This window comes from Martes martes (genome assembly GCF_963455335.1).
Source record: "Martes martes genome assembly, chromosome: 10".
NCBI lineage: Eukaryota > Metazoa > Chordata > Mammalia > Carnivora > Mustelidae > Martes > Martes martes.
This window is the reverse complement of record NC_137898.1, coordinates 78,408,005-78,479,803: the sequence shown is the minus strand read 5'-3', so window position 1 is coordinate 78,479,803 and position 71,799 is coordinate 78,408,005. Positions and strand designations below refer to the sequence as shown.

Below are 71,799 nucleotides of genomic sequence, written 5' to 3'. Positions count from 1 at the left end.
TTTGTTATGCAGCAGAACAAACCCAAACTCTACCTCCTAGGGCTCTTGTGAGATGAGACAAGGCAGACAATCGGAAGAAGTGCTAGATCAGTGATCACTACCCTCGGAGGAAAGGGTAAACTTATTTATGTGGGGAGATAGAAGATGGGGACGCATGAACTCAATAGTAACCAGACATCTTCAGAATCAATATCTAGTGAGCCCCTGTCCCATGCTCTCTATAAGATCATAAAATATCTGAGGAGAAAGGAATCTTGGAATTCTTCTAGTCCTACCTGGCCCCCAGGAAGGACGTTCCTTCAGGAACGTTTGCTTAATTCAACAGTTACTTATTAACCCCTGCTCTGTGGGCACTGACGGAAGCAGAAAAACAAGATGACTGAGACCAAGGCCAGACCCAAGCGCAAGCACAGGGACGGCATGACCCAGTGTGGTATCTGCATGTCCCCAGCAGGGAATGGGCGAGCCGCCTCATTGTCGGCCCGCTCCGGTCACACACCTTCCCCGCGCCAGGGCTCCCGCCGACCTGTTTTTTGCATACCAGCTTGTAATTTGAGTGGCAGTTCTCGGGCTCCTTGCCTTCTTGTTCCATATCCTGAAGTCGACTATTTACCCAGGCCCTTGCCTCTCTCAGCCCAGGCTCCCCCTTCTCAAGGAAGGCAGGCTGGGCCTGGAATTGGACACGGGCCCTCCGACCCTGTGAGGGCCGTGCCTGGGTCTGTGGGCCGCCGGGGCCTCGGCTCCTGGAACGACCAAAACCAAACAAGAAAAACGAAAAGAAGAAGAAAGTCAAGAGAAGAGAACAATGAGAAAATGTATCCCGTTACGTGTGGGTCCAGAAAATGTCAGAAATTTCCTTCATCCACATTCGTATCAGTCTATGTGCGGCCGTCGGAAGCCCAATCCACATTCATTTCAAACGACAGCCTAAGCGGCTTTCTCAGCCTTCAAAAGTGACACGAAGGTTTTCACAGGCTGGAATTTTCATGGACAGCAGAAACCAGTTGTTTTTTGTTTCTTTGTTTGTTTGTTTTAAATCTCGGAAGGGTTCACTCAGCGTTCATTGCAGCCAAGTAGTTAAAAAGCTGCTACAATTTATGAGCCGACATGGATTCCCACACACAGACATGTTTTATGGCTTCTTAAAATTATCTATAAAAAATGTCTCACACACCATGAGCTTCCCACAGATATAGGGTTAGAACGTTTATTTTCAATGAGAAACGGAAGTTCCATGGCACAGATGAGAAAGGCTTCGTCTTCTCTTGGGAAACAGAGGGAGAAGAAAACCCACCAGAATAGCCCTCACAGCCCTTGGAAATCCGCCCTTCTCCTCACCTGACTCACCTGCTGTGAGCTCCGCCCCCACCTCCCAGGTGTCGGGACAGAGCAATTTCGCATCCCTCCATCACCCACGAGATCACTTTGGGTCCTCATGCTCTTTATCCTCCTTTGAAAATGTTATCCCTTGTTTGAACAGATGTTTCTCTGCGTGTCTGTAACAGGAGTTTATATACAACCCAACACAAGGCCGTGCTGTTCCGGGATTTACTCTATTTTGTTGCTACAATGTATTCATACCGTGGAGTAGGGGCAGAATCTGTTGAATTACCTCTGAAGACAGAGCAGCCGCCTTCACAAGAGGAAGTCCTAAGAAAAAAAGAAACTTGGTGGGAAACAGGGGAGGAAGGTTTCCGGGAAGTCTGGCGACTGGTGGGGAGACTTCATTGCTGATACATTCTCTTGGTTTGTATGGTTTCTGAGCACCCAAGAACCCTCCTGGATTGAGATGTGTCTAGAAGGGTCATGACGGACGCTCCTACAGGGAGATGGGTCTGAGGCGTTCTGCTGAGCCCTCCTAGGATGCGAAGGATCGGGGAAATCATGACACCTCTCCTAGAGAGAGATGATCCGTGGAGTCATAACAAGAATACCTTTGGAAAGACAGACCTTCATTCTTGCTTCCATTTGGCATCAGTCCCAAGGGCCTCCATCTGTTTTCCCATCTGTGCCTGTGCCCCACGAGCAAATCTCCACCATCTTCCTCTTCCTCCTTTCCTGCTCAGGGGTGAAGACAGCTCACATCCTGGTCCTCAACCTCCATCCTCCTGCAGCTGGCCCTGGAAGGCTGCAGCTGCTTTTCTGCAACCCTTGCAAATGAGTCTATGGCTCACAACAGCACGGATGGCAAATGACACATCAAATGGGAGAGGGCACCTGGGTGGCTCAGTTGGTTGGGGGTCTGCCTCCAGCTCAGGTCATGATCCCAGAGTCAGGATCCCTTCTCAGCAGGGTGTCTGCTCCTCCCTGTCCCTCTGCCCCCAACCCCCTCCGGCTTGTGCACTCTCTCTCTCAAATAAATAAATAAATAAATAAAATATTTTAGAAAAAAATAAAATAAAAGACAGGGAGAAGAAACCACAGCAGAGGGGGCACCCAAGTTCTCAGTGCTGTGAATTGTATAAGACTGATGGTTCACAGACTATAACCCTGAAGCAAATAATACATTATATGTTAATAAAAAATAAAAATATAAAAATAAAATAAAATGTGAATTGATGTCTTTAAAAAAAAAAGTTTAGCCACGATCACAGTGTTTACCTGCAGCCCACTAAGCCTGCCTAGCTATTCGGACCTCATCCAAAGGGATTGATTAGGATACTCATTCAAAGGAAAGAACATTTGTGTGCTGAAGGTTAGGAACAAAACAGTTTTCAGAGATAAGATACGCTTGCATTTTTCAGTAATCAAAAAAGAAAACTAAATAGGTTTCGAGTTTCTTTTCTGATCAGCTGCATTTTCATTCTGTTCAAGACACAATCTCCATCAGTGGCAATGAACTTCATTTCTCATTATTTTAAAAAATTTTTTAAAAAATATTTTATTTATTCATTTGGCAGAGAGAGAGAGCAAGAAAGGGAACATAAGCAGGGGGCTGTGGGAGAGGGAGAAGCAGGCTCTCTGCTGAGCAGGGAGCCCGATGCGGGGCTCGATTCCAGGACCCTGGGACCATGACCCGAGCCAAAAGCAGATGCTTAACCAACTGAACCACCCAGACACCCTTCATTCCTCATTATAACAACTCATTTCTTCTTTGCTCTTTTCACTGACTCAGTGTGTGAAATAGTTTTCACGTTGCCTTGTGAAGAAAGAAACAGCATGTCCTTATGCTATGTTAGCATTTGGAGAAATGCCTACACAATCTCTAATTTCTCGAAATGAGCAATTCTGAGACTATGTAAGTGCACTGAAGGGAGATACGTGTTCATGATCCGATCACCTTCCTTATCTTCTTTGTCCAACCCAGCAGCAGCGTAGAGCTGGAGACCTGTGTGGGGCAGCGTGAAATGCTTCTCCCGGGAAGAGCATGGCTCAGAGGTCTGTCGCCTGTGAGCATTTGTGATAGTATCAGAACTCTGCCCCTGGACTTCACACCCTGCCTCAAGAGCCTGCCAGTGGCGGTAGGAAGGAGGGCACGCTGCTCACAACAGGGCCAACGTACCAGAGGCTGTTGAGGAAAGACTTCCTGTGGGCCCAGCAATGGGCTAAGCATGCCTCGTCCATTGTCTTGCTCTCACACCATGATCCCGTTCTCCAGGTCATGTTGTTCTGGGAACATGCAAATAAACAGACTAGAAGGCAAGGGCATTTGACGAGCTGATAATTAGCGGGTCAACTTGACCGTGAGTTCCTTGAGCTTGGGTTCTTCATCTGAATCTCAGTTTTATCTCTGCACACCGAAACACTGGAACACTCACTGACTGTTTCTGGGTAGTCCTTAAACAGACTTCAAGGCTGAAGGGAGCAAGAGGCAGCTCAGGCTGCCAGTGAAGCCAAAGTCCTGGTCCTTTACAAGGGAATATTGGATTTTCTCGGAGACGAGTCTGAGCAAGGGACTATACGTGTGTTCCATCTGGACCATCTTGCCATCAAACTGGCAGGGCTGTGAGACTCGTCAAGACTACCCGGGCACAATTTTCAGAGTCCTCAGAATGTTTACGATTGGTGCTGCTCAGTCTTCATTTTTCTGGAGATAACTCTTCCAGTCTTTGAAATCAAATGACCCAAAACAGGCTGGAATTATTCAGGGAAGCCAGGAGATAAGCACCTGTCCACAACAATGGAGGGTTCTCCTCAGGCCGGACAACAGGTAGACCCCTGTTCGACAACCTCCCCTTTAGTCAGAGTGGCTGAATGTATTTGTAAATCTGTGTCCCTTCCTTAAGTTTGCAAGTTCCCTTCTCAAAATGGAAACTTATTTGGAAATCCTTTGCTCATTTAAAAACTTTTTGACAGTAAAAATACATATAAATAATATGTCATGTGGGAATGACTGCACTTGTGATCTGCCTTTCTATGAACTCAATTTATTCCTTTCAAAAAGATAAACTCTGACTTTATATAGCAACACCACAAATTGGTGAGACTGTTCTTCTTAGTCACTTTTGTGACATCTGTACGTATTCAGGGTGTTTGCCATCCCTCTGCAAATTATATTTGTTGGTATTCTCCCCCTGTCCCCAGTCATAATCTGTAAGGCATACGGTACAAGCACATAACTGTACTGTTGGCCTACTCTTTGTGCCTGGTGGACACGGAGTGTCCAGCAAATGGAGAGTAAGTAGAAACTCTAAAGGCCTGGGTGGCTCAGTTGGTTAAGCATCTGTCTTTGGCTCGGTCATGATCCCAGCTCCTGGGATCGAGTCCCGCCTTGGGCTCCTTGCTCAGCCTGTTTCTCCCTCTGCCTACCGCTCCCACTGCTTCTGTGCTTTCTCTCTCCCTGAAAGATTAACAAATAAAATCGTGATGGGGGAAAAAAAAAGAAACTCTAAAGGCATATCATCTCACATTTTGCAGGCTATCTGATAATTCTAATTTTATAAGTTCATTTTCAGAAGCCAGGGGAAAATATTTGCACTGAAAGCCCAATCATAAACACCTCTTCTCCTCTCCAGATAGCACAGAAAATTCTAAAACAAAGATGAATGTTTCCTGACTCTTAGCAGAGCCCTACCTGCTTTGGGATTGAGAGAGAAGGTCTACAGAGAACACCTAAGTCATTTATTAAAATCTTGAGCTGAGACAGTCCCTTGTAGGAGAAAGCTCACTTGGTTTGAAGTACATGCTTGGGAGCTGGAGAGTGGGATGGCAAGACCCAAGTCCATTTGTTGTCTGTGCAATCTTGGACAAGTTGTTTACCTCCCTACCAACCCTTGGTGCCTTCCTTTGTAAAAATCCTCTGTACAATATAGATGCACTTTAGTAGAGTGTAGAGAATGTAAGTCCTCAATAAACTCTAGATGGTATTGTTATCGTGACAATTATGACACCACCCAAGTCATGTAAACAGCCAGTCAAGTTTTGGAGACTGTGTAGTGATGTTATTCCTCAGACTCATCTGATTTCCTACTAATTAGTCCAAACTTTGCTTCTCTCTTCTATAAAACACTGGGATAATCATGGTAAATAAAATGGCTTTGTGTTTCTAAAGCCTGATCACACTCATTTTCGCATTTGATCTGCACAATAACTCTGTTAACATAAATGAGGAAAACCTTGTTATCTCCATTTTATAGGTAAGGGACTGATGGCACAGAGAGGTCAGGTGCCTTGCCCAACTGATAAAAAGTAGAATGGGACTCAAAGCAATATCTTTGTCTCTGGGTTGAGTAGAAGGGGCCTCGGCAAGAAGGGTCATCCCCCTAGGTCTATCTCCTGGCCGCCATGTTCCCTGGTCTATGCCAGTGATCCAGTTTTGCTGCCATCCCTGGGAGTATGCGGATAGGGAGCATTTCTCCTCCACTTCTTGGAATTCTGGATCCCCAGTCTGCTGCCCTAGCTCTGAAACTTCAGCATCTGGTATCAGCTTCTTATCAAGCCCCAGGTTGTACCGACAGGTGTTAGTAGGACGCATCTGGCCAGGGCAAGTCACACTGTTTCTACACATACGAACCCTCCTAAATAACATCTTTATCTTCTTTAAATACCAACATGCTCACCAAAGTCAACTTCAAAAAAAAATTCTCCCAAGGAAGCATCAGGCTGGATAAACGTTGGAAGGGGAGGGGTGTATCTGTTCTATGAAAGGCCAAAGTAGCTCGAGCTTCCAGGCAGCTAGGCTGGACCCCGGTTGCCGAGGCGATGGATTTAAGCACTTCGCAACCTTTCACATGAGCACCTGCTGTTGTGGGACCATCCCGTTCTGCTTTAGTCCACCAAGTGGGGAAGGGCTCTGCCAAAATACATGGCCCAGGGCAACTGAAATGACCTAAAATTATAGAACCAACCTCGGCTGTACAACAGAATCCTAAGGCAAATTTTTTAATAATACTGATGGCAGACCAATTAAATCAGAATCTTTGAGCCTGAGACCCAGCCACCCGTTTTTTAAATACAGCCATATTGATATATGTTGTATTATATACATTGTATATATGCCAATTATGTGCCAATAAACTGCACATAGTTAAAGAGTTTGATGAGTTTTGACATAAATATATATCCTGACCCATCACTACAATCAAGATGTTGGACATAGACATCATCTCCTAAAGTTCCTTCACACCCTTTGTAATCCTTCCTTACCTCCCCCATCCCCACCACCAGGCAAACATGCATCAGCTTTCTGTTGCTATAGATGAATTTATATTTGCTAGAATTTTAATTATATGGAACCATATTGTACCTTCCTTTTCTTTTCTCTGGCTTCATTAGCTCAAAATTATTTTGAGATTTATCCATGTGGTTATGTATCTATTCCTTTTTTTTTTAAGATTTTATTTATTTATCAGAAAGAGAACACAAGCAGGGGGAGCAGCAGGCTCCCCACTGAGCAAGGAGCCCAATGCAGGACTCGATCCCAGGGCCCCGGGATCATGACCTGAGCCGAAGGCAGACACTTAACCGACTGAGCCACCCAGGCGTCCCGTGTCCATTCCTTTTTATTGCTGAGCAGTGTTCTGCTCTGGGATATACCATGGCTTGTTGATCTGTTGACTTGTCGCAAAACATCTGTTTCCAGTCTGGGACTATTACAAATAAAGTTACTCTAAATACATATGTGCAAGTCTTTGGGTGTAGGATTTCTTTTTCTTGGATAAACAGCTCAGAGTGGAATGACTGCATCACGTGACAGGTCTATGTTTAGCATTTTAAGAGTCTGCTGAACAGCTTTGCAAAGTGGTTGTAGCATTTTATATTTCCACCAGCAGAACGGGAGAGTTCCAGTGGCTCTACGTCCTCTCCATTCTTGTCAGTGTGGGTGGGTATGACATCCCGCCAGAAATTTAATTTGCATTTTCCTAATGACTGATGGTGTTAAACATCTTTTCATGGGCTCCCCCCACCTTCTTTGACATTATGTATATCTTTTTTGGAGAAGTTTTGGTTCAAATCTTTAGAGATGGGACCTAAACATCAATTAAAAAGAAATAAAATCTCCCCGGTGATTCTAAATGTTTAGCCAGGGTTAAGCACTACTGTCTTAACTGGAAAATGGAGTGCAAACCTCTCATTTAATCATGTGGAGACTGAAATCTAGAAAGAGATTGGGTTACTTGTAGAGCAAAACAATGAAATCACCCTTAACATGATCGTGGCCACTAGGAACTGATTCTTCACTAACGTATTTCCATAAGTTTGACAACATATCTAACTGAGCTAAGACTTACTGGTCCATGCTTCAACCTGATCATTGACCACCTCACCTACTTTCTATTTGTTCTATAATAAAAATTTGAAGGATGTGACTAATTTTGAACTTGTGACAGTCTTATGACTATGGTGACATGGGAGGGGAAATGGTCTCGGGACTTCCACATCTAGTGCGGACTATACGACTCTAGAGGGCTCCATTCACATAGACTATGGTGTGAAAGACATCCCTAGAGTTGTTCAGTGCACACTCTGTACAACCCTATAGAGTGACCTTAAATTCTAAGAGCTGGGTCTCACCTTTAACTGTGCAATCATAGCAAAGTCCGTTGAATCTCTGAATTTTGGGTTGAAATCTATAAAATTGGGATAATTCACGCTCACAGCATAGATATGAATGAAATGAGTTCATGTTAGGGATTAGCAAACCCAAATGGCTTTGGGAGCTAAGCAAGTAACTTAAATGAGTAAAGAGGGTCAGGTCAGGGACACCTGGGTGGCTCAGTCTGTTAAGTGGCTGCCTTCAGCTCAGGTCATGATCCCAGGGTCCTGGGATCCCACATCTGGCTCCTTGCTCAGCAGGGATCCTGCTTCTCCCCCTGCTTGCATCTCCCCCTGCTTGTGCCCTCTCTGACAAAAAAACAACAACAACAACAACAACAACAAAAAAGTCAGGTCAGAGAGGTGAGAAAGAAATTAAGGGATTCATGACAAACTGTCTACTCAGCTCGAGCTGATTACAGCCTTGTAAAAATGCTGGCACGCAGCGACCAGAGCTTCTGTTTCTTAAAAGAAGTCAAATCCCAAAATATCTGTGGTCAAACGTGGTCCAGGGATGAATGTGAAAGGGCTTTCTGAATTATGCCACCTTATGTATTTATAGGGCGTCACTGTACGGCTTAACTCAAGCTGTGGGTCAGTCTGGTGTTTATCTTGCACCCCTCCTCTCAGCATTACAGGCAACCCGACCTACGAAGCCTTTGTCCATGATTCAAAGTTTGTATGGTTGGAATGGGATTGAAAAAGAGGTGGTAGGTCAGTCGAGACTTAATGACACTAAGCTAAAATAACCTGGTGCATTCATTTCACATGGCAGGTGATGGATTGGATTTGGGACTACTCCAAGAGCAAGTTGCCAAGCCTTCCTCTCTTGTGGCTAGTACTCATTCTGGGCATGGTCAGTGTCTGTCACAGTGACCTTTCTTTCTCTGCCATTCTAGGGCTGATCAATTCCTTCTCTGCTGGAAACACCTTTTCTATGTCTTAATGCACTCAGTTGGATTATAAAGTTGCCGTGTGGGGAGTGACTCCCAGTGACTCATACCAGCTCAGGAGCGCTGATCACACGCGTCTCCTCCCCATTCTGCTTCCAGTGATGTCATCCTGACAGCTGGAAATTAGCCACAGTGCGTGAATTGATACTAGAGAAACTGGCAAATGTTACAAATCAGGTTTTTCCCTCCCACCCCCACTAACTAGCACACCCCTGGTTATGAAAGTCACAGACACTGCAGCTTCTTACCTCTTCCACGTGTATGTTTCTCCTTTGATCTGTTATGGGCTGATCTTCTAGTTGACACATAGCAATTTGCTAGCATTATTTCTAAGATCTTGGAGAGGACCTCACTTTGTCCTCAGCCCTCCCATTAAAGGAAGGGCTCGCCTGGGCCAGACTCTGACCCCATGGGAACCTGATCTAAAACGGGGGCTTCCCATCACACCCCTCACCTATCAAAACAATTCCTGTGTGTAGGCATCACCCCAGCTGGTAGGAAGGATTTCGTGAGATCATTTATTCTAACCAGCTAGTATTGCCATGGTGTGCTAACTCTCCTCGGGCTCTTTGTATCTTTACAGGAAACAGAGACAGCCGAAGGGAAGAGACTCAAGGGGTGAGATCCCCCAACACTGGGCAGTGATCAAGGAGCTCTATGACGTTCTTACATGCTCTTGGGTTGGCTTCCAACTCAGAGTAACCCTGCCAATTAATTTTGTGAGTCTGGGAAGAAGAAATGCTAATAATAATAACAGATGATGAGATGATGGTTCACTATCCTTCCCGGTAATGTCCCAGGGAATTTCTCTGACTTTGGGTAACCCTCAAATAGAAGCAATAAACTAATAAAACTTGATTGGGATCTCTGTGACTCAGTGAGAGAAAATTCCTGTTGAAAAGCAAAGATTTATTACCTGCAACTTGGCAAGGCCTGACGGATGGCTCTGTCCCTCCCTTCTCGTTTTGCAGTGACATCCAGAAAAAGTACAGTAGCCCCAAGGAAGTGCATTCAGGTGTCATTACTTCTGGAGGCAGTGAACAGGTTACCCCTGGATCTGCCCAATCAACAAATATCTTAGGGAAATACACACGTGAGAGAGGCTCCAGACACACAATCCTGGAAGCTGTGGTCTGGTATTCTTGGGGACGGGTGACTCAGTGGTAGCCAGGGCTGGCCTTCGGTTTGTAGGCTGGTCTGGGCGGCTTCTGTCTGCTCTCAGAGGCTCCCCTGTGGTTTTTCACTTTCTGGCATGTTTCTTGTTCATCAGCTCTATTGTTATGTGACTCATGGAGTGTCTTCTTTTCAACACCTAATATCCCAGGGACTCTGCTGACTCAGACATGAGGAAAAGGCATGAGCTGTGTACCGAGCAGTTCTACTGAAGATGGGATTTATTGGTTTTGAGAAAACAGACTTAAGGAAAGATAAGAGGCAGCAAATCCTAAGGACCTTAAATCCAGACCCTTCCCAGGACATTCTGTTCAATGTTTTGCCAAACACAGTCTTTGGCTAAACCACTTTTACTTTCCAGAAATCTGCTTTAATTTTCAATTATATCTACTCATGTTTTAAAATATGAACTATGTATCGGTTTTGGAGGAAATAGAATCAACACTCGAGCCTCCTATAATAAATCTTTGATACTTTATAGTTTACAAAGCTTGTAATCTCATTTGATCCTTACAGAAACCCTATGAGGTTATCTTTATTTGGAGAGTTTCCCAAAAAAAATGTCATAGGAGCACAAAGACTTGAACCCAGGTCTATAGAATCCAGACTGTCAGGCTAAAAAAGAAATAAAACAACACACCAAAAAAATCCCGAACTCATGCCATAGCTCTTTATGGAAGCACTTTAGTGCAGAACTCATAGCAAATTTGATCTTGAACTCCTTTTCCCTCTCAAAGATGCCCCAAATTCTGGGAGCTCTTGTTAGGACATGGCCTTTCCTATAGCAGTGAGTCTCTAGGTAGTGATGTTACAGATCAGGGTAGCATTATTCAATACAGTCCTGCATGCAACTTCTCTCCACACCCATAAAGCTTAAAAAAAAGTTTTTTATGGAATATTGGTCCATGTTAGTGAGTGTGTCCTTTTCCTACCCAAAAAAGAATAAAATACTCCCTAAGATGCCAGCAGCCCTAGACTCCTACCTTGAAAGTCTAGTTAACTGTGAGTGTGCCTTCTAGCACTCTAGTCCACACAATGTCTGGAAAGGTTGGAGGAATCCCCGTAGGTGAAAGTACTTCTGCAAACTCTAGGGTTCTGGTAAGCGGATCTACCATTTTCAGATGAAAAAGAAGCCAGTAAACTTTTTCAGATGGGCGAGGCATATGCAAAATTATACATGTATTCAGGAAAGGTTTACTGACTTGCAAGAGAATCTTAATGAGTGCTGGTTCAAGGCATCACCCTGCCCCACCATCAAATCACTGCATTTATTCTCAAAGCCCTTTGCATTAAGCAAGAATTACGTTTCTCTATGCTTTTAAAGGCATGTCAGTTTAACTCTGGTCAGTTGCATGAGCGGAAGTCCCCTTGTTAGCCTTGTAAACTTCTCCCCCATTACCCCAGAGCCCTCTGGTGTGCTCAGGAAGTAGGGTTCCTCCTGGTGGGGGCTGTCTGAGCAGCTGTCCAGAGGGAAGGGGCTCTGGGTTGGAAAAGTGATCTTTCAGGAGGTAGAACTATGTCAAGATAAAAAGAAGCAAGGCTGGTCCTGCAGTGTGGAGTCTTGGAAACAAGGAAAGTACTTCATATGTGTATCAGTTGGAGCAGGAGGCAGAGAAGAATGGAAAGACGCCCAAGGAGGTGGCCAAGAGGAGTGGAACTCACCAGTGAGAAGGGTTAGTTCAAGGGCCCAGTCTATATGCTCTGAGCATCAGCCAGTATGACTCTTTTTTAATGTTTGAACCAGAGGGATCCATGAACTGGGCCAACTGACAACACAAAGAATAAGCAGACCTCTTATCATTTCTGAATTAATGATCAAAATTATCTTTTGGTTCATCTGATGAGTATGGATTCTTCTTTATAGAAATAATCTCTTATTTTGAAAGGCATGCAATCTTCAGAGATAACATCCAGAGTCCAAACATGCTGTCAGCATCTGCTCTGGATGTAGGTATTAAAGATCAGCTCGTCTTTGGGCACTACTTCCCAATGCCTTAACTCACAAGAGGCTGAAGAATAAAGAAGAGTGACTATTTACCGTAAGGGCTATCATGCTTTCCAGTCACCGAAATGTACATACTCTCTGTGTACTTACCTCTCTTCCAAGAACAGGTTCTTGGGAAGCTGAGCCTGTTATAAAACCATGGACTTGGCAAGAAAGGGGTCTGGAGAGAAAACTCCTCTCTTCCAGTGACCAGAAATGCTCGTGCCCCACTTCCTGGTCCAGCCTCACCTCTTTCTCCAGATACTCTGACACCAGATACTCTGGATGCCTTCACGTTCATTCATGACCTCAACTCCCAGACTGTACTTTAACGCCAGGCTTTCCAGCTGTGATCCAGAACTATCCTGACCTCTAAGGCAACTTCTGGGTAATCTCATCCAAGAGCATGGCTGTTATTACCAACAATAGCTGTATCAACAAGAATTAACCTTTACTGAGCACTTACTGTGTGACAGCCATGCAACGAATCCTCATTGTCTTCATTAATTCACTGAATTCCCATAACAACCCTCTGAGGTTGGTACTGATAATCAGCCCCATTTCACAGAGGAGAAAGCTGAGGATTTGGGTGGTAACTTGTCCAATACCACATAGTCATTAAAGGGTGAGCATTTAGGATTCCTTCACGGATTCTGAATCACATAGAAAATTACAAGGTTTGAGCCTAAGTCATTTTGACTCCACAGTCTGGGCTCAACCACTAAATACTCCCTCCAGAAGTGACCTTGACCCACCGCTCCAGAGCATCTGGCTGTGGACTCCTACACGCCGAACACAGCCTACGAATGCGAGTCGTCGTGAGGGATTTCTTTGTTGAAATTTAAGCTTAACAATAATTAGTTTAGAGTGTAGTTATTAGAAAGCAAGCCACGATCTGGGGGAAATTACCTACAGAAAGAGACAGGGAAAAGTCTGAGAACGTGTAAGAGTCAAGCAGTCCATGCTGTGTGGCTCCTGGTGTAACATTTTGAAAACACACATATTATGTGGTGAGCTCAGGTGAAATGCTGAAGAAGACACAGTGTCACACCTCAGACCCTGACCAAATGGGAAGACAGCCAAGAATTACCTGCACCCCAGATGTGACACCCTGCCAAAGGCCACAGAGAAGCCTGGTTCCCCCCAGAGACTGTTAATTATTTCTCATTTTGTAGGGGTTTCCTAATGAATAAACCAATAAATAAGTGTCTTTGTAATTTTCTTTGTGATTCAGAACCAGTGGATTAAGACTTTGGTGCTTATTTCAGGAGGACATACCACAAATACCTAGTGTCCCAAATAGCTTTTCAGAGGAAAGAACATTGAACAGTAGTTCAGGCCTCTTTCACTGATCTAACCTTCTCGTTCCATTCCGAAAACGTTTTTTTAAAGATTTTATCTATTTGAGAGAGAGAGAGAGAGAGAGAGAGAGAGAGAGCGCATGTGCATGCACAAGTGGGGCGGAGGGGAGAGAGCGGATGGAGAAGCAGGCTCCCCGCTGAGCAAGGAGCCTGTTGTGGGGCTCAAGCTCAGGACCCTGAGATCATGACCTGAGCCAAAGGCAGATGCTTAACCAGCTGGGCCACCCAGGCGCCCCCAAAACATTTCTTAAACAAACTTAGATGTGAGCAGAAAACTGCCAGAGCTGATGTGGATAAAGAAGAAAATGGGGAAAAAATAAAAATCACAGATAATCCCCAAAGCTCATTTCAACCATTAGCATTTTTCTCTTTTAGATATCTTATGGTTAATAATACAGATAGGCTGATACAGATGGATGGATAGAAGAGCTAATGAGTTGTCAATGATTACTTTATTGAGCATTGCAAGGTGCACAGCATTGTACATAGCCTGAAAATGTCAAGGTGACTTTTGTCACACCCTCTGTTAAGGCTTCCCTCATTTCCATGGTCTTGCGGGCTTTCTTCCTGCGCTCCAGGAAGCACGTGCTGGAACCGATCCTGCAGCACTCCCTACACCTTGTTTCAGCGGTCAGCGGCACCGTGGGTCCGTTCCACTAGGTTTCTGAACTCCTCCAGGACGGGGTCCTCATATTGCTGGTCTCTGCAACCTTCATGTTCAAATCAAGGTTTTGAATCTTGGACGGGATCCATGTTTGACAGATGAATGACCCACGGAATGGCGAGTGCTTCATTCTAGGTCCTTCTCCCAACTCCCTGGTCTGCATGTAGGTGGAAGTGCTGATTCGGAGTGAGAAGCCAACATTCAAAAGGCACAATGGAAAAGGGGGGGCCAAAGGTGTGGCTCATCCACAGACTAGAAATGAGCTCTGTAATAATGAAGAGTTGACCTCCCCAGGGCCCGAGAACATAACAGAGCGACAGAAAAATCTTCCAAGCTAAAGACAGGGGTCATCAATCCAAATTCTCACCTCAAAGCTCAAAACAGCTTGGGGGGAGCATCCAGCCACCTGCTGGCGTCAGTGTCCGTAAATCAGGCTCAGCTACCTCACCCTAAGGGTTTATTTTGCCTTATTATCTGTTCCCAGATTTCACAAAAGGCCACACAAAAATAAATAAGACACTAAACAACTAGAAGTGAAAAGAAGGCATTTCCAAATGGCTCTCAAGAGGCGGTTTGGATGCCCTGTTCCTTGCATGGTGCCAAGGGGTTCAAGCTTCCACAGGTGCCCTCTCTGGGCCCATCAGTATGCAAATATATACTGTGAGGGAACAAACATTCTTCGGGGGGGCAGGAAGCATGGTGCTGTGCATGGACGGCTAATGGTTTCATCCCATAGGCTCAATCCATCCGATTGATGAGCCAGGGCCTGGGCTCTGTTGGTTGGATGATGGGAAAAACCCAGGGAGGCAGCTGAGTACTGACACACACACCAACATATCTGACATCCCAGGTGTGACGGGACATGTGTGAAAGACCTTGGCTCCTGATCTGCCACGAGCCAGCAGAGAAACTAAAGACAAGCCTAGTGACTCCCTGTGCCTCAGTTTCTTTATCAGTTGAAGATCTGGCCAGACCATCTATCTGGTGGCTTCAAAGATTCCCTTCCTTTCATCCAGCAGGATTCTTGACCCATCAGTACCAAGGCAAACCCTCACCCTTCCATGTACCTCCACGCGGCTGAAACGAAGGGAGGCCCACTACAGAGTCTCACACTCACAAACAGAAGTGTTGCTAAAATGCTGCTTAAGATTCTTGGATAAGTCTAGTGCATACCCCCTACCATGGACCAGTCTGGTGTTCATAATCCCCAATACTGTCTCGCCAATTGATCTACTCTGGGTGTGATGCAATTATTTTTCTCCAAAATGGAACTCACTACACTCACATTTCTGGTCTACCTACCTACCGGAAGTATTGTTTCTCTCCATTATTCCCTCCTTATTGCCTTCTGGATCCCAGGTGTTTACAACTAACTTTCAGATGAATGGTACTCTACACCCCAAGGTCCGTATTTTACATTCGGCCCATTTCTACCTCATGGCAACTCTTTAAAATGCTCAGAAAAATCCAGATGATTCCATCTCAGGTGTGGAAGGCAGAGCAGTTTGGAAGATGCTGCTTTCTCCTTTAGGGCAAGATTTAAAATGATAAGTGCTTGATCAGATTAGCTCCCAAATCAAAATTGCATTAATGGGAGAGTTGTGTTTTCTAGTCTCAAACACACTGTAAAATGAATTTCCTAAGACATGGTGATTCTTAACCAAGTTCATGCTTATATAAACTTATATATGGATATGGGTTGGTTTTTTTTTTTTTTTTCTGAAATGGATAGAATAGTTGTTTTCTTCTTCTGTGGCTCTTCTGTATACATTTATACCAAAACAATCATTTAAGGATAAAGATCAGAGTATTTTACTATAATGAGTACTCATCTGATGCATAACGAAGACTGACCTAGAATGCTAGAGAGTACAAATTTTCCTATTGGCTAACATATCAGTCTTTGAGCTCATTCTTGTCAGCCAGAGAATTAATCTATGTCAAGTTAATCCAAGCTTAGCTAAGGATTCTCAGACCTACACCACCTACTCAGAGCAGGGTTCTGACCCTTGTACTCTCTTCTTTATGCCCAAGAGGACTGTGCTACACTGTTCAAAGGGCAAACAATTTTTGCCCTTGCATTCAAACTTTGTTATGCCACATTTAATACAAAATGCTTATCATTACCTAAAAGAAAAATGCAACAAAACTCATCTTGGGAAGAAAAAAAAAACAAAAACAAACCACACACACACAAAAACAAAAACAAAAAACACAAAAACTTGCAGGTCCTTCAAAGCCATGGAAAGCTCAGGGATATTAGCAAATCTTTATCCTTAAGAAAGTTATTTCAACAAGAAAGCATGTCTGCACTTCACCAAGGTCAACTGAGTTGGAGAGAAAGAGAAACGAGTGAAAACAAATCGACCAGCAGCATTATATAAGTTGTGCCTTACATCTCATAACAAAAACAAGATTCCTATCCCACTCTCTCAGAAACTCTTTGGGTTAAGGTTGTCTCCTTCCTAATTCTTCCCTTCTCTGTAATTCCTAGTTATCACAAATGAACACCAGAGTATCTCAGGCAGTCCATCTAGCACCAGAGTGAAGGAAGATTCTAATGGTTTGGAAGTTTGCCCATATCCCACAGATGATCTACCTACCCATAATCCCATTCTCAACATCTCTCTTTAGTCAAGTCTAAATTATACCATCTTCCTTTGCAAAACATGCAAATACCCCTACCACAGGCCAAGATATAATGTAATTGACAGCAAACAGAAACCCACTGTAAAGACAAAATATTCCAGCTTTCTCTATTAAAAAAAAAAAAAATCAAATTCAATGTAACTGGACCCTGCTAGTGTTTTTGAGTTCTATAACTCCCCTGAATTGTCAAAAGTAACCCGGTAGCCAATCCTCTTGCAGATACTAAAAACAACCTGAAACAGGCTCCCCATAGTGCCAAAAGCAGCGTCAAAGAGCAGAGAGAGGGCGCCGCCCAGGCCCATGGCGATGTCCTTGCACACGAGTGGAACCGCGCCTATGGTGTGCATGGGGAAAGTGGCCACGTCCACGAGGACTCGGACAGGAATGCCCAGAACGCGGCAAACAGCCTTCAGCAGACAACAAAGGATCCGGAGAACGGCCCTGATGATTTTGACCGTGACTTTGAGTACCTTCCAGGGAATGCTGGCCAACTCTTCCCCGATGGCCAAGAAGTAGGAGATGGTGGCTGAACCCAAGCGGTAAAGGCAACTTTCTATGCCGTTACACACTTGCTTGGTAACAAACCACAGGACGTACATAATGTTCTTCAGGACGCCCACGGCAAGGTAATAAAGTAGTTGGAAAAGCTTGATGACGGGGGTGGCGAGGAGGCCCATCAGCTTGCCCAGAAGGCCCCTCCCCTCCTCAGCCGGCTCCGGAGGCAGCAGCGCGGAGCCCGGGCCTTGGGGGCCGGAGAGAGGACGAGCGCCCTCTTTGGTCTGCACCGTTCGCTCTTCATCCTGGACTTGGTTAACCACTTCCAGGATTTTTTTCATTCTCTCCGTGTCCTGTTGGGCCTCGCCGCAGTTATCCTGGAACAGCCGGGGGCTGGACGGAAGCAGTTTCTCGAGCTCGGGCACCATCACGTCCTCTATGATGTCACCGTCGCGCGCGTGCTGGACGAAGCCCATGGCCCAGCCGGCCCCGGGCGCGGCGCAGCAGGCGGCCAGCCAGACAAACGCGGGGACGGCCACTCTGTCCTTGACCTTGCGGCGGGAGGGCACGGCGCCGGCGAGGATATACAGGTCCGCCCCGCCGCCGCACTGCGGGGTCAGGGCCCGCTCCATCAGGCTGCGCAGATCCCGGTACCACCGCTCGCGGAAGGACGGGGCCATCGGAGCTGCGTTTGTGAGCGCGAACGTAGCCACTTGGAAATCATCGCTAAGGGAGACCGGGTACACCTGTCCGCTTTGGTCACCGGAGTCCAAGTAATCTGTGCTGAGGGCTTGCTGGCTTCCCAGGCTGTTCACAGAGGTGACGGCATCAGCCTCATCACTCGCCTCCTCGAGGTGGCTGGTGGGGTCATCGATCTGAAAGAAGAGAGCAAGTGTTGAGACGCATCCTGTTCCCTGGAGAGAGGGTGCCCCTGATCGCCTGCACTTGAAGCCAGAGCTCTAGAGAAGTCCCTAGGGCACCAGCCCTCCCAGCGCCTGGGTGGGGAAGGGCTTCGTTCTCTGGCGCACACACACTCCTTCCTAGTATCCCAGGACCCTGGTGTTTGGAAGCAGTTGCCAAAGCGGTTGTTTCCTATTTTACTCCCTATATACACTCTGCCCCTTCTCTGTGGTAAGACACACTCTCTCTCTCACGCACACACAGATTGGGTATTATGAAGTCCCTCTACTATATCATTAATTAAACATTAAATCCCAGGGTCTTAGAAGAGTCTGCTCACTGACCTCTGCTGACAGACATGCCCATTGTGATTCCTGCTTCCTGTATTAAAACCATTTTTTTACCTATGACAAAACTTTCTTCTGCTCCCAGGCTCACTAGTATTTGAATGTCACTCATTAAAGAACCATCTGAATAGCTAAATGAAATCAGAGTAACAGCTCCCCGTCATCACTGGTCTTACTTAACTCTACAGAACAGCCCGGTGGGTCTCAGTAGGCTTCCCTTTCTGAAGGAATGTCAGTGTGTATGTAACTAAAATACCAAACTCACCTATGGGAAACTGGACTAAAAATAGAGTATTTGATTTAGAGAGTCTAATATATTCTTAGAGACACGGTCATGTAAAGGGCAGTGTATTTTTCCATGCTCTCTGCAGACACAGTTTAATGATCTGGTTATTGCCATTATAGTAAATTACTGACAACACTGCTCCCTGAAGACAAAAATACGCCTGTGATGTAAGAGGTAATTTCAGATCGCATTTCTGGGTTACACTTGCCCTTCAGCATGCACCACTAGTCTTGCTCTTTGGTTTCCCAGCGGAACCTCTGGACCGAGGGACAGGTACAAAGCTCACTCTGTGTGCTCTACCTCCCTGTGGACCTGTTCCCCCTGGGCTGCCCACATCATTTGATACAGTTCCTGCGTTTCATGGAAATTTTTTTCCCTAATCACAACATGCTAAGTAGGTTTTAGAAAAATGAACTCTTCCCCCTCCACCAGCATCCTGCTCCATAAATAATCTTATAATAAATTCCTTTTTGAATTTAGTATCAAGAAAAAAATGTTTTCTCTCTATGAGTCGGTCTCTGTACCAGATAGTAAAAGCTCTTGAAACCCATGGGGTTTCTTTCTGTTTGGGAATTAACTGAAAGGAGACTTTCAGTGTTCCTGCCAACATGCATGTAAGAAAAAGAAACTAACTGGGCGCCTGGGTGGCTCAGTGGGTTAAGCCTCCGCCTTCAGCTCGGGTCGTGATCTCAGGGTCCTGGGATTGAGTCCTGCGTCGGGCTCTCTGCTCAGCAGGTAGCCTGCTTCCCCTACCCCCCACCCCCGCCTGTCTCTCTGCCTACTTGTGATCTCTCTCTCTGCCAAATAAATAAATAAAATCTTAAAAAAAAAACAAAACACCTAATTTAGAGAATTGCAAAGGAGGGGCGCCTGGGTGGCTCAGTCGGTTAAGCGTCTGCCTTTGGTTCAGGTCATGATCCTGGAGTCCTGAGATGTAGTCCCACATCGGGCTCCCTGCTCAGGGGGGAGTCTGCTTCTCCCTCTCTCCCTCACCCACCCTGCACTTGCTTGCTCTCTCAAATAAATAAAATCGTAAAAAAAAAAAAAAAATCACAAAGGAGGAACAGAAGGGAACTACCCATCTATTCAACAATATTTATTGAGCATATATTACATGTGACCAGGACGAGGGAAGGAAGCAGTAGCATGGGTAACCCCCACACCCTGCACCCCCATCAATACTTCTTAAGAACTACATGCCAGGCCCTCTTCTGAAAACTTCGCATGTATTAAAACAGCAAGTGGCTATGCTAAGTCTTCACTCATTTAAACTCACCAAAAAACTAGGTACTATGGCATTGCTATCACCTTTGGATAAATGAAGACACTGAGGCACATCAAGCTTAAGCAGCCTAGTCTAGGTCACACAGTGAGGGATGGCAACACCACGCAAACATGCCAAGCCCAGCCCCACGGCTGGTGACCTTAATCACTGCTTTATGAGCCTCCAACTAGACCTTAATAACATGAAGAAATGCACCATCTCTTAGGGGAAACAAGACATAGATACAAAGTTAAATAGGAAACCAAGATAACGGTGCCTGCAGATTACCCTCAATGCTGCAGAAGTGAGATAAAAAGAACAAACGAATTCCAAAAGAAGGAAGGGCACCATGAGTGCAGTCAAGGATGACTTCTTACTTCTTGGAGAAGACAGAAGCTGAGGCAGGATTCGAAGGATACACAAGACTTCCATAAATGTAGAGACACAGAAAGGTCAGTGAGGCTTAACAAGACTTCTAGACCAAGGCATGGGGGCAGAGACCAGCAGCCTGTGAAAATAAGATTCTTTCTATTTTTTTAAAGATTTATTATTTGGGGGGGGTGGTGAGGAGCAGAGAGAAAGAGAGAAAGATTCTCCGTCAGACTCCCTGCTGAACACGGGGCCTGAAACGGGGCTTGATCTCACGACCCTGAGATCACAACCCGAGCTAAAGTCAAGAGTCGGACACTCGACTGAGCCAGCCAGGTGCCCCCCAAAATAGGATCCTAAGTAAGGACAAGCAAAAGGCTGAATTGGAAAGGACAGTAGGAAGCAGAGTATAAATGATCTGATACACAGAAAACTCACCATGGGAAAATTATCTCGACCAGGGAGTCCCCACTGTGCACCAGGCACCGCAAAAAAGGCTCTACACAGAGCATCTTTTTAATCCTAACAGGATCCCCATCGGCTCAGATATGGCAAGAACTATAAAGCAAGTTTGCAAATAATTACAATTTGGAAAGCACTGTCATGGGGGCATTTACTCCACATAATCCAAGGGGTGAGGCACTATCTCCGTTTGACACACAGGAAAGTGCAAACTCACAGAAGTGATAGGGACAAGGTCACCCAATATGTAAGTGGCAGGCCTAGGTTTACAGCCAGCTTCTCAGACTCCAAAGCCCCAGCCCGGTGCCAGCAACAGCCCATGCTTCTGGGCGAGGAAGGGAGCATGAGAGCTACACGTCGGCCATGCTGGAGGACAGGCGGGGGACAAAAGACACATGGGAAACACAGAGCTGCAGGAGAATCAAGTACCTTGGGTCACATCAGAAGTCAGGGAAGGAGAAAGCTTTGGCTAGAGAAGGTCAATAGTGTGGCCCCCACCGCAGAGAGGAAAGGGAAGGATGGAGACAATGAGCAAAGCCTTTGATGATTCCAGAATCCTCAGTAAGACTTCAAAGGGCGATTTCCACTGAGGGCTCGGGAAGGAAGGCAGACTGCGAAAGTGACCGGATACGGGCAAGCGTGGACTGTAGACACGGATGGCTTGTTGGAGAAGTCTTAGGTAAAGGCAGAAAATGAGCAGGCCAATAGCCAAGAAGCAGGGCTCCCAGGAATCAGCAAAGATGGTCTTCCAGCCCCCACACACAACCCAGGGACGGGGGCACCAGGAATGGGGGTGCTGCGAGCTCTCCATGTGTGCAAGGAGCATTTGGGGGCTCGGAGGCATCTCGGGAATAGCACCACCGCACCGACCCAGTCCCTGAGAGCTTCTGGGCTACGAAATCCATGCAAGCCTCAGGGACCTGAGTCAGCCGGTGAAGATTTGCCACAGTGGAGTTTGTCACCGAGTATGGTGGGAGGAGCTATTTGTGAACAGTGATAATGGTCTGCAGAACACAAACCTAAAGCTTCAGCAATCAGCAGCAGTGAGTGCCGCTGCTCTCCCTTCTTTCCTCCTTCCTCTCGCTCTCTTCTCAACTCCCCTGGGAATTCACAAGCACCTTTTCTGAAGCAGTTCAGAGGCCTGGCAGGTACAGGGGCGCCCCCTTAACCACCTTCCTGGTATCAAGACAGCACAAGGATTTTGACGGGACAGATGACCCAACGGGGCCAGAAGACCAGAGAGTCCCAGCCAAGACCCCCAAGACCAGTCAGGGGACTGTGCCAAGGGGTGAGAGAGTGGTAGCAGAGGGAGAGGGGGTGTGTGCCCTGAGAGAGTGCAGAGGCATAGAATGTTCCAGAACACAGAGCTGCACAGAGGCTTTGCAGAGGGCTGGGATGACCAGATGAGGAGGATGGGAATGTGGGAGACGCTTACAAATAGTCACATAGTTTAGTTTCAAAAAGAGCCCACACAATGGATCCAGCAGAAAGAGATATGGGGGGGGGGGCACTGTGCATGTGGAGATGGGGGGGGCACTGTGCATGTGGAGATCGGGCTCCTGTGCATTTGCTTCTTACATTTTTACAGACTGCAAGTTCCACAGACATCAGGATCATCTCTCATACTTTCGTCTGCCTAAAACATCATGAAGATTCTGGGTATGGTAGCTTCTAGGTAGGTGGTGACTGATTAGTATGCTGGTGATGACAACAGCACCAGTGGCATGGGGGGGGATAGGGGGGAGGACAACAGAGGGAATGCTTCTGGGAGCACATGAAGAAGCCTCAGCCCGGGATCCAGGATGACGGAACCTCTGCTGAGAGCACAGGGGGAGGAGGAAAGGGTATGTTGGGAGCTGGGACTGGGGAGTTCTCTGCCCTAAGTGGGGACATGCAGGCAGAGACCAGGGAAGGTCTGCAAGCCTCTGGGGGTCACTGTGCCAGGGAGTTCAGGAGAGAGGCAAGAGAAGATCCTGGAAGGAAAGGGAGGCTCTGTGGAGGCTGCCCAGGACTGATGGGCCAGGCCAGCTCTGCATAGGCCAGGACTGTCCTTTTTGTACCTGTCCTACCCACAGACATGACCCACAGTCCAGGGACAGATGCAGAGAAGGAACTGGTGACGATGAAGGGGGCAGAGGGAGTTGGCATCAGAGGCCGGGGGGCAGAGGCCGAGGGCGGCAGGTGACAGCTACCGGCACTGCTCACAAAGAGACTGTATGCAGGTGAGAAGCAAGACAAGCTCAGGGGACGTGGACTGGGGGTGCTGGGTGGGAGCAGCTGGGTGTGGCCCAGGAGGGGGGATACAAGGGATGGTCAAGTTGAGCAAGCTGACCACCAAAGACAGAGTGGGGAGAAGGTAGCCAGGCCCTGAAACCATGTTTCCCCATCTGTCTATGCCCCTGAATGGAAGAGTCCGAGCCCATGGCCAGTGATCTCTGGGTCCCAGCCCCCAGCACAGGGGCCCTCCGCAGCAGGCGCGATTGGTAGCTGCTGAAAGAATGATCTCACCCTACAACAGTCTGCTGGTGCCCCTCCTGTCCTCGGGTTTGCAGAGGAGAAGGAGAGGCCCCGGAGAGAACAGCCTGTCCTCCAGTTCTGCTCTGGGATCTGCCATGTGGAAAAGGTGGTCCTCTACAAGGATCATCTAATTTTTTTTTTAAAGATTTTATTTATTCATTTGTCAGAGAGAGTGAGCACAGGCAGACAGAGAGGCAGGCAGAGGCAGAGGGAGAAGCAGGCTCCCCGCTGAGCAAGGAGCCCGATGCGGGACTCGATCCCAAGACCCTGGGATCATGACCTGAGCCTAAGGCAGAGGCTTAACCCACCGAGCCACCCAAGCGTCCCTACAAAGATCATCTAAACGGTTATAAAACTTTGCAGTGATTCAGGAAGGGTGGAGTTTCTCCTCCTGGGGGAGAATCTTAGGCTGGGGCTAGAGAGGCACTTGCAGGGCTGATCCAGACACGATCCTATCGTCAGGAGAGACCCAGGGGGCTCCTACCTAACTCTGTGGGGACAAAGAGGCTCTTTTGTTTGGGGAGTTGTCTTATTTTCAAGAAGAGCTAAGTAACTGATGGGCTGAACAGTTGCTGTTCCAGTTCTGGTTCTGCCCTGATCTCTCTCTCTCTGTCTCTCTGTCTCTCTGTCTCTCTCTCTCTCTCTCTCTCACACACACACACACACACACACACACTGAAAAGATGCTATTATCTCACGACCACCTCCAAGCAGGGAGAGGGCCCCTCCTTACAAGGAACAGGAGTGCTGCTGACAGTCGGAACATCAGATAATCTTATCAGACCCGGAGCGGGCTGGTGCAAACAGGCCCTCTCCACAGACACGCGCAGGAGAATCAACATCAACCAGATCTGAGGCGTCGGGGGAATCCGGAGAGAATGCCCTCACCCCAGAAAATACCAAGCTGGAGGGAAAGCTGCCTTTCAGAAAAGGAGCAGAAGGCTGGTGGGACCAGGAGAGCAGAGGAAGGATATTTGAGGAGGAATAACCCTTAAGACCTTGCAGCTCTGGGGGAAAGGCATAAACAGAGTTCCGACCCACCCGTTTAAGAAAAAAAAAAATCCTCCCTGTTTGGCATCCAAAATATTCTTTATCCTCTTGGGAACAGAAACAGCTTTAGAAGACTTAGTAAGATTTTTTTTTTTTTTTAATTTTAATTCTTTTTTTTTTTTTTTTTTTCGGAAAGAGAAATGCAGGGCTTTCCATTTCCTGACCAGCCCTTCAGCACTGAGGCGGGCTTCCTGGTCCTCTGGGCCTTCCTCCCGGTGAATCACCCTTCCTTCGGGCCCCCAGGGCCACTCACACACCTTCCTGCCTCAGGGAGCAGCAGGCATTTCCAGCTCCGGCCACTGCGCGCCCTGGAGGTGCTCAGGGTATGTCCCCGAACCCCAGGGGTGCAAAGGCAACCAGTGAAGGGTTCTCTCCTCCTAAGTCAGAGGATGACAGAGCAGAAGATAGACTACAGTTCTGTTTCCGCTCCATCGCAGACTTTTCTTTTTTCTTGGAAGTTTAAAAAAAAAAAAAAAACAATAGAAGGGAGGGAGTAAAAAATGCACCAAACCTAAACAGCAGTACTGGTGGGAGGGGACACCTGAGGGGAGGCTGGCCGCTGGCCTCAGGGACAGACAAACTCCCCACAGGCTACTTCTCACACAAAGCGCCAAGTTTCAAAGCCCCTCCAGGAGCCTCCGAAAGTGGGCCGACTCCTTTAAGACCTTTCCAGAAGTGCAGTCCCTCCTCGGGTTACATCATCCCTGCTCTTCTTGGGTTTCCTGCCTTGCTACTTACTGAAGCCGGTTTTCCACTCTCTGCTCTGTTGTCTTTTCCAGAGCAATTATTCTTAGCACGGGACTGTGTGGTACAGAATTCCGAAAAGTCCGTTAAGCTGAGACATTTCCATTTCTAATTTTTCCACCTTCTGGGGTTCAGACCAGATTAGAGTTTCTTGGGTCTGGCTGCGCGTCAGAATCACCTGGAAGCTTTAAATAAAATATGTCCGAGGCCTCACCCCAGCCCAATTAAATAGGAATTCTGGGGTCAGGAGAGGGCTGGGAATCAGGATGTTTTTAAAGTTCTCCAGGTGATTCTAAGCTGAGAACCTGTGGGGCTAGATCTGTATCAGAGTTTCATTTATCCTATCAGTCTCCGCTGGAATTAACTCCTGCCCAGATGGCCAGGATGAGAAATCAGGGACGTCTCTTTAAATTAGTAGGTTTCAAAATTCAGTTTGTATCAGAAGTTCCTTGGTCCTTGTTCTTGTGCTTGTCCTTGGAGGGACATACTGTGTGGTGTGGAGTGGGGCTCCGAGTGCACTTTTACTACCATCCCAGGTGATGCTGATGAACCAGCAGGGGTTCCCCATGAACCCCACACCTAAAAACAAATGTTTGAATCCCCTTAGGGTAGTGCCCCAGCTGGGTTTACTGATTCACGTGATGCTTGTGATTCCTGAGAGCATTATCCACACGCTGCAAGAGCACTGATAATAATAGCAAGGGAGAGAACGAATACCACAGGGCCATTTAAGCCTGCCGCCTATCAGACCCGTTAGTAGTCTGGTCACAAACGTGTGTAAGCATGGATTTCCTGCCTTATCCATACATGGAATGAGAAGCCCATTTTTGCTATTTATACTCTTTTGAGCATATCTCACTACTCTAAGGTCTTTGACAGCAACCTCGATTTCCTGGTTAAATGACAAACGGGCATATTAGTCAGCACACCCCCCTCCCCCAAACTCCTCCAATCTCTTCCCTCAAGTCTTCCCTTACTTCAACCGAAACAGGCTAATCCGTCCCCAACTATGTGAGTTACATGGAGGTCATGTGACTGCCTCCCTGGTTCCGTCTGCACTGTCCCCTCCTCCCTGCCCCACTCACCTGTGACCTCAGGGGTTAGGGGGTACCTCCACCATTCCTCTCTACTTGCATTCCACCTGGCTGCTCGGGCCCAGCCCCAGCCTCACAGCCTCCCGTGCTGGGTGGTCCCCTTTGGCCTCCCACATCCATTCTCCACTTTTCTCCATCTGCTCTGTGCCCCAGGAGGCTGACTTTTAGGGAGCGCAACATCTGAGCTCTCGTGCCCTCTGGCGTCTGACTGGAGCAGCCAGGGGGAGGATGGGAGAGAGGAAGACGGGGTATTTATTCCTCTGCTCCCCCCGCCCCCCACCTGGCTGCTGTGGCTCTGGCTGAGTTTCTCAGTGGTCATGGCGCCAACCAGGCTCCCACGTGATCCCACAGGCTTGGAAGGGTGACAGCTTCCTGTAAATGGGTAGGCCCTAGCAGCTTTGCCATACATTGTTGACTCCCTTAATTCTCTGGAAATAATATCTTCATTCCATTCTTTTGGTTAAGCTACATGGAGAGTTCTATCCGTTTCCTTCCAGGACCCTGGTGCAAACAACCCTCAGTGAATGCTTTCCCAAGATCACAACTCTCCCAGTCCTGGGAGACTGATTCCACCTTGGGGCCTTTGTGGCATGAGTTACACACAGAGTTGGTACACAGAGCCGGTTCTGTTGAGTAGGGAAGGTCCCTTGGGTAGTCGAATATGCCTACCCAGACTGGGGTCTCCCAGACAACCCCCCACTATCTCAGCCCTCATCAATCAGTATGTTATAGCTAACTTCTATTTCTAAATTAACTATTTCAGATACTCTCTGAAAGAAAGCACTTCTTACCACATGACCCCCTCCTACCCATCTCCTTGCCAGTCACATCCAGCCAGCAGCCCATCAGAGGGTACTCTCTCAGATTTTCAATCCCAGAAATTCAGAGACTGACAACAGAGTGTGAAACCATTTATGGCTGAGAGCCAGGTTGACTCACTGAAAAGCAGGAAAGCCGTTAAAAGACCGGGTGAGTAGGATAGAGACCCTGAAGACTGTAAGACCATGTGGCTTCTAGAAGTTTCCCAGCTCTGGTTCCTTGGAGGCCTGTGTGTATCTCCGTTCCCATGTCTGTGAATCTACCAGGGATCTACTACCACAGCCCTGCCCTTCACCTGAATAAGCTTGCGTAAGCCTGTGATTCATATGCCAACCAGCCTGAAGCATCAGGAGAACCCAGCAAGTGCCCTGTGGGAGTTGAGGCAGGAACCTTATAGGCATGGAACCTTCCAGACACCTGGATTAAATTTCAGGAGCAAATGAAGAGATAGGCCTGTCTTGGTTCCAGAAGTCTGGGAACAGACCGGAGGGGCACCCCATGGAGCAGAGAGAAGGAACTTCTATCAAGCTCCCCAACGAAGACCATATCAATGGGCAAAGGAACATGGAGGACAGTGTATGAGCCACTGAACTCTGAGAAGAAGCTGAGACCAGTCACAAGGAAGATAGCAATGGAGCAGGAGTATGGATTTTTGTTTTTGCTTTTGACCAGCTCAACAGTTTTATTAGAGAAATCCAGGGTTACACAGGACTTTAGAGTTGGTGTTGGGACCCTTTTTTTGGCCAAAGGTGCGTACGACATTGACAAGCACTTGTTCTGCATCTGCTTGGCCTGATCTGTCTTCTTGCACGCAGCCACCTTGAGAGTCTGACCTCTCACTTTCCTGGCACAGGCCAGGAAACCCCTTGAGAAATAACACTGAGGCAAGCAGGAGCATAGTGACCCTCAGCCAGGTTGTCCCCATGGCAGGCATGGTCCGGGAAGCAAAGGTTACTTGTTCATCCCGCATGCTTAATGTATGCATACTGAGTGCTTGGACACAATGGGGAGTGCCTTTTGTGTACACTGTCGCACCATCTTCCCAACCCCCACCGGTGGAATGGGGACAATTTGTTAGGCCCATGCCACAGAGAAGGAACTGAGCTCCACGAAATTCAGTAACATTTCCAAGGTCACAGAGCTGGTAAATGACAGAGTTAGGACTCAACCCAATTTTGTCTCTCTACAAGACCCACCCTCTTAAACACTCCGTACACTTGCTCAATCCTTGCCCCTTTGGGGCTAACAGTCTAGAAGGAGAGAATTCAGTCATGGTCACGATCTGCCTTTCTGACTTAAGTTAACAAGACACCTGCAGGAACAGACATCGTCTTGTTCCAGGGCTGCGTCTAAGACTCCTACTTCTTGGCTTGGTGCTGAGAACTCAGTAAATGGTTTCCAAGTGGATGAGAACAGCAACACCCATCACAATGTCAATCAGCAACTGGGGGGTGCGGCTCCCAGGTGGCTCAGTTGTTGTGCATCTGCCTTCAGCTCAGGTCGTGATCCCAGGGTCCTGGGATTGAGCCCCGCATGGGGCTCTCTGCTCAGCGGGAAGCCTGCTTCTCCCTCTCCCACTCCCCCTGCTTGTGTTCCCTCTCTTGCTATCTCTCTCTCTCAAATGAATAAAATAAATCTTAAACAAACAAACAAACAAAAAGATGCAGTCTAAGCCTACCTCTTAAACCCCAAGTCACTGACAGAGAGCAAACTGATGATACGCTCTGGTCTCTGGTTGATTGTGACCACATTTATTACGTACATGAATGAGAGGAAGTACTCGGGCGCTGGCCTGTGGCAAGAATGGAGGAGCAGAATGGGACCCAATACTGACAGCAGCAAAAGCAACAGTACCATGCCTGGTCTGTGAGCCCCCCCGGGGGTAGGGGAGAACCACAGCCTGCGATATAACCACTGTCAACCCAACTACGGGGTCACCCTTGTTGGAAAACTGGGAAAGGCTCAGAGCCTGTCTCCACACAAGATGACAGCTACAAGAAATAGCCTTTCTCTGAAGCCGACTGATAGATTTACACTTCATTTGGAAGATCATTAGAGAAGGGGACTGACAGCCCCTACCACCTTTCCCACAGCATAGTAACTCTCACTGTCAGGAAATGGCTTATTTGCTTCCAACCTAAACCCTCCTCGAACTATTAAATCTTAATCCTTGTGTCTTCAGCACAAAAGAGACAGCATGTGCTTCTCAATGTTGTATAATAAATATGATTTGAAGCTAGTAAATCTGCCCTCAGGCAAAATCATTTCCATTTGTTCAACCTTTTCTCCTGGGCTTTATGAATGTTGCTTTTTTTTTTTAAGGTTTTGTTTTTTTAGGTTTTACATATTTTTTTGACAGAGACGGAGAGAGCACGAGCAGAGGGAGTGGCAGGCAGAGGCAGAGGGAGAGGGAGAAGCAGGCTCCCCACTGAGCAAGGAGCCTGATGCGGGGCTCGAGCCCAGGACCTCAAGATCATGACCTGAGTCGGAGGCAGACACTTTACCAACTGAGCCATCCAGGCGCCCCAAATGTCATTCTTCTTCAAGTTCTTCTAAATGTGAGACTATATGACAGCAGGGCTTAGGAAAAGACCCAGATTAGAAATGAGGAGACTAGTCAGCTCTGCCACTGACTGGGTTCCTGATGTTGGGCAGGCCAGTGAGTCCCCCATAAGAGGACAAGCATCACCCCTGCTCAGGAGCACAGGAAGGGGGAAGAAGTAAGATTATTTTAGGCTACCCTTGAGTTATCTAGACAGTGACTTGAAAAAATATGATGAAGTAGACTTTGTATTTGAAGGGCCCAGGACTTCTATATCTTTTCTTTTTTCTTTTTCTTTTTTTTTTTTTAAACATTTTATTTATTTATTTGAGAGAGAGCAAGAACGGGGTGAGGAGCATAGGGAGAAGCAGGATCCCCACTGAGCAGGGAGGCCCACATGGGGCTCGATCCCAGGACTCCAGGATCATAACCTGAGCCGAAGGCAGACGCTTAACTGAGCCACCCAGGCCCCCAAGCCTTCTATTTCTAAATTAAATATATTATTTCTATTCATGTGCAAATTCACTCATGAAGAGCCCCTTCACTTTCTCACTCCATGGGTATGGTGGTCCTTTGAAGGTCTTGTTAGCTGTGGCTCCAAGGTCCAAAAGGGTGCTGAATCTTGTTGACTAGAATGAAGGGCCTGAGAGCCTATATGCATCTCTATGTGAATAGAAATTTCTGGAATGTTAGCACACGTGTGCAAACACACACTCAACTATAAAGGTTAGCTGTCTGTGAGAAATGAGATCCTTTTCTTTATATACTTCTAAAATGCTCAAAAAATATTTTTAGCATAAGCATATATTACTTCTATAATCCTAAAAACCCTTACTATAAATGATGGCCATCATCATAACATTAAAAGGATTAGCTGAAAATTGTCTGCGGGTCCAGATCTAGGGCTGCCGGGCTGCAAGAGGACTAGGATTGCCCACATTTCAAATGGCACTGTTGCTGTTCAATCCATATTTGCTAAGTGGTCCACACTGAGCAACATTTCTTTGTCACTTACAAAGTGCTGGCATGAAGCTCGACCAGGGGCTGGCAAGCTACAGCCTGTGGAGCCAAATCCGGCCAACCACCAGTGTTCATAAATAAAGTTCCCTCGGGACACAGCGATGTTCATGCATTTACGTATTATTATCCAAGCTGCTTTTGTGTGAAAACAGCCCAGTTGAACACTTGCATCAGAGACTTATGGGCCCACAGAGCCTAAAATACTTCCTATTTGGCCATTTACAGAAAACGTGTGCTGGTCCCTGGGTTAGAGACGGAGCCTCGGACAGTGAGCAACCAGAGCCTTGTACTCTTCTTCATGGCACTTCGTGTCTCATTGGGTGGCACCCAGTCCCACAAAGACGTGTAACTGTAACACACTAACAAAGAATGGTGAGGTCTGGTGCTATCAGAGAACATTCTGGGCAGTTGCCCTATTTGGGAATATCAAGGAAGACAAAATGCAAAACCAAACAGCAGGTACATGAGCCCTTTGGCAGGAATTAGGAAAACAGCATCACCGCCCCCCCCCCCCCCCCATGATCCACAATGGCTAGAGGTGAAGGCCTCGCAATGTGTGTGGCACCAGATAAGGCTGGGTGGGAAGTGGGAGACGCGTGTGCAGGACTCTAGGCCACTCTGGGGACCACGATAAGGACTTATCTTTACATGAGGAGAAATGGGGAGCCCCGAGGCTTTCCAGGGAGGCTGTAGGAAGCACGATGGGCTTGATATCTGAGAGGATTTCTCTGCCTTCTAAGAATAAGTTTAGAGATGCGGGAGGAGCGATTAACCAGTGTGGAAGCTGTTTTGCAGGGGCCTAGAGGAAGATGAGGGGAGCTTGGCCCTCCAGGTGCAGATGGCAGGGATCACGGGGGCAGGTGTGTCCAGTGAAGATACAAGAGTAACGGCTCCAAATGGCGCCCTTGGCCATGAAGGAGGCATCTGCCATCCTGGGCACAATGCTTCCAGACACACTGGAGATACTCGAGAATGAGAAAAGACCAATGGTGGTTCATAATTTTCCCTTTCCCTTCCCCAGGCTTCTGTGCACCCTGACATTTTGGCGGATGACCAGTCTTTTGGAAACATTGACAGTGGCCCCTTATGTGGCCCCGTTCAGTCGCGCATCCTGGTCAATTCACTCAACACTGATGTGATATGGGTCCACTACTTCCCTCAGTTATAAATATTTAAATAATGATACAGGGACCTCCTGAAACGAATGCTACCCTCTCCCAGACACAGCAGGAAGGCACAGGCTGGGTGGATATCAGGTTACCTAGGACATGAGGGCAAAGGTAAGAACTTGCATGGGGGGTAGAAGACATCAGTTTACGAACAGTCCTAAAGGATAAAGGGAATTTCTATACTTTCAAGGACGTGGGAGATGCTGAGTTGGAGTGAAGGCCCTCTCCCAGTCCCAAAGCAGGGTGTGTGACATTACCCGGGTATGAAGTGTCAGAATGTGCTGGGTTCAGCTGTCTCTCCTACTCTGGGCAACCAGGCAGGGGGCACCAGAGGGACTCTCAAGCTCTCAAGGGCTGATGGACGGATTAGTGGGTACTCTCTCTCTGTTCCAGAGGTGGGGCTCTGGAAGGTGTGGTTTTCTTGCCCCCCCTCCGGGGGGGCAGTTGGCACCTGGTCAGGAGCCGGGCTCTCCTGAGGCTCGTACAGGGCACCCAGCCCACTTTCAGCCGCAACAGCTCCTCACCCCACAGAAGCAAGAGCCCTCCCTCATTCTGGTCACACTCACTGAGACTCAGTGATACTTGCTGCCTGACAAGGGTTTTTAGAAGATCCCCCCCTTCCCCAACCCTTTGGAGAATGTCTGTTTGCATAATGGCCACAGGATGGGCTCAGGGTGGATCAGAGCAGAGCACGATTGCAAAAGGGGGGCAACACCCGCCTCGGCCCAGCGCAGAACCTCTGGCTCCTGTAACCCATGGTGGCTTCAGCACGAGGGTGCCCCTAGGGGGCTGTGAGCATTCACGGGAGTGGGCATGCGGCTGTGGGCTGGGAACGTGGTTCTGCTCTATAAAATCCTGATAAGCAAGCATGCAAACTTTGCAAAGAGCAGCTTCACTCAGCAGAGGGAAATAGGAGATCCCCGCAAGTTAAAAGGTTTGCTAAGAGAGGCAGCTCCACGAGCTCTCTGACGTCAGAGAGCCCCAGTCCCACTCTTCCTGGCTGTGTGAGTGTGGACGACTAAGCCACCCTCTCTGTGCCTCAGTAGCCTCCTCTGCCCAAAGAGGATCACAACAGCACCAATTTCCTGCACCTGCCATGAGAATTACGTGAGATCACATGTGAAAATAGGCCTGGAAGAGTGCCCAGGGTGGTAAGGAAACCCCCAGCAAGCTCTCGGACCGACCTGAAGCTCCGCCAAGGACGCCAGGAGGCATCTCGTACTTAGCACGGCTAACACGCCAGCTCTTCTCTGGGATCCTCGTCTTGCTAACACATCAAGCTTTAGACGCAGAGAGGCATCTCGTACTTAGCACGGCTAACACGCCAGCTCCTCTCTGGGATCCTGGTCTCGTTCATGGCAACCCCATTCTTCCAGTTGGTCTGGCCAAAGTCCTTGGAGTTGTCTGCAACTCCTCCCTATCTCTCCCTCTTGGCTCTTCCTTCAAAATAGACCTAGAACTAGACCACCACCCCCAGTGGTCCAAGCCACCACTGTCTCTTGCTAGATTATTAAAAGCTCCCATCTTGCCTCTCTGCTTCTGTCTTTGAACCCACACAGCCTGTTCTGAATGCAGCTGTCAAGATGATCCCATTAAAATTTAAGTCAGAGCACGTCAAAAACCCCCTGCTCAAAGTCGGCACAGTGACATCCCATCTCACACGAGTAAAAGCCAAGTTCTTTACAGCCAGGAGCCCTACATGGTCTGCCATCTCCCACCCCACCTCTCGGACCTCATCTCCCGCTACTCTCCTCATGAATCTTTCTCTTGCCATATTGGCCTCTTCTTCAAACATGAGGAACACTCCTGCCTCAGGGCCTTTGCACTTACTGTTCTCCCTGCCTGGAACATCCAACCCCCAGGAACCTGCATGACTGGCTTTGTCCCTTCCTTCAGGTTTGTACCCAAAATCACCTCCACAGTGATGCCTTCCCTGAAAACCCTTTGAAAACATCACCTTTTCCCTTGTAGCTCATATCCTCCTGCCTTGCTTTATTTTTCTTCTTAGTATTTTCACTATTTAATTTGTTATGTCTTTTATTTATTTTATCACCTGTGTCCTCTATCAGATAGTAAGCTCCATAAGAGAAGGTATTTTTGTCTGTTTGATTCACTGCTCTGTTCCCAGGGCCAAGAACAATACCTGACACATGGCAGATGCTCTAATAAATATTTGTTGATTTAGGGAATTAACTAATTCCCTAAATTAGTTCCTAATTCCCTAATTCCCTAAGAAGGCCAGGGCCGAGGGCCTTGTTAAAGCATTAGGCATTCCTGCCAACCAAAACTCAATCAAAACTCAAAACCAATCATGCCTAAAATTAAGGTCCGAGTCGACTGGAACATGTAATTTAACCTTTATTGTCAAATGCTATTTCAGCCACCTGTTTACTCTGCAAAATGAAATGTACCCATATTTTTTATCTTGATTCAAAGTATAAGATGTCCTCAACCTGACCTCTTCGGAGGGAGCCATACGCTGTCCGGCACTGGGTCAACAGAAGCTGACCGGAATATTAACGGTGCTTCTATTTTTGGTTCATACCATGAGTCGGTTTCTCTTTTATTCCTCCTTCCTTTCAGTGGCCAAGGAGATACATCAGCAGGCAACAAATTATGGCTGCCACAGATGCCGCGTTCCATGGGGCTGATCAGTTACGCGGCCACTCCCAAGACATGATCTACGACTTGAAAGGGGGATGAAGGGGGACCACATTCTCAATCCAACGGAAATTCTAGGAGTAAGACCAGATCACAGGAAGCACAAGCTACTGGCAAGTGGGAGGATTTATTTTCTCATATTCTCACTTGTACTTTAGAAGTTTCACTGGCCGTTTAAAAGGAAGAGAAATCTGAAACCCAAAGAATAAACTCTTTATTCAGGGAAAGTTCCATTGTATCACCATGAGCTCGTAACTGAGCTGAGGACAATCTGAAGCCAATTCCAAAGCAAAGCCACAAATCATCCAAAGAACTAGATGAATTCAGTAAAATAAAAATAAGCGAACAACCCTAGTCAGTCAATGTGGAATCTGGAGAGAAAACATGAAAGCTGTCACTGGAAGACCTCACGCTCGAGTAGGAAGGACACGAAGAACTTGGGAATCGGGCAGCCATGACCTCCCATCCAGGCTCTGCATCCAGCAGCTGTGGGACCATGGGTAAGTGGCTTCACCATGCCGAAGCTCAGTGTCCTAAACTCTCAAACCATGGGTCCCAACATCTAGTTATAGGAATGAGTTAATTTGCGAAGACGCTATTAGGGAATCGGTAAATGCCAGCTCCTTTCCTGGACTGTCCAAATTTCAGTCTGAACTGAAAGAATGGTGCCCAGAGATGTCACCACTGAACTGTTTGGGGCCAAAAGGGCCTGGAGATGTTCTGCCAATGTAGGGCAAAGCCCTTATCCTGCTTCTGAGAACAAGCACAAATCCAACAGAAACACTGAATTCCAAGAGATAGAAAAAGGCAGAAGAGGAGAAAAGTGCAAGGAAAAAGAGACGAGGTGACTCGTGCTTTTGCTATGTGCACCCAAGGAAGGAAGCAACTGTGAGTGACTGACTCTGGAATCATCCCTTTGAGTCAGCCTCTTCCCAGGCTTGCCCAGAGTCAGCGCTGCAGACTGCAATGCCATTGTTCACTGTCTGTTTTGTGACAACACACCTCTTGGTGACTCAGGACAGGGAGGGTGGAGGTGTTTCTGGCACCAATTTTATTTTTGTTCTTTCAATCACCTCAATCCATTCATTCATCCATCTAGTCATTCAATCTCTCACCAAAGCTCTTTCTAAGCCCTTGTCTGATGTGAAATACAAGCCTGGTGTTTGAGAGGGTACAGATGGAGGGTTTTCGTTTTAAGAGAGTTGTAGAATTTTAAGAGTCACCTGCCTAATCCAACGTTTCATGTGTGTGTGTGTGTGTGTTTGTGTAGGTCTTACACCTTTTATAGCACGTGACTCTTGATCTCGGGGTTATGGGTTCAAGCCCTACACTGGGCGTGGAGCTTACTTAAAAATATAAAAATAAATATATTTAAAGGTAATAAAAAAAAAGGGGAGGCCAACTCAGTCAGCAGAGCGTGCGACTCTTGATCTCAGGACTGTGAGTTCAAGGTCAGTAATTGGTGTACAACTTATGTAAATTTTTTTTTTTTTTTAGTGTAATAACAACGGGGTGCCCATGTGGCTCAGTCAGTTAAGCATCAGACTCTTGATTTCAGCTTGTGTCGAGTCAGGCTCTGCACTGGGTTTGGAGCCTGCTTGGGATTCTCTCTCTCCCTCTGCCCCCCAAACCCCCTGCACTCTCTCTCTAAGTAAGACCTTAGTAAAACAGACACAGTTCTATTTCCTAAAACCTCACCATATTCCAGGTACTGTGCTATAGGTTCATGTGTGTTACTCTGGTCATGTGTCACAAACACTCTATGAAGTTAAACACTGTTGCTGCTTCTAATGAGCAGATCAGAAAAACAGGACTCGAAGAATTTAAGGTCACGTAGCCTATAAGCAGCAGAGCAGGAAGTCTGGATTCAAGTCTGGATTCAAACTAGAAAGTCTGTATCAGAATTGTCCTGTTTGCTGCACAGCAATTCAAGTATATGATGTCTTCTATGTATCTGTTCTCTGACACAATGAAAAAGGGACTGATGTTAGAATAAAGGCCTGTGTGACAGTTTCACGGTGTGTGTAGGTGAGAAGCCACTGATAGAAATTAAAGATCCAGAATTTAACCAAGGTTCTAAATTGTGATCACTGTTCCCAGGCATTTACTGAGATCTGAAATATGGCCTCATTGGGCCCTTTAGGACAATGCTCTTGTAGCTAATCAGAATCTACCCTTCACTCCAGAGCCACTTACACCTAAGCCTCGTAAGTATGGCCAGATTTCTGCTCCCACTTGTCCTGCTCACTATTGAAATGAGCAATAGAGTGGAAATTAAGACCCCACATACAAGATGAGAATTAATAACCTATGGCCATTAATGCGGTGGCTCGACTATGAGGTCAAAGTGATATATGCAAAGAGCACTGGACTGAGAGCACATAATCATGAGTTCAAATCCAAACTGTGAGACCCTGGGAGCATTGCTTAACCCCTCTGAGCCCATTTCCTCGTCTCTACAATGAAGACAATGACATCTACCTCAGAGTATTTTTGTGAGATTAAATAAGTGTAAGCCGAATACAAAGCCAGATGCGTCCAGTGTTCATCTTGATAAAACGGTAGTCATATATGATGGCCTCCAGCATGAATGGACAGTGCATGTTGGTAAGGCATCACTGATATCTTCTCCAAAAATGCTTCCATTAAATGGAAAGGAACTGAGACATGAAAAGGTCTGGGGGTCCCCGTACAAAAGAGCAGTTCTCAAGTCTCTCAAGTCTTGACTAGAAACTTTTTAAAGCATCTCCACCACGCTAATGGGGGGAATATTTTCTCACCTTTTTTGCCTTTTCCTGCATTCTCTATTTATTTATTTACTTATTATTTATTTCTTAAGATTTTATTTATTTGTTTGACATACTGAGTGAGAGCATGAGTGGGGGGAGGTATGAAGGGAGAAGGAGAAGCAGACTCCCCGCTGAGCAGGGATCCCAACGTGGGGCTTGATCCCAGGACCCTGGGATCATGACCTGAACCAAAAGCAGATGCTTAACTGACTGAGCCACCCAGGCGCCCCCCATTCATTCCCCCATAAAACTACAACAGCCCACTGTTTTCTCTGCTTGCTTTGGAGTTCTCCTTCTGCCCCTCAGAAGATCCCATTTAAATTCTTCCCGTGTGGGTGGACATGGGATCCTGTATCTGACACCAAAAAGCTGTTGTCCCAAGAAAAGATCTAAACCCTTTGGGGTCGTTCCAAAAGCCAGAGCTGGGACGAATGGGGTGGACTTAGAAGGTTCCAGCTCTGTACACGGAACGTGTTTGTATTAGCAGCTGCTGGCCAGCTATGGGGCAAGCCTGTGCAGCAGCGTGGGTCCCACCACGAAAGCTCAAACTGAGCATCTCACCTGCTGCTGCCTGACTGAGCCCAACAGCACATTATTTGATTCAACCCTTTCTGAGGGACTCTGTATGTCCCAGGCACTAGGAACATAAGCAGGATGAGTGAGATGCAGCACTCTCCTCTCAAGGCCTCACACGGAGGAGACCGACACATAAGCAGGTCATTACAAAACAATGTGCAAAGGGATGCCTCGGTGGCTCAGTCGGTTAAGCGGCTGCCTTGGGCTCAGGTCATGATCCCAGGGTCCTGGGATAGAGCCCTGCATCGGGCTTCTTGCTTGGTGGGGAACCCGCTTCTCCCTCTGCCTGCCACTCCCCCTGTTCATGCACCCTCTCCCTCTCTTTATGACAAATAAATTAGTCTTTAAAAAAAAAAAAAACAATATGGGGAGTACAAAATAGAGAAATTATCAGAGTCCTGAGCAGTGGAGCTGAGTCAGGTGGGCAACTCCTAGAAGAGAGAATACCTTGTCAGTCTTAAAGGATGGAGGAGGGGAAGAAGTGAGGGCAAGACAGGACAGTACAGAAAGGGGATTCGGGGCAAAAGGAATGAGCATGAGGACAGAAGTAGAAGTGACAAGCAGTACAGTTTCTGAGGGGCATGCCAGGCAGCTGGATAATGCTAGAACAGAAAATGCATGGGTGGGGAGGAGTGAGAACCAAGGCTGGAGCTGGAGCCAGGAGCCAGGACGTGGAGAGCCTTGTAAACTGCATCCTGCGGGATGAACTTGGTCTGGCAGGTGTCGGGCAGCCAACACCTTAGAGTTTCAAGCTCAAGAGTGCTGAAGTTTCTCCGATCTTCAATTTTGGGTTTTTTTCCCCAAGGGAAACAGGACAGCTGTGAAAGCTGCTGAATTGGGCTGTGGGAGGCCCCTGAGGGGCCAGCGGAGCCCTGCGTGACTCATCACTCAAGGCAAGCACGGAGCTCCTTCAGCCTCCCACCTCTTCCTCCCCCATCTGCTGGGCCTCTAGGTAAAGCTGACTTCAGAAAAAGGGGATGTGGGCACAAGGCAGCTCAGCATTACAAAGTCTCTGAAGCAGCCAGAAGTCCACAATGAGCCTTGAGCATCCTTCTGCAGTGGGGACCTTGGCTGGAAGGCAGGTCCCGGGATCCAGGCCAGGGGGTGGGGCAGGGGGTGGGTGGAGTGGGGCAGGAAAGGTCAGGTTTGCTGCAGTGTGCTCCAGAGCCCGCCTGCATCTCATCTTGCAGCTTTTTCTCCCTCTCCCTTCTTCCTTTCCTCCCTCCTGATACCCTCTGGCTCCTGACTGAGGCTGGGGGGCGAGGGGGGGGACAGGAAGGGAAGGAGGGGTCAGGAGCCCATCGTGTAGGGAAAAGCATCAGCCACTACCACCATTCTGATCTCCCCAGCCAGGAACTCAATGGCCTCCTGTCCTCTTCCAGACCACTGTTCATCTCCACTCTCAAGCTGCCATTTGGAACCATGTCCCCCCTCCTTCCCCATCCTCTTTTACCTCCCCAGTGTCAGTCCTCATTTCCTGGCCCCCAGGGGCCCAGGATCTCCTCTGCCTCTGTGACTTGGTTCTGCCCCCACAACTTGTTCCAGCTCTTTCTGGAATTGCGCCCGATGGCTCTGCCTCACTAAGCCTTGATGATTCCTTCATACATGCCCTCTCCCTTCCATTATTCCCCTCTATTGGGAACACCTGAGCAGACTGTCACGTACCTACTTCTACTAGTTTAGTAGCTCCAACCACTCCCCACACACTAATCCCTGAATGTGCATTTCTCCCTTTTGCTGTTCCCTCCAAAGCACCAGGAGGCTTGGACCATCCTCTTGCTGTCTCCTGAACTCTGCCTCCTCCTCCAGCCACAGCACAAATGCCATCCTGACCCTAAGGCTTTCCCCTCTCACCTCCAAGAGAGATGAAATCTAATAGGACTTTGTTTACCTTTATTAAAGTATGGGCTTTGCTTAGGTCCTAATAACACTAGTACTTATGTGCCAGTCATCTCTCAGAGAACTTTATATAGTCACTCATTTAAATCCTCAAGGCCACCCTGTTACTAGCTCCGGGATAACCTGCCCAGTTTTACAGCTAGTCAATACAGAAACATTCTTGAACCCACACGGCTTGGCTCTGACCAGTTGTTTTGCCACTCTCCACCCAGCAGGGTTTTTCATCTGCACACCAGGAAGCCTTAGAGCGCAAAAGCCACCCCCCCCCCGCCCCCCCGTTGTCCTGGTACCTAAGTTCCTGGCACCCAGCAGGTGATTACTAAATGTGCTCCAAATTCAACTGAAATTCAGCACGCATTCCTGTGTCTTCCTCACATGTATGTTCTGTCTCCTCGAGCTGTCCAGGAGATCCTCAAGGAGAAAGGCTTAGGTTACCCCTTTCTTGAGAGGCCCACAATCGTGAGGCATAATGAATTGGGGGATAGGGAGAGAGCTTGAAGCTGGGGGCAAACTATGGCAGATTAATATATGTCTTACGTGTGTACAATTTACAATGGCATTTTCACACATGCCTGATCTCCTAGGTCCGGACATTAAGGTGAGGGCTATGGATTGGATGCGGACAGGAAGGGAAGAAGACCGACATGCAAGATGGGATGAGTCCTGGCCAAGCTCTCAGAGCTAGAACTATCTGGAGGACATCACAGGGATTACCGTCCGGGGCTCTGAATGAAGCCCCTGAAAGCCGTAGTCTGTTCCCGCAAGTGGTTTTGGTTTTGGCCAGTTGTGACCATCAGGGATGGGTGGGCTTAATGAAGAGCTCTGCCCCTTGCCAGGTGGCCTGGGTGGCTGGGGCCAGCATAGGAAATAGTGGAAGGTGGGTGAAGGACGGAGAACCTACCAGAAGGGAGCCTGGCTGGGTGTGCAGAGGGGGCTAGCTAAGAAGAGGCAGGGTGTGTTAAGGCAGGTTCAGCAGGGCCTCTGGGAACCTTCTGCATTGTCGGGTCACCCACCCCAGCCAGTTCAGAACACTCACGACACGGTTTCCAAGTGATCTGATAATACAGATATGAAGAGTCAGGCAAAACTAGTTTGCCCTTCCCACTAACTGAAGATAGTCTCCATACTGTTTGTAACTGTGCCATGGCATTTCTAAAACTATGTACCTTTATTGTCCTAACTCAGCAGAACCACAGGTCGGAGTTACTCCACGTTCTGTGCACAAGGGGTTTTCAGGCTCAGGTGGCCTCAGCAGAAGAGCAGCTTTTCCGTAGCAGAAAGGGAGGTAAACGTCTAAGCCCAAACACCTGTCCCATCTTACCGGCTGGGTGGACTTCCACAGGTCTCTTCACTCCCTGGGCCTTGATCTCCTCTTCTGCAAAATGGGCACGAAAGGGCCCACCCACCCGCCTACCTGGGCCCAAAAAGCTGTGGCGAGGCCCTGCGCCACGGCTTGTGGGCTCCCAGAGGAGGCTTTCCGCTGATTTGAACTGTCCGTCTCACGCCCCTCACCGGTGAGGAAATGAAGGAGACACTGCAGACGTCTACCCCGAAACGCAGGGGAGAACCCCCTCCCCCTGGGGACCGCGGGGGCCCCTGCGGCTGAAGCGGAGGCTCGAGGATCGCCAAGCCCTGGCTGCGGCTCAGACGGGGTACGGCGGGGAGGCTCGGAGACCCGGGGTTCCTGACCCGGCCCCGAAGTTGCGGAGGCTTCTTTTCCCCGCCCGCGCCCCCACCTCCCCTACTCCCCCGGGGCCACAGCCCGGCGCCCGAGCTCGGGCACGGCTCGCTCACCTGCGGCTCCACCAGCCAGCGGGGCTCGGCGCCGGCAGCCGCGGGGCGCGCGGCGCGGAACGCCGAGTACACGGGGATGCGGTCGCGGCGGCTGTACAGGGTGGCGAAGCGCTCGGCGCCCTCGAAGCGCTGACAGATCTTCACGTGGGCCTCGGCCGCCAGCCCCGCAGGCGGGGTCCCGGCGTAGAAGAACCGGTCGCATTCGCCGAAGCCGGCTTCCTCCTCGCCCACGAGCCGGCCTTCCAGCAGCCCGGCCAGGGCGAGGAGGCTGCCCAGCGCGAGCCAGCGCGCGGGCCGCATGGCGGCCTCTGCGGGCGCGGCGGGGGCCGAGCGGCGACCGGCCGGGTGCGGGGGCGCGCGGGCCGTGCGGGCCGGGCGCGAGGGGAAGTCGGGACCCGTGCGCGGGCGCGGCGCGGCGCGGCGGGGCGAGCGCTCGGCGGGGCCGGGCTGGGCGGCCCGGCGGCGGGGGGCGGGCCGGGGCGCGAGGCCGCGCCTCCCTCCGTCCCACCCGCCCGCGCGGAAGATGGCCGCGGAGGCCTGGGGGCCCGGGGCTCGTGGGTGCGGCGGCGGCGTTCTCGGTTCCCCCACCGACCCCACCCCGGCCGGCCTGCCCGCCCGCCGCCTCGCCTCTGCAGGCCGCGGGGACGCGCCCCAAGGGTGGGGTGCCCAAGTCGGGTGGGCCTGATCCGAGGGGCTGGGAAGGGACGGTCCCCTGGGCGGGGCGCCCGGAAGCCTCTGGAGCCTTCGCGCGGCGGGAGCGGTCGGGGATGCTGAGGCGCGGCGGGGGATGCGCGCGGAACTGTGGCTCTTTGGGGCGAGGGGGAAAAGAGGACCGCCCCCCAACTCTGAAATCCACTGAAAAGCGAAAGGCTCTACCGGGCGCACACGTAGAGCTTTGATGTCATTTTAGCAGATCAGAAGCCCAGAACTTTAAACTGAGAAATCCTGTTGTAGGAAGTTCCTAACCTAGGCAGACAGGAGAGCCCTGCTGTGGTTTGCTTGGTGCTAGGCTGAGAAACAAAACCAAAACCAAGAAGGGACCCCAGCGGACATCCTCGGTTGATGTGTTTATTCGATTCATTGTTTGCTTCACCGCGCTGAGTGCCTTCACGCCAGCTGAGGTTGGGCGCGGGGGTAAAGCCAGAACAGGGCCCCTGCGGCATGTCGACAACTGCCTGCTAGGAAAGCTGCTCATTAATCAAAGAAACGTGCTATTAAAGGAATCATTAAAAACGGAATATGGAACTTTGAGAAACTGACCCCTTCCAGTCTGTTTGCTTTCCTTCCAAAGGTAACATTTTATTCTAAGATTGAGCTGACTTTTGTAAATTACACATGTCCTCACCCCCAAGATTCTGGAACAAACTACAGGGTGGTAGTGGCTGGGTCTAACTAAAGCTTTTGCTGACTGCTCATTGCGGCCACGGCCACGGCCACGGCCGCCGTTAGCTGGCTGTGTCTTTATCTGCTGTCCCCAGTGCAGCCACAGATCAGGGCTCTCTCCCCATTTGATGGCGCCTAGTCCCTCTTTTCCACTGACTCTCTTCTCACAGGGGAGGGGATTTCAAACCAGACCCCCTTGGGCTTCTGCACTCATACCCCGCCTCAGTGGAACATCAGTAGATAGCCTTCAGCAAAGGCCTGAAGAGGAAAACTGATGGCTGGTGTGGAATAAAAGGACATTCTACTTAAACACTTCTGCCAGCTGGTTGGTATTTCCCCTAGTTTGCTTGAAATCGGGAGGCAAACTAGAGACATCATACCCCTGTCCACACCTCCGTGCTCTGATCACAATTCATCCCCCACATTCCCCCCATCACCACCTTAGACCAAGCCAGCTTAGTCTCACACCCAATTTTTATCCTTTCATCCCCTCCAATCCATTCTCCAGCTGGAGTGACTTCCTAAAATAAATCTGATGATGTCACTCAACTCTTAACAGCTGTTCAAGAGACTTGCCTGATGCCCGCAGACTCCCTGCTTGACCCCATGACCACTGAGATCTGGCCCTCCTGATTCCTCAGCTCTAGTCTTCCACGGACACCCCCTGCTCTGGAATACTGCTAAGCAGCATTCAGTCTTTGCAGTTCCTCAGATGATAATGCTCTCTCTTGTGCCTGAGACTTTGCATTGTAAAGGACTTCTGCTGGTCTGGAATCCTTACCACTGACGCATTTCCTCCTGCACCCCTTTCATTTAGCCGCCCCCCCCCACAATGATCTGGTTGAATATTAGTTCGGCAAATCACCCTCCTTCCTGACAAGCTCGCCCTTCCCCCTCCCCCTCAGTCCCCTCATCCCCCATCCCATACCTGAGGTTAAGGGTCCCATGTTATCCTGCCTGCCAAACCCAGTATATCCCGTGTATCTAACTATTATCTCCCCCCTTAGAAATTCACATAGTTCCTGTCATAGGGATTCAGTGCAGTGAGTGAGTAAATCAATGAACGAAAGAAAAAAAAAACCTTCCTCCATGAAGTTTTATTTGTATTCTCATTGCTCTAGTTCATTCATTTTCAAGTGTTTTTATTTTTTCTATTTTTTTAAAGATTTTATTTATTCAGAAGGGAGAGATAGAGAGACAGAGAGAGCACAAGCAGGTGGAAAGAAAGAGGGAGAGGGGGAAGCAGACTCCTCGCTGAGCTGGGAGCCAGACATGGAGCTCAACCCCAGGACCTGGAGATCATGACCTGAGCTGAAGGCAGACGCCCCTCATTTTCAAATGTTTTTCAAACATCTACCATGAGTCAGCCATTGTGCTACATGTCGAGTATGCAGGGAGAGCAAAGTCAGATCTGGTCCCCGCTCTCGTGGCACTCACACTAGCACCTTGAAGGGCTGCCCAGGTAATCAGGATAGAAAGCAGAAGGTAATGGATCCTGCGCACCTGCTCTGCCTCAGACCATAAAAAGCAATGCTGGGAACTTTCTGGAACGTGGACTTCATTCCAGTGCAATACTGGGCCGCGCCAGCCTTAGCAGAATAGAACTTAAGTAGGCCCGGAAGACAGATAAGCAATTACAAGACAGTGGGGGAAGTGTGATTCGCTATGAGGGGCCAGAAGGCTAATCTGGGGAGAAGTTCTTGAAAGACAATTCATACAGCGGAAAATCACACTTCATGATGAGACATGTTGAAACAATGGCTCACAAACTACCACAGTAATTCATTTCTAGCCAACATCTCTGGCTCTTCTCTAGGGATCATTTAGCACTTGTACAAAATTGACAACTAATGAAGAAGTTAACCTCCTTTGGATCACTGGGAGTGGTGAGGAGGCTGAGAAGTAGCTCCTCTTTGGGTTAGAGTGCCTGATTTATTTTCCTAATGATGACTAAAGCCGACAAAGCAGGCCTGGCTCGCCCTCCGGTGAGGGCGGAAGTCCTCTGAATCATAAGGGCTGTTGGCACCCACCCCAGCAGGTGGGTCATGCTTACCTAAGTCATGCTTACCTAGACTGGTGGCGGAGCTGTCTTCTTCCCAGCAAAGCTAAACTTTGGATGATGTTTAAAAGTAGTAATTGGACAACTTCTGTTCTCCTAGAAACAGCATTCATGGGGTGCCCGGGGGGCTTGGTCAGTTAAGCATCTATCTGTTGCTGGGATCAGTCCCCTCCTGGAAGACAGCTTATCGCTCGCCCTTCGCCCCTCCCCCCTCCACCCCACTTGTGTTCTCTCTAGCTTGCTCTCTCTCTCTCTCTCTCAAGTAAATAAAATCTTAAAAGAAGAAGAAGAAGAAGAAGCCGCCTCCATATGTGCACATGCACTGTTTCTCCAATACCTTGTACCTGGCTCATAGAACTGCAGGATCATGGAACTGTTGAATCATCCAGAATTTTCTGGATCATTTAATGGCCTTCTTGATATTGTCCAGACATTAAAGGATTACCTCAGGCAGGAAGAATAACTTTGAACCCCACCAATGGACAAATATTGAAAATAATTTCTCTGATATCCCTCAATAAAAAATGGATGAAATAAAAACAGATCTTTTCGTAACTTTTTTTTGGCTTTCCATATCTATAGGGAGAAGGGTGTAGAGGTTATGAGCTTGGACTCTGGAGTGAGACTGTGTGGGTTCCTATGCTGGATCCTCTTCCTGGCTTTGTGATCCTCGGCAACTTGTTGAACCTCTCTGTGCCTCGAGCTTCTCGTCTCTAAATGAGGACGATGACAGCACCTACTTCTTAATGTTAAATGTTAAATGCATGAATGCACCTTGTTTCCTTGAGTGTAAGGCATGCATTTTCACACTGAACATTTCTGAAGTTGAGGTGCGTTTTACAATTGACAGTGTGGCAGAGTTTAATTGTCACAGGGCTATGTGAAATAATGGTGCATCTTATCATCAGTCTTGTCTTAGATGTGATGAAAATCAGGATACAAAATAGAGCTTAGAAAAGTGCATAGAAAAAAAAGAAAGAAAGAAAGAAAAGTGCATATCACCCAGAAAACACTATGTAAGTATTTAACAGATTATAGATACAAAATATAAATATAGCTCCTCTAACTTCATCAGAGCCAATCAGTATAGCTCATTTTAAAACATTTGTCCATGTTGGCAATGGCAGATAATGGCATGACTGATCCATTTGCCAGGAAGGAGAGAAACTGCTCTTAACACCTAGTGTGCAGTTGGAGGAGACATCTGATATCCATCCCTGTGTCTTAGCAAGATCTCGGAAAGTACGTATCTGAGAGCTGCTGAGACACAGGTACACTGAATGGGTTAATAAGGTGGCACACCTCTAGGTCAGTATGCTTTATCTAACTATTTATTGGAGAGCCTGGGTGCTCTGACACACAGAAGAGAAGTAGGATCTCTGATAGTGGGGCTCTGCAACCCAGCTGTGGCCCCAAAACTGCATACGTCAGGGGGCACACCAAAACTGTATAGTTAACCACTACCTTTACAAGGATGGTGTCCATCCAGCTACTGGAACTATCCATCTAGCTACTCAAGAGGGCCCTTTGGAAATTTTACACCCCTCGCCAAGTGGCTAAAAAAGTATTGCTTTCTAATCATAAACGAAGTATTGTTTTCCAATCATAAACAGCACCCTTCCCAAGAAAAGGTTCTTTATAAATATATATATTTTTAAATCATCACGTTTCTGGTAATGCTTTAGTGGACCTTGGAGACTTATCCTATGAGTGACTCCCATGCCTCTTGCCCCCAGCCATAATTCAGCTCAACTTCTGGGCCCCAAAAGGCCCAGATGGACAAGCAGGCAGACATAAGTGGGTGTTGTATAGTTAGAGAGGGGAGCAAAAGCAGCTTCTCTTGCCTTTTATTTCTTGCTGATTACATGTTCTCTCTTAAAATGTATTCAACTGTCAGTGTGAGAATGCAGAACATTCTGTGTTAAACTTTCATTATTTTTCATTCTCTTCATTGTGAACAATTTGTATAATTCTACTTATCTAGAACAAATGTCTATTTCCTTTGTACCAAGAAAGTAAAAAAAAAAAAAAAAAAAAAAAAAAAAAAAAAACCTTCCCAACAGCAATCAGAAAAAGGAAATAAGGGCATCTGAATTGTTAAGGAGGAAGTAAAACCCACACTATTTGCAGATAACATGATACTATAAAAATGAAACTATAAAGACTCCACCAAAAAATTACTAGAACTGATAAATGAGTGCAGTAAGGTTGCAGGATACAGAATCAATGTACAGAAACCTGATGCATTGCTATACACAAATAATGAAACAAAAGAAAGAGAAATTAAGAAAACAATCCTGTGTTACAGTTGCACTAAAAATAATAAAACACCTAGAAATAAAAAATAAATAAGTAAATAAGTTTGAAAAAAAAGGAAAAATGTCTAGAAATAAACTTAAGGAGGTGAAAGATCTGTACTCTGAAAACTATAAGTCGCTGATGAAAGAAATTCAAGATGACACAAATGGAAAGATGTTCCATGCTCATGGAATGGAAGGACCAATATTGTTCAAATGCCCATACCACTGAAAGCAATCTATAGATTTAATGTAATCTGTATCAAAATACCAACAGTATTTTTCACAGAATTAGAACAAAAATCTCAAAATTTATATGGAACCCCAAAAGACCTTGAATAGCCAAAGCAATCTTGAAGAAGAAAAACAAAGCCAGGGGTAACACAATTCCAGATGTTAAATTATATGACAAAGCTGTGGTAATCCAAACAGTATGGTACTGACACAAAAATAGGCACATAGATCAAAGGAACAGAAAAGAAAGCTCAGATAAAGCTACAATCATATGGTTGATTAATCTTCCACAAAGGAAGCAAGAATATAACTGGGGAAAAGACAGTCTCTTCAACAAATGGCGCTGGGAACAGTGGACAGCTACATGCAAAAGAATGAAACGGGACCACTTTCTAACATACACAAAAATAAACTCAAAATGGATTAAGGACTTAAATGTGAGGCCTGAAACCATAAAAATGCTAGAAGAGCGCACAGGGAGTGATTCCTTGGACGTTGGCTGGAGCAGCATCATCTTTCTAAATATGTCCCCTGAGAAACAAAAGCAAAAATAATTTTGGGGACTACATCAAAATAAAAAGCTTCTGCTCATCAAAGGGAACCACCAACAAAACTAAAAGACAAGCTACTGAATGGGAGAAGATATTTACAAATGACACATCCAGTAGAAGGTTAGTATTCAAAAGGTATAAAGAACTTATGCAACTCAACACCAAAAGAAACAAAATAATCCAATTAAAACATGAGCAGAAGACATGAACAGACATTTCTCCTAAGATGTCCAACAGACACATGAAGAAATGCTCAACATCACTCGTCATTGAAAATCAAAACCACACGAGATGTCACCTCACATTTGTCAGAATGACTAAAATCAAAATCACAAGAAACAGTAAGTGTCAGCAAAGATGTAGAGGAAAAGGAACCTTTGTGCACTGTTGGTGGGAATGCAAACTGGAGCAGCCACTGTGGAAGACAGTACGGAGGTTCCTCGGAAAATTAAAAATAGAATTATCATATGACCCAGTGATCACACTACTGGGTATTTACCCCCCAAAATACAAAAACACCGATTTGAATGGATATAAGCAGCCTGTGTTTACTGAAGTATTATTTACAATACCCAAATAATGAAAGCAGCCCAACTGTCCATCAGTAGATGAACAGATAACGAAGTGGAGATAAATACAATGGAATATTATTCAGCCACAAAAAAGAATGGAATCTGGCCATTTGCAACAACATGGATGGAGCTAGAGAGTATGATGTTAAGTAAAATCAGTCAGTCAGAGAAAGTAAAATCAGTCACTCATATATGGAATTTGAAAAAAAATAAATAAAGGGGGGGAAAAAGGCAAAACCAAAAAAGAGTCTTAACTACAGAGAACAGACTAGTGGTTATGGGGGGGATGGGTGAAACAGGTGAAGGGGATTAAGAGCACACTGTGGTGATGAGCACAGTGTGATGTATGGAATTGTTGAATCCCTGTATCATACATCTGAAAGTAATGTAACACTGTATACTAACTACACTTGAATTAAAAAAAAAAACTTTCCAGGAAAAAAAGGAAACTGAAGTTCTAGTAACATGTTTATAATAGAATAATTAGAAAACTAGAATAAACAATTGTATACATGGCATGATCACACTGTGTGAACATATGCAAAAAATAAAAGACTGAGAATTCACTAATTGTCTCTGCATGATAGGATGAGTAACATTATTTTATTCTATTTTTGGGTATTTTAAACGGAAAAATATCTTACAAGAGAAAAAAATAAAACTTTGTTTTAAGATAAAGAACTCAGAAGTATGGGGAAGGGCAGAGGGAGAGAGAGAGAATCCTTTCTTTTCTTTTTTTTTTTTTTTTAAGATTTTTATTCACACAGAGAGATAGTGAGAGAGGGAACACAAGCAGAGAATGGGAGAGGGAGAAGCAGGTTTCCTGTAGAGTAGGGAGCCGGATGCGGGGCTCGGTCCCAGGATCCTGGGATCGTGACCTGAGCCGAAGGCAGACGCTTAATGACTGAGCCACCCAGGCGCTCTGAGAGAGAATCAAGCAGACTCCCTGCTGAGCATGAAGCCCATTGGGGGCTCAAACTCACGACCCTGAAATCATGACCTGAGTCAAAATCAAGAGTCTGACACTTAACTGAGCCATCTAGGCATCCCAAGAAAACACATTTTTAAAGCTAACGATACTAGGGTCGTTTGCGTGGCCCGAACGGTTGTGTCCGACTCCTGATTTCCGCCCAGGTCGTGATTTCAGAATCATGAGACTGAGACCCAGCAGGTTCTGTGCTCAGCATGGAGTCCGCTTGAGGTTTTCCCCCGCTGCCCCTCCCCACCCCCACCCTCACCCCACCCGCACCGCTTAGATGCACCCAAGCCAACACACAGTCTCTCTCTCTCTAAAAAAAAAAAATAAATAAACAAAGCAAATAATATTAAATTTAGAAAACACTAAATTTAGTAAGTATAAACTAAAAAAGAAAAAAAAAGGAGGATTTCCTTCCACTGTTCATGGATCACCAAGGTGCTTGGTCGTTCTTCATAATACAAACATGACTTGGAGGTTCCGATGAAGAAGAAGACCCAAATCCACACTCTCCAGATAACGGATAAACTGCTTGGCTTGGTTGTCTTGCCTAACAAGACAATTTAAGATTATTACTAAATTAATATTAATGTTATTAATGTTAATATTATTTAGTATTTGCGATAGCCTGTTGGGGATGCTATGATAACATACCACATACCAGGTAGCTTGTAAACAACAAACATTTATTTTTCAGAGTTCTGGAGGCTGGGAAGTCCAAGATCAATTTGCCAACAGATTCAGTGAGTAAATTTCATCACACCCAATCACCCCTGATTATCAGAGGCACCATTAAGGTAATTAAACAATTCCACATTCATGCTAAAACCCAAGAGGTTCATGGCATGTCATTGCTCTCCTTTGATTTGTCTAAAAGCCTTTATTGAGAAAAATGGAAAGGAGCAACAAGAACCATGCTTTGTGTCCCTGCCCTCATTCCCCAAGAGTTCTGCCTACACTTCCAGTGACATCTAGAACGTGGCCTTGGGTCCCGGCTCACCCACAGGCCTGTCCCATCCACCTTGCCCAACACCGTGTGAGCCCATGGCTCTTGCAAGTTCTGCTATTAAAGATCCTGGGCATTTGAGGCCTTGTCTTGGCTTTATTAATCTGCTCCCCCACGGACCCAGGGCCCAACAATGAGGGCATCTGTTGCAATTCTAATATTAGCAACAAACACAAGTCACATCATCTTGTATAAAGAGAACATTGAAGGAGGAACATTCGGTCACTAGCAGAGACATGGCAACATAAAACAAGGACCTCTGTCAACTGCTGGCCCGTCTGTTATTCAGGGGAGAGAGATGGAGGAAGAGAGATTAAATCTTCCCCTCCTCCCTTCTGTTCTGCGGTCCTAGGGAAATGCATATACTCTGCAGAATTCCCACGAAGGCAGACAGGTGTGCTGCGACCCTAGGAGGACAGAGGTCTGAGAAGGTGAGTCAGAAACAGCTGTGCTTAGGGCTAGGCATATGGAAGGTGTGTAGAAGGTGTACTGAGCTAACAAGTCATCTGAATTACACACCTTGGGTCACACGACTTAGAGGACTCCAGGCATCTCACCTTTTTACAAGCTCCAAAGGTAGGGTGACAGCACTTAGGTTTGTCGCCATGACTGTAGGATCTCTGCAGCCCAAACCAGCTGTTTAAAACAGGGGGCATGGGGCGCCTGGGTGGCTCGGTGGGTTAAGCCTCTGCCTTCGGCCTAGGTCATGATCTCAGGGTCTTGTGATCGAGCCCCGAGTCGGGAATCTCTGCTCAGCAGGGAGCCTGCTTCCCCCCCTCTCTCTGCCTACTTGTGATCTCTCTGTCAAATAAAGAAATAAAATCTTTAAAAATAAATAAACAAATAAAACAGGGGGCATGTCTCAGAGATCAATGGGCTAATTCTAACCTCCAGAAACATTTCATTTGGCCTTCAGGGCTTTTAAATTTGGTAATTAGCTGCCAAATTTTAAAAACCTGAAGATTTTTTCTCCCTAAAAGTGTCAGTTGCCAGCTACTCTGGAAGATTCAGAAAATGGCAACCGCATGACCCCCATTCCCACAAAACCACAGAAGGCTGGCCCCAGGGAGAGTCCTCGGTCTTCCTGCCGGGCTTAAACCAACATCTCCACAGTACCACTCACTTAGATAACTCCCGTGAGCCCAGGCGGAGGGCGAATTTTCCACCGGGGGTCGAGGGTCTCACAGGAAAGGTCAGGAGATCCTGGCCAGGTTTTCACCAACCAAGCAGCCTTTGGCCGTGGGCAGTGGCAGGAACAGATGGAGAGAGAAGGACCCCACTGCAAAGAAATCAAACTCCCACAGCTGAAAAGCCAAGCCCCATCCGCACAGCGACTTGAGTGAAGGGGACGGTGGGAGCCAACACAGCCTGGACACCGTGACCCGCAGCAAAGAGAAACAGAAACATTGGCCAAGAAGCCTGCACAGAGCCTTGTCACGTGTGGCGTTCCCTGGAATGAAGATGGGAATGGCGGGGGCAGGGAAAGAAGAATGTGTCCTCTCTGTGTCCCTTCCTACTTCCACGGGGCCCGAAGAGAAGAAAAACAAACCAGAACTCACTGGCACTTGCCAAAGAAATTAAACTCCCATGCAGCCCTGCAGCCTAACTCCCCAGGGACCGAGTGCTAGGTGGGTGGTCCTCATCTTGGCTGCACACGCCCCATGGCCCAGGGAGCTTTCAAAATCTTGTACATTTCATTAAAATGAAACTGGGGGGGGGGGGGTTGAGGGAGGGCGACCAGACATCAGTATGTTTCAAATGTGATACCAACGGGTTGAGAACCAGTACTCCCCAGCAATGCTTCTCAGCCTTAAACTTGACAATGACTCACCTGGGATCTAGTTAAAAATGTAGATTCTGAGTCATAGGTCTGGGCGGGAGTTTGAGCTTCCACATTTCTGCCAAGCTCAAAAGCCATGTCCATACTTCGGATCCAGACCGTGCTTTGAGTGACAGGAAACCACGGCCCTTTTCCTTTGTCTTTCTGTTTTCAAGTATTTTAGCAAGGGAGACTGAAGGCCTGTCACTTCCAAGTCTGAAATGTTAGTGATAGCAAAAAAAAAAAAAAAAAAAAAAAAATTAAAGTAATAATAATGTTATTGAAGTAATACAAAATAATAATAACATCAGTAATAGCAAGACTTTGTTGTGTGCTTTTTTTTTTTTTTTAAAGGTTTATTTATTTTAGGGCGCTTGGGTGGCTCAGTGGCTTAAATGACCTTGTCGGGCTCAGGTCATGATCCCAGAGTCCTGGGATCAAGTCCCACATCGGGCTTCCTGCTCCTCAGGGAGACTGCTTCTCCCTCTGCCTCTGCCTCACACTCTCTCTGTCTCTTAAGAATAAACAAATCAATTCTTTAAAAAATAAAAAATAGAGATTTATTACTTATTTTAGAGAGACAGAGAGAGAGAGAGAGCATGCAAGCGAGCAGGGAGAGGAGGCAGAGGGAGGGACTCCTCAAACAGATTCCCCACTGACTGTGGATTCCCTTCACCGTCACCAGGCTCAATCTCACAACCCAGGAGATCATGACCTGTGCCAAAACCAACAGTCAGATGCTCAACCGACTGCGCCACCCAGGTGCCCCTGTTGTGTGTATTTTTGCCAAACACCATGCTGATGTTACACTTTTAAAAAATATATACATTCAACAAGAAGTTGTGGATAGCTTGTTCTTAACTTCGAGGTGGTTACTCCTGAGCGTTTTACTTGTGGTGACTTATCTGATCTTCACGACCCGTCTTGTCGTGGGTGCTGCTGTGATCATTTCCATGTCCAGGAAGAGGAAGCTGAAGCAGAGACGAGGTCACAGTTTGTAAATGCAGTCTCCAGGGCACCTCGGAGTTGTCAGTCACCTGCCCGTGGTCACGCTAATAAGTGGCCAAGCTGGGCTTCAAAGCTCCATCTGCTTGACTCTGCAGACTGACTTCTTGGAAGGAAAAATGAATGATGTGTATCCACTGCAAGTCAGTGTTCTCGGCATACTGCCGATATGGCGACTGTGTCTCCTTGTCTCTTTAGCCCTTTCTTTTGCCTTTCTTCTGGACAACCAGTGTGAACCCTAGACAAGCAGTTTGGGAGGTGTCTTTGTTCATTCAGGCTGCTGTAACAAAATATTATAAGCTGGGTGTCTTAACATTTATTTCTCAGAGTTCTAGAAGCTAGACTTCCAAGATCAGTGTGCCAACATGGCCGTGTTCTTGGTGAGAGCCTATTTCCTGGTTTCCAGACTGCCACCTTCTTCCTATATCCTGAGATGGTGGAGAGAGAAATCGTCTCTCTCAGGTTTTTCCTTAAAAGGGCATTAACCCGTTCATGACGGCTCTACCCTCATGACCTAATCACTTCCCAAGGCCCCACCTACAAATATCATCATACTGGGGATTAGGGTTTCAGTGTATGAATTTTGAGGGAACACATTCAGTCCATGGCCAGGGGTGGGGGGCAGATCGTGGGAAGACAGAATGAACACAGGAATTGGAATTTAAATGACTTGGCTCCCTAAAGGAGCCGAGGAATGTCAATGGCATGGGCAGAGGAAGGGAGGGGTCTGACAGCAAGCCCCATTCACTTTCCAGGGTGAAGCAGCCAGTGGGGAAAATTCAAAGCCAGCCCCCTTTCCCCATGCAGAACTGGCGAGAAAGGAATAGAGATGTCTGGAGCAGTCCTCCTTCCCCCAAAACGGTGGCAAGTGTCCATTTGTCAGCAATCATCGAGAAAAAGCCAGCAAGAGGGCTGCCATGAGCCCAGGAACAGATAGAAACAGCTCTGAGAGCCCCACAGTGCTTTGGCCCTGAACTTGAGGCTGTGGACTCCCCCAGAATTCCATCTCTCAAAGGGTCTATAAAATCAGTGGCTTGGGGAGCCCCTGAATATGGTTATGGCTGCTGAGGAGAAGCTGTGGCATGGAGAAACTGCCTAGTGCTTGTCTGTGTCTCCAAGCAGCTCCCAAACTCTGCATTATGTTGTTCTCTGGGTGCCTAGTACAGTGCCAGTTGGTGATGGTGTTTAGCAATGTTTGTTGAGTGAATGAATGAACGAATTTTGTTTGGAATATGAGACACGGAGTTTATGCTCTGGCTCTGCGAGTTATTTCAACCCCCTAGCTGAGAACTGGATATCTTATTTTAAAACATACTTAATACGAAAGCAATAATGCTATCCTAGAGACTGTTCATTTATTTTAGCTGTTTCTTATGATAAACCAAAGGTAAAATAAAGTTCTTGGGGTCATGGGTAAATACATTCAAGAAGAAACCACCACAAGAGAGGGAAATTTAGGCTAACAGGTTCCTAAGGAGTTTCTCAAGAAGGAGAAACTTACTCAGTAGACCTTGGACATTCACAGGGAATGGATCCCGACATCTTCGCCAATTCCTAATGCTGGCGCTTTCCAGAATAGTAAACTTATCTGGACCTGGGATTTTCCTGGGCATAGCCTCCCTCTAAATCTACCGCCTCTTCAACTCTCACACCTGATTGTCCACCTTCTAGTTGTTTTGCTAGAAAATTCCTGCTGCAGGCACCCCAGGAGCGAGGTGTCTCCCTCCTTCACACTAGTGTCATTGCCCTCTGCACTATTCACGTACGGTCCTCAGCAAAGCTCCAGAATATTGAGCACCCGCCATTCCTCGGAGTTGCTCCTAAGTAGCTGAAATGGCTGTTAACTGAGGGAATGCAGGGGACGTGCTCTGCTGGAGTCCCCGCTAATGACAGTACAAGTCCAACACATGCCATGGGAGCGGATCCGGCAGGGCACCGAAACCTATAGAGCTCCTGCTCTCAATATTTGCATTTGTAGAAAAGACAGACCAGTTCCAGAGTTGGCTATGAATTATGAGTGATTTCAAAGGTTCTCTGGTCCCCAGATTCTTCTATCCCCAGCTTCCCTAACACACCAACCACCATAACCACTCGGCAGTCTTCCAGAGTGGCGTGCATTAACTGAGTTAGGATGTTCTGTGCCTCCCCCTGAACCCTGATCCCCGCAGAGGCTCCCACTCCCTCACTTCCACTCTCCACCCCCTTTGCCAATCTGGAAGAGCATTAAGGAGGCTCCCGCCTCAGCCTCCAGCGTTTGCACGTGTTGTCCCTCAGCTATAATGATACCCCATGTCCTCATGGCACACTTGAAGACCACAGCCCCAAGAGACCTTCTCGAAGTCTCTTCCTGTATCCCTAAAAGGCCACCCTATCAACTAGAGGCTTGTCACCCTCTAGCCCCTTAACTCTGTTTGTTTTTTCCCTTATAGCACTTAGGACTACTTGATGTGTTACTGTATATCACTTATTTATTTATTTATTTTTAAGATTTTATTTACTTATTTGTCAGAGAGAGAGAGAGAGAGAGAGAGAGCAAGCCCGAGTGGGGGAAGAAGCAGTCTCCCGCTGAGCAGGGAGACTGACACAGGACTCGATCCCAGGACCCTGAGATCATGACCTGAGCCAAAGGCAGCTGCCTAACCCACTGAGCCATCCAGGCATCCCTGTATCTCAGCTTTTATAATGAGAATCTAAGCTCCAGGAGAGTTGAAAGTTTGCCTTTTCCACTGTTGCGTACCCGATCCCAAGAACAGTGCCGGGTGCCTAGTGAGTGCCCAGTAACAGGCAGACTGAATGAATGAATGAATGAATGGTCCCTGAAAGGGCTCTTCACACAAGATGTGGATCTTTGGAGAAGAGGGTCTGAGAGATGGGACGGAGAAAAGATGCTCTCTGAGGTCTAGAGGCTTGGAAGTAAAGCTGGTCTGAGTAGAAGACCCTGAACATCAGGGCAGAAGGACCCTGGAGGCCAGCAAACCAGGGGTGCTGAAAGAAAATGCAGAAACCCAACAACACAAATGTTGGGTCTGTGTAGGGTCGCCCCTCCAACAACACACCCTTCCCCCACAGTGCTCAGCTCTGCTCCTCCCCAGTCCTCCCTCGAATCACCCTATAGATCCCGCCACTTACTGAGGGTTACAGCAAGAAGGGTGTCACTCTCACCCCGCAGTGAGGGACACTGAGGGACAAGGGCATGTGAGGAATTTCAGGGTCAGAGGCTGGTGTGCAGCACCGGAGGGCCACGGCCCTGGAGCGAGGGGCTGTTCCTCACCCCGGTTCTGTCCAACTCCGATCTGTTTCCTTTCTGCTTATCTCTGTGGCCAATTCCTTGCAACGGTTTGTGGTTTCCTACTTCAAGGGATGACAGGTAACCCAAACACTGTGGGGGTGGAAGGGGGTGGGGAAGCAACTTCAAATCCATACAGAGCCACAATCCAGGGAAATAAATATTGTGCTGCAGGTCTTTCTGAATCTCTGGAAAGGACCCCATTTACACGCGGAGACTGAAACAGGGTCCTGGTTAATCCTACCGAAGAATGCAGAGTCCAGACAGACAAACCGATAACCGAAACATTCTAATAAATCTTACAGGAGTCCCAAGACCCAAACACCAACCCTGCAAGTCCGGTTTCTTCTGTCCGTCTCACAAGTTTGGGCTTGTGAGTAATAATGACCCCAGCTAATATTTCTTTAGCACGATTTTGTTTGCACTGGTCTGAGCCGGCTGTGGGCGGTCTTCAGAGCAGGTGCAATGTGGTAACAGTTGCCCTTGCCTGCGAAGGGGAGTGGGGAGCCAGAGGAAGGAGCGACTTACAGACAGATTACTTAACACAACGGCGTAGGAGTCCAAATCCACGTTGGGTCTTCTGGTTCTTCAGCCTGGATGAAATCTTGACCTTGCCTTGGTAACATTACAACAAGGTCAAATAAGTGAAATTCGCAAACAAGCAAATGTGACCTCTTGTACAAACATGTGGTAGATCATGAGGGGAAGAAAAAAATAAGTATTGTACCAGGGAGAGGAATGGGTGGAGGGCAGTTGGGCATTTTCTTACAAAACTAAGTATACTTTTACCTGTGATACAGCAACTGCAATCCTTGGTATATACCCCAATGAGCCAAAACTGTCTGTCTACAAACTTGCATGTGAATCTTTAGAGTAGTTTTACTCATAATTGCCAAAGCTTAGAAGATGTCCTTTAGCAGGTGAGTGGGTAAATAAACAATGGTATATTCGTACAATGGGATATTATTTGGCACTAAAAAGAAAGGAGCTGTAAAGCCACAAGACACGGAGGTAACTTAAATGTGTATGACCATGGGAAAGAAGCCAATCTGAAAAGGCTACATAATGTAGGATTTCAACTAGATGACATTCTGGAAAGGGCAAAACCATGAGGTCAGTAGAGAGACGAGTGGTTCCCAGGGCGTTGGCAAGAGGAAGGGAGAAACCCAGGCAGAGCACAGAGGATTTTTCGGCAGTGAAATTACTCTATTATAAGGGTAGACACATGTTATCACACATTTGCCAACCCCACAAAATGAACACTTCCAAGAGTGAGCCTTAACATGACTACAGACTTTGGGAGAAAATGATACATTAGTGCAGAGTCATCAATTCTTTTTTTCTAAGATTTTATTTATTCATTTGAGAGAGAGAGAGAGAGAGAGAGTACAGAGGGAGAGAGGGAGAAGCAGACTCCCCAAAGAGCAGAGAGCCTGCCTCAGGGCTTGATCCCAGGACCCTGAGATCATGACCGAAGCCAAAGGCAGATGCTTAACCAACTGAGCCACCAGGCACCCCCCAGCTTCATCCATTCTACCAACTGTGCCCCATGGGTGTGGAGGCTGATGGAGGAGGCTGGGAAGGGGTTATGTGGGAGTTTCTGTACTTTCTGCTTCATTTTGCTGTGAACTATTCTAAAAATAAATAAAGAAGGAAGGAAGGAAGGAAGGAAGGAAGGAAGTTCCCTTAATTAAAGAAAGGAATAAAGAGAAAAGTCATGGGCAAGCCTGTGGGGATGCTGATGAGAGCGGCAGTAGAACGGAGCAGCTCAGAACGAGAGCATTGGAGAGCACATCCTTGGCCTTGTGCTTGCCCTAGGGGCGGTGAGGGTGTGTGATACCCAGCCAAATGCCCTGAGCACCTCCCACGTTCCCATGGCAAGGCCATCCCGAAGCTTTGCATACACTCTTGCCCTGTAATGTTGGCACGTCGGTGAGTGCAGATCGTCAACTAGTAGGTGGCAAAGCACAGGTCCAGACGACATTCTTTGATTTTGAGTCGGGTTCTGCCCTATCAGTCACTGCTGGCAAGGGAAAAGCCGTGACTGGGGAAATACGTCATGCTTCAGAATCAGCTTTGCACATCTGGAGCCAGAGTGGGTATATCGATGAACTGAGTTTGTGGATGGAGGGAAAATAAAGAGCCACCTCAATGGCACGTTGAGCCGTTGAGCCACCAAAAGAAGAATCAGAAGCTATAGGGAAAGAGGTAAGGAGGAGGAATGAATAGAGACTCATGACTACTCTCCAGCATGACAGCCTTCCCAGAATTTCCCAGACCAAGGGCAGAAGGCCATTTGTAATGGACAAGCAGAGTCCCAAGGTTCCCGGGAGTCACCCTGGGGAGTCGCTGTCTGTGAGGTGGTGAGGAAGGCGAGCCTCTGCAGGTCTGGAATCAGGTCACAGCGACGCCATGTGGAGTGGCCCAGGCAACATGGCTCACTTGTCACAACCAGCCTGAATGGGCCTCAGGTGCTGGGTTTCCTGGTGGGAGGGCTGAGGGGACCAGCAGGTGCACAAATACAAAAGGGCAAGGGAGGCGAGCAGGGGGAGCCGGAGTAGAAAGTGTTATGCTCTCCAGGACTAGGGTCTCACTACAGTAACTTTAATTCACCAGCAGCCAGCCAAGGATCCAGTCCAGCAGCTCTGATTCCCTTCTTGGTGTCCTCACTGTAGCAACTTATATCTTTAAAAGTGTCTCACATGACGCACGATGTCCTGTGTAATTCCAATCACTATGGAGTTTTCTCCACCCACAGGGCTGACTACCTTCCCTGGCCAACGGCAAGTCTCAGGACCCCAAAGATGTGTTACCCACTGTCCTGGGGCCCATCTTACACCAGAAGCCCAAAGAGGAGGCAGGCAGAGCTGACACAGCGCCCCCCCCCCCCCACTGGCCACTTACAGATATCAGAGCCTCAGTCCACAGTTCTGGTTGTATGTCTAGAGAAACAAGTCCCACTCTGAATGTCCTCGCCAGCATTTGATGAGGAAAAGCACAGAGCCTTTGCTGTAGCTAAGTTTCCCAGACCCCTCTAGACCCAGGCAGGCTTCCCCAAGTCTCCTTTCTTGTCTACCATGCATCCCACAGACTAGGACCCATCTCCTCACCTCTTTGTGGCCACACCATCTCCTTCTTCTGTCTCCAAGCCTGGCTGGAGAAAGAGAAAATCTACCTCCCTATTTACTTGCTGCTCCAGGAAAACTAAGACTTCATTCCTTACAGCTGCAGGAGAGCAGAAAGGAGACAACAGACACACACACACACACACACTCACACACTTTCAGTGCCTTACAAAGCTCTGGTCTTAATGTCATTCGTCTGACTTTAAGCTCCCTTCCCAGATGGTAATTATAGGTGTCCTTTGGACTTTCTCTTCTATTTTTATTCTAAGAGTGCTCACCTAAAATCTTTCTTATTCTGACCCAGACTTTTCCAAAGGTGATGTAGAACCCATATTCCCAGGTGGTCCCTACAGAGGCAGTCACAACCAAATGTTAACTACTGTTAGTTGATTACATGGTAGTATACAGCAGTCACTGTTAAAAGATAGCTTAAAGCATTAGCTAGTAAGATGCTCACGGCAGTCTGTGAAGTGGGATACTTCACTTCACAGACAGCAGTCTGACGCTCTGAGAGGGGGAATTAACTTGCTCAAGTTCCCATAACTTCTAGGCAGTGACAGAGCTAGGATTTGAACCCGGTTGATGCCAAACCTAATCTTTCTGACCACAAGCTTCGAGGTGCAAAGGAGATCAGGAACTTACGCTACTAGTTGCCAGGGATCCAGAATTCCGCAGCGTCCAGGAGCGTTTTTGGAGAGCTCCGTCAGAAACATAATAGCGTTTTGCAAACTCCGCTTTGGCCCTGAGCTGGAATAATGGTTAACAGCGTTAAGTGGTGGCACCAATTGGGCAACCAGGAAGGACTGGGAGGGACGGGAGGAAGCAAGGTCCAGGGGCCGTTCAAGAACTCTGAGCTGCGGAAGCCTTAGCTTAAGGACAGATTGCAGGGCTCAGGCCCCGAGCGTTGTCTTGGGGCGGGACTAGCCTCCGGGTCCGGAGTTGTGCGCACTGTGCCCACCGAGGCGCTTCTTGGCCGCGGGCCCGGGCAGCCGACTCCCGAGCCTCCTGTTCCCGAGGGCGGTGACAACGACCCTGCCTCCTAGCCGGGCAGGTGGGTGGAGATTCGGGGCCTACCTCCCTCCAGGCGCTCAGCTCCGGGCTGGGCTGCTGCACTGCCGCTCCAACAGGTCCTGAACGGTTCCCGGCTTTCAGAGTCTTGATCATATAAAGAGTCGTTGGATTTTAATGCCATAATTTGGTCGTTTGTATCAGCGTTTCTTCAAATATTTTCGCTCCAAATCTTCATAATCCTATGCCTGGATCTGATACTTGGGCTTTCCCCCCCGCCAGCGGGCGGTGCTTCCCCGCAGCCCGGCCCCCTCTTTCGGTGTATCTAGTGAACAGACTCCCCGCCCCCTCGCCCCCTGCTGGACAGGAGTGGCTATTGCAGCGGTATCCGGCGTTCTGGTTTCCCATTTCTCAGCCAGACGGGTTCTGTGCCTGTGTTTGGATTCCGTGTTCCATGTAAGCAACGCACTTTTGAAATATGTAAATATTTTTCACGACTGGACGGACCGTCCTTATTGTACAGCTTAGATTCTAGGTGCCATGTTCCTGAGATGCTATAGTTTCAAATGAATAAGCATCAAAGTCCTAAATCCTAAGGTCTATTCTGGATAGAGCTGAGGTGGCTGGAGGTCCTCATGAAACCCAGAATCGTATAAACGTTAAGTATTGGTTGCTACAGTGGTAAAGGCTCTCACAGATGTCAGGAGCCACCACCACCCATTCTAACTTGAACTCTTCAAGCAACTAAAATTATAAGAATACCCCCAGCCTGCCAATTCGTTCAGGAACTAAATCCTATTTTCAGCAGTTTCTTGCACAAAGGAAATGGGATAGTTTTTGACTGGTATTTCAATAAAAAAATATTGTTGAAGATAGTCATAATTGAAAGAAAAGTTTTATTCAATCAGCTCCAATATAATTCTGTTGTCAGCAGACCTGTCAGTCTCCAAAAGGTTCTTTTTCACTGCTAGTATACCTCAGTTTGTTACCATCTCACAAAACAAAAACAAAAACAAAAACAAAAACAACTATTTGGGGTAAAAATATTTCTTTCAAGCCTGAAGACGAAAAGGTACAAAAACGTACATGCCTTAATAGTGCGAAGATTTGATTTAAAAAATTTTTTAAAATGTTCTTAATCACCTAAAGAAAAAGTAAAGATTTAAAAATTTTAAACTCTATATCAAATGTAAATAGTTCCTGCCTTAACCTCTTTTACATGCTTGTTTGTTTTAAAGAACAAGGATGGAGGAATAAACAGGCAATTGTCCAACAATATGAAATCCTGATTTCCCACAAACATTTTCCAAGATCCAGAAATATGCTTTCCTGTTTGACTGCGACCTCAAAATGAAGCAGGATGAATTGACTATGTATTCTACCAAAAACTGAATTCACTGAGCACTCTTCTCATCCAATCCCTCGATATCCTTCAAAATCTTCATGTCAAACTCTGGTCTACTGCTTCAGTTTCCCATAAAATAAAGATTGCCTGATAAAATCTGTCTTTAAGACTTTTTTTTAAAAGATTGTATTTATTTATTTATTTTATTTGAGAGATAGATGGGGGTGGAATAAGCAGAGGGAGAGACAGAGAAAGAGAATAAGTAGGCTCCACGCCCAACACAAAGCTCCAGATGGGGCTTGTTCTCACGACCCTGAGATCACAACCTGAGCCAAACCCAAGAGTTAGACATTTAACCAACTGAGCCACCCACTCACCCTGACTTTAAAACTTTTAACATGACAACATAGCAAAACTAGTTACCACCCATGAGACAATAACTTAGTGTGTGTGTATATATATATATATATATATATATATATATATATATTCATTTTTATTTAATTATATATATGTATTCATTTTTAATCCAGGAGAAATAGAAACCCCATCTATTATGATTTCCATTGCAAAAATTAGAAAATATTTCCACAACTGAAAAGCAAAAGCTTTAGACTTTTAACAGAGAAAGTTCTCCCTTTCCATCAATTTCACATACTTAACAAGAAAAAAAAATAAACCCTCAAAAAACAATAATACATAGCCTATCTTCCAGTGATATGAAATCCCAATTTCAAACAAGACACTCCCAGATCCATAAAGTGCTTTCTCACTGGAGCTGTTTTCAAAATGAAAAGGAATGGGGTGATAAGCCAACAACATTTTATTTATTATATTTTTATTTTTAAGTAAGCTCTATGCCCAAAGAGGGGCTTGAGCTCAGGACCCTGAGATCAAGAGTCACAGATCTAACTGACTGAGCCTTCCAGGAACTCCGTAGTAACACTTTAATTCAATCAGCTGTATCCTAATCCAATCCCATGGATCTGCACTGTAATTCAAGATAGAATTAAAATTAAAGGGGCGCCTGGGTGGCTCAGTGGGTTAAAGCCTCTGCCTTCGGCTCGGGTCATGATTCCAGGGTTCTGGGATCGAGCCCGGCATCGGGCTCTCTGCTCAGCGGGGAGCCTGCTTCCTCCTCTCTCTCTGCCTGCCTCTCTGCCTACTTGTGATCTCTGTCTCTGTCAAATAAATAAATAAAATCTTTAAAAAAAAAAGAATTAAAATTAAAATCCACAAAAAGGTGGAAAGGTAAGGATCCAGAGAAATTTTTAGTCAGGTGAGAGTTGAAAAACCCTAGCTAAATGAATTGAGTGACTGCAATGCTTAAGGTATCAATATAAGTTCAATGGAGAATACAAAAATGAGTCAGAAGATGTTTATATCCACGGGGAGATAAGACATGTGCAGAATGAGCACTAATTGGCAAGTTGGATTTGAACACTGATCCCAATATTTACTAAATGGTGACCTTAAGCATTTTATCTGATTTTTCTGTAATTTTATTTCTTCATCTATATAATGAGATTAGTAATACCCTCTACCACATTAGGCGATTTTGTGTATTAAATGATCTACTGATCTTTATGCTTGGTATGGTTCCTGGCGTATTGTCTGTGCTCAAGAATCTATTATAGAGTGTTGCCGAAGTTCAAAGGAGAGATGTCCAAGATCATTCTGGAACCTTCATTAGTAAGTAGGGGTTAAGGTCATCTGCCTAAAAATGGGAGGAGTGATAAAACGGAGGTTCTGGAAAAGGCAGAAAGTTTAAAATACGGTACACCTTTGTACAGTACAATGTGGAGGTTAGAGGTAACACACAGTTGAAAATCTGAAAATAACTTTTGATTTCCCCAAACATAAAGCCTACTGTTGACGAGAAGCCTTACTGATTAGTCAATTAACACATACTTTATGTTCTTTTTATTATATACTGAATTCTTACAATAAAATAAACTAAAGAAAATGCTATTAAGAGAATCAAAAGGAAGTGGGGGGGTTGGGAGGCTCAGTCGGTTAAGCATCCAACTCTTGATTTCAGCTCGGGTCAAAAGATCGAGCCGGTGCTGCACCAAGAGCCTGCTTAAGATTCTCTCTCTGCCCCTTCCCCCTTTCCCCTGCTCTCACTCTCTCTCTCTAATAAGAAAGGAAGGAAGGAAGGAAGGAAGGAAGGAAGGATCAAAAAGGAAGAGAAAATGCATTTCCAGTACCGTACTGGAACAAATCTACATATAAATAGACTCTCAAAGTTTAAACCCATGTTGTTCAGGGTCAACCGAAATGACTGGTGTGGGTGACCACCGATGTAAACAAGGAAAATGTGAAAGGTGACAAGCTTACCTCTTCCCTTTCTTAAATGATCTTTATCCTCACGCCAACTTAGTCACCCTGTGACCTCACCTTTTCTGAAATTTTGACTTCAACGATCCTTAACCAAAGCTGACTACTCCCTCAGTTTGCATAAAATATACCCAATATGTATCTATTTTTTTATCTAATTGGAAATCTCCAAATGTCTGGTTGTCTTGGTTCTCTCCTTTTGTTATTCATTTTAGATAAAAAACAAAATTGTTTGGGGTTTTTTTTTAAGATTTTACTTGTTTATTTGAGAGAGAAAGTGAGAGAGAGTATGAGCAGGAGGAGTGGGAGAAAGAGAAGCAGACTCCCCGATGAGCAGGGAGCCCAATGTGGGGCTCGATCCTGGGACTCTGGGATCATGACCTGAGCCAAAGGCAGACGCTGAACTAACTGAGCCACCCAGGCACCACAGGACAACAAAGTTTTGATTGAATTCTTCTTCCAAGAAGTAAAACCTGGGAGCACAGAACCCTGCTAGGGTAGAGTGAGACAAAAACAACAAAGATAGAACTATACTCCTTGGGTTTTCTAGGTTTTTAATCATACCTACTTAAAAAAAAAGACTAATTTCATCACTTCCCTTCCATCACTTAAAGTTCTAATATTTTGCCTTGGTTTATACTTCTAATTCTATTGTAATTGCTGGTAGAAATGTCTCAAACATAAAATAGCTAACTAGGTACAGAAAATGCTTTCATTTTAAGGAATTGTTCTTTCATTGATTCATATGTGGGGTGTGTTTAAAGCATCCATAAAAATGGTTATATAACTTTCATTCTTGGAACTATTAATGAGGTAAGTTATATTACCAGATTTTTTAAATTTTAAACCAACATTACCTTCCTGCAATAAGCCCCACTTAGTCACTACATTTTTATAATGTAGTTACCTTGTCTTAGCTAATTTTAATTTAAAGCTTTTGAATGGATGTTCATAAAGAACATTTGCCTATTATTTGCTCTCATTATGCAATTTATTAGGTTTTTCTATCAATGTTGTGCTTGCTTTAAAACTTTGAATTTTGGGGGGGCATCTGCTTGAGAATTCTTTCTCTCTCCCTCTGTAACCCCTTTCACATGCTCTCTCTTTCTAAAATAAAAAGCAAAAACAAAAAAACTAGAAATTAATTTTTTAGAAATGAAATTAATGTCTCACCACCTGAGCCAAAACCAAGAGTCAGATGCCCAACTGACTAAGCCACCTAGGCACCCCTAATTTCTAGGGTTATAGTGTGATAATCACACAATAATGATAAGGGTTTTTTTCTTACTTTGTTTTTGGAATTATTGATGCTTTTTTTCACCCTAATATATTGTCAATTTTTGTGATTGATCCAATGGCACTTGACAAAAGCGAGTGTTCCTTACTACCAGGTACATAAGTTCTGCCCTATTGTTAATGTTGTTTAAGTTTTTGACATCCTTATGTCTGTCCATTTTTTCTGTTTTGCACTAGGTTAGGTAAAGGGGGTTCTGCCCACCCAATTGTGATGTGTGTCCCAGTTTCCCCGCACCAGCACCACTGCCAATGCTCAGAATACCAGCAGGTTGTACAAGAACTCAACTCAATTCTGAAACTGTTAGGAGTCAGGTGGACAGGTAGGTAGTTGGGGCCAAGGTCCCCAGCAAGGGAATACGGAGTCAGGACAGCTAAGATAAAACAGCACTGACGTCCCATTTTGCAGTTTAGACAGGACCCCACTGACATTCTGCTTTGCAGCCTGTGCACAAATGACTTCTGTAAAACCTCCTAAAATAAGACAATTAACTGCAAAAGCATTTGTTAAAATCACGGGTAAGGGACAGGTAAGACATAAGCCCCCACATGGCAGCAAAAAGGGACCATCAGCACATGCACTTTAACCCAATAAGTAGACAGTTACATGACCAAAGCCCTGATTGGCATGACTCAGCACTCCCTGATTGCTTAAGAAAGTTCCGGAAAAGAGTTCATAAAAACCCCCAAACTTAGAAACTCTGGGGACAACCCACTTGGGACCCCTCCCTCTCCAGGAGCTTTGTACTCTTGCTCAATTAAACTTGCTCTGCTGCCTACCACTCTCCGCCTGGTCTACCTCTTCATTCTTCAAAGGAGCACGACCAAGAGAACCGTGGGCACTAAGGGGACACAAATCCTGTAACAAAACCATCTACCTGGAGATAGTATCAGGAGCTACAAGTTACAGTGTCAAGACTGCTGTACCCCCTGCATTCCCCCCCAGCTTGCCCACCCCCTCTTCAGCACTTGCCTATACTTCTGACCAACTAGCTAAAAATCTCCCGACCCCTTCCTTCGGCTTGATTAATTTGTCAGAATAGCTCACAGAATGCGGAAAACATTTTATTTACTAGGACACCAGTTTTTTAATAAAATGATATGACTCAGGAACAGCTGGATAGAAAAGATGCCTAGGACAAGGAAGAGGGAAGGGGTGCAGAGCTTCCTGGCCCTCTCCCCGCACCCCAATGTATTCACCAACTCGGAAGCTTTCCAAACCGATGGTTTCATCACCTAGACCTGATTGGTTAAATCATTGGCCATTGGCAATTGATTCAACCTGCAGCCTCTCATCCCCTTGCTGGAGGTCAAGGACGTGGGTCTGAAAGTTCCAACCCTCTAATCACAAGGTTGGTTTCTCTGGTGAGTCACATTTAGGTGACCTACAGGCATTGCAAAAATCACATCGCTAATGTAACAAAAGACACCTTTATCATTCTAAGGGTTTTAGGAGCTCTATGCCAGAAATGGGGATAAAGGTCAATGTCTATTTCTCGTTACAAATCATAATATCACATAAAGTGACAAATTCTCCTATTTTGATGTGATTCTTTCAACTTGTTCTGTTTTAAAATCTGCTTTTCATCTAAAGAATAATTTATAGTTTGTCAAAGTTGCATGGACATTCATGATGGCTCTATGTACTTGGTGAAATTTAGCCATTGGTGTTATAAAAAACCTTTCTATTTCCTTTTAGTCTCCATTCTGGCTTGTCTGATATTAAGACCCACGACACCTGCTCTCTGCTTGTATTTTGTGTGGCATCGTTTTGCTTGTTCTTTTTAAGTATTCTGAATCACTCTGTTCAGACTGTTAAAATACTGAGGCATGTAAAAAATTTTTAGACTTTATTTGAGCAGAAATCAATTCAAATCAGGCAGCATCCAATCTAGCAGATAGACAGGAACTCCAAGATGAAAGACTTTCACAGGCGGAAGGGAATAGGAACAATGAAGTCACATTAGGCCAAAAATTGGGCTGGGTACAGCAGAGTTACTTAAAGGATGGGGGGGAGGGGCGCCAGGGTGGCTCAGTCAGTTGGGTGTCTGCCTTTGGCTTGGGTCATGGTCCCTGGGGTCCTGGAATCGGGTCCTGCATCAGGCTCCCTGCTCGGCGGGAAGCCAGCTTTTCCCTCTCCCGTTCCCCCTGCTTATGTTCCCTCTCTCGCTGTGTCTCCCTCTGTCAAATAAATAAAAATTTAAAAAATTAAAAATTAAAAAAAAAAAGGATGGGGGGAGTCTAGCAGGCAGATCCCCTCACTAGTACTGGCCAGGCGATCCCTGATAAGCTGGTTTAAACCTCCATTGCTGAGAGAGCTTAAACTTATAGTTAAGTCTCTCTTTTGTGACATGGGGTTTATCACAAGATGCTTCATTTTGGACCTGTCGTCTTGTTTTAAATACATTTTATTTTATTTATTTATTTGACAGAGAGAGATCACAAGTAGGCAGAGAGGCAGGCAGAGAGGGGGGAAGCAGGCTCCCTGCTGAGCAGAGAGCCCGATGTGGGGCCCCATCCCAACACCTTGAGACCATGACCTGAGCCGAAGGCAGAGGCTTAACCCGCTGAGCCACCTAGGCGCCCCTTAAATACATTTTAAAAAAAAATCTATTTTAAGGATTTTAACCTTTCTTTGCTTTGCAGATACACAGTATAGATAACAACTTTAAGAAACATCGATAAAGTTAAAAACATCCCTGAGGCGGAATTGGCTGACAGACTCAACGCGCTCTGGTTTCAGCCTGAGCTTTGGCCTGAAAGGTAGGGTGTGTCAGAGCTGCTGAAGCAGGAGATTCTTCTGGGGCTCAGTTGTGGCTGTAGAAATGCCCAGGGGCAGCTCAGATCAGTGACTTAGAGGCCCAGATGCAATATGAGGACGGAGGAGCTCGGTCAGATTCTCAGCAACACCCAGTGTTGCCCCGAATTACTGCGGGGCAGATATCCCGGGGTGTGACCTCAGAAACAAGCAGCATCCGTGGCATCTAGGCCAAGGCAGAGTCCAAAGACCTTTCAGTGCTCGGGGGTGGGCTGAGATTCCCTGAGAAGTACTACAGCATTCTGTGGGCAGCTGTTGGGAGCCACTCACTGGGAGTCCTGGCTGTCCTAGCAGGAGAAAGTCTCTGGCATCTTTGGTAACCTGTCTTTTCTAGAAGACAAAGCCCCTCTACTGAGCTAGGACCAGCCTACGCTTCCCCAGCTTGACAGTCAGATGCAGCCACATTGGGTAAAGTCTTCAAAAGTCAACAGCTCAAAGGCTGAAGATCTTCCATCAAGCCTGAACAAATCCCAGGATTCAAAAAGCGCAGCTGCCCCTGGCTTTAATCCCAGAGGATCAGAATCAGGGACGGAAGAGACGCTGGCAGCTGGAGCTGGTGTCAGATTCATAGAGGCATAAGTGTGGTCCATCATTACAACCTTAGAGAGGGTCAGAGGGGCCCTGCAGTGCCCATCAGCGTTCCGGGGGCATGTTTTCTGAGTTCTGGTGACATCAGGAAGAGCGAGGGGAACACTGTCAGAGAAGCTGACTCTAATACTGTCCAGGGACAGCAGGCACGGGCCAGGGTGCATCTGATAATCAGGATTCAATGGGGGCCCTAAGGGTTGAAGATCAGGGGCACAGGAGCACCCAGAAGCCTGAGCATAAAACCGGAATCCAAGGTTCAGTGGTGCGGGCTTGTCCACCCAGCCTCCATCCACAGGAAAGGGCTGAGCCTCAGAGTGCAGAGCTGTGTGCCCTGCTCCCCCCAAGACGCGCCTCTTGGCCCGGGCTTGGAGGCTAGGCCCCTGAGTCTCCTGAGCCCCCTCCTGTTCCCGAGGACGACGACCAGGACCACACCTGCCAGGGGAGGGCCGGGGACCTGGGACACAGGGAGTGGGGGGCTGTGGCCCGGTGGGGCCGGGCTCCCCGGAGGGGCGGCCGGGGACAGCCCCGCACTGGGCAGCAGAGGAGGAACTCTGGGTGCGCAAGGGGCGCGGCGAGGCCTGGCGCAGAGCCGGGCGGCGGCGGCGGCGGCGGCGGCGGGGGCTCCAGCCAGCAGCCCCGGGCCGCGGGGCCCGTGGGGCCCGGCGCGGTGGCAGGTGCCGCAGGCTCCACCGGCCTCTCCCGGGGCCGCGCACCTCCCGCCAGGCGCTCAGCTCCGGACCGCCGGGCGCCGCGGGCTCCGTGTGGTCCACAGCAGCCCGGTCCTGCCCGCGCTTCCACAGCTCATAGCGCTCGGGCTGCAGGATGCGCACGAAGGCGTCCATGGAAAAGGTGACCCTGGCCTCCCCGCAGCTGCACTGGGAGGCCACCTTGCCGTAATCGATCCAGCGCGGGGTGGCGAAGTTGATGGCTTCGGCGCAGTTGAAGCCGTGGTTGAAGCCAGAGTGGTAGCCATAGGGAAAGGTCACCATGAACTCGCCCGCCTCCTGCGTGATCCGACTGAACGGGATCCCGTTGTCCTTGAGCACCGTGGGCGAGATGAGAGCCACCTTGTGCCGCAGGAAGGCCTCGCAGGCGCGGGCGCTGCCCGGGAAGAGCTCCGTGGCCAGGCGTTCCAGGCGCTGGCCGTGCTCCGGGGGCACCGCGTACCAAGTCTTGGGCTCCCCGAAGTGCAGGTAGTTGATGCTGTAGAGGTCCATGTCCTCCGTGTGCCAGGCGAACGTGGTCTTCCACATGCCGAAGTACAGGTAGGGGGTGTTCACGCCCTCGATCACCACGCCGCACTCCTGCTCCAGCAGGTCCTGGATGGTTCCCAGGTGTCCCAGGTTCCACTCTTTGGTGTTTTCGTCGAACAAGGAGCCGCTGATGTCAGCGCCATAGATGGGAGAGTCGTAGAGACGCGTCTTCCAGTATTTTCGCTCCAAATCCTCAAACCCCGAGTGTGGGGGAGTCTGATACTTCCCGCTGTTTGCCAGACGGCGGTACTCGCCCACTGTCGTGGCTTTCTTCTTTTTATGGTATTGAGTAAACACACCTGCCTGCCCGGAGACCACCTGCTGGAGGGGAGTTGCTATTAGGATGTCACTGATGTCGTCATAGGTCGGCCTGGCCCTCCATTCCTTGGGTGGAATCACCTTGGCGAGGCCTGCTCGGTGTGCACCCTGGGATTCCATGTAAGCAATGTATTTATCGAAATCTTTAAATTCCTCCGCGGTTGGGTGGAAGGTCATGACTGCATAACTTGCCTTCCGGCGACCACAGTGGTTGGACTTCATGGCAGCAGAAAGTCTCCTCAAGAATGTTTAAAAGCTTATTCTAAGAAAAGCATACAGAATGTTTGAAAACAAATAGATGACAAAAGAAACACCAATTTAGCAACAATTAGAAAATTGGTACAGAAGTGTTCATTTCAAAGTTGGAAATGCAGTGCAAAAATTGCACTGTTGGCTGGAGTGTCTATTGGTGCAGCCCCTACGGAAAACAGTGTGGACGTTCCTCAAAGATTACATAGAGCTAACACATGGACCTAGCAATCCCACTTCCCAGTATATACCCAAAGGAAATGAAAGCAGAGTACCAAAGAGAGATCTGTACCCCCATGTTTATTGCAACATTATTCACAATGGCCAAGATATGGAAGCAACCCAAGTGTCCACGCATAGATGAATGGATAAAGAAGTGGTATATATATACAATGGGATCTCATTCTGCCATAAAAAGGAGTGAGATCTTGCGGTTTGCAGCAACATTAATGGACCTGACGAGTATTATGGTAAGTGAAATAAGTCAGACAAAGACACCATATAATTTCACTTATATGTGAAATTTAAGAAACAAAAAAGAACAAACAAAAAAGAATTAAACGAAAAGATAGACTCTTAAATACAGAGAACAAATAAGGGTTGCGGGGGGGGGGGGATGGGTGAAACAGTGGAAGGTGATTTAGAGTACACCTATCGTGTTGAGCACTGAGTAATGTATAGCATTATTGAATCACTATATGTACACCTGAAACCAATGT

At 47.2% G+C, this 71,799-nt stretch overlaps 2 protein-coding genes and 1 long non-coding RNA gene across 3 annotated transcripts; all 3 read right to left on the bottom strand.

Annotated features, from left to right (window-relative positions):
- Positions 1 to 13,877: 13,877 nt before the first annotated feature.
- Positions 13,878 to 41,855, bottom strand: ENDOD1 (endonuclease domain containing 1; the record flags this gene model as incomplete). The annotated part of the gene is made up of 2 exons (XM_080817766.1): positions 13,878 to 18,128; positions 41,556 to 41,855. The coding sequence occupies 2 exons, from the start codon at positions 41,853 to 41,855 to the stop codon at positions 16,926 to 16,928; spliced, it is 1,503 nt and encodes a 500-aa protein (XP_080673892.1). The 3' UTR covers positions 13,878 to 16,925.
- Positions 41,856 to 58,085: 16,230 nt separating this feature from the next.
- On the bottom strand, positions 58,086 to 61,153 carry LOC308351692. The gene is made up of 3 exons (XR_013967598.1): positions 60,943 to 61,153; positions 60,511 to 60,615; positions 58,086 to 58,937 (listed from the first exon to the last, which is right to left on the bottom strand). It is a non-coding gene; the product is annotated as an uncharacterized lncRNA (long non-coding RNA).
- A 7,908-nt stretch (positions 61,154 to 69,061) lies between these two features.
- On the bottom strand, positions 69,062 to 71,008 carry LOC308350919 (lysine-specific demethylase 4D-like; the record flags this gene model as incomplete). Its single annotated transcript, XM_080816370.1, has 1 exon — positions 69,062 to 71,008. The coding sequence occupies one exon, from the start codon at positions 71,006 to 71,008 to the stop codon at positions 69,062 to 69,064; it is 1,947 nt and encodes a 648-aa protein (XP_080672496.1).
- Between the last annotated feature and the right edge of the window lie 791 nt (positions 71,009 to 71,799).